Source organism: Panthera uncia, chromosome D1 (genome assembly GCF_023721935.1).
Source record: "Panthera uncia isolate 11264 chromosome D1, Puncia_PCG_1.0, whole genome shotgun sequence".
Classification (NCBI taxonomy): domain Eukaryota; kingdom Metazoa; phylum Chordata; class Mammalia; order Carnivora; family Felidae; genus Panthera; species Panthera uncia.
The window spans coordinates 51,922,625-51,974,921 of record NC_064808.1 but is presented as its reverse complement, the minus strand read 5'-3'; the positions used below and the strand labels follow the sequence as shown (position 1 = coordinate 51,974,921).

Genomic DNA, 52,297 nt, shown 5'->3' with positions numbered 1-52,297 from the left:
AGATATGAAAAACTGTCAAGGGGGAAGACTGAGGAGATCGGTCATGAACAAAGGACAGTGGGACCAAAACCTCAGAGATGTCAATCCCCATAGCTAAGGATTCAATGAACCTAGAACACATGGTCACGCCAGTGCATGGGGATAGTGAAAGCTAAGGTTGAAAATGCGTCTCCTATGCCAGGTTATTATGTTTGAGCTTAGAATATGGATTAAGTACTATTTTATCTAGGAAACAACAATCCATAGAATTAGGCTGCAAAATATTACTTAGAGGGAGATGGAATGTATCTATCTTTATGTCATATATAAATGATAATATTTGTGGGGTTTTGCCCCACATGTGTATTTTCCTTCTATAAATTCCTATCTATGCCATTTTTTTCCCATAGGCTTCTGTTGATCTAAATCATAGTCCAGGAGTTTTGCCAGCAATCTCAGAGGATTCGATCCCTGGGCACAATTTATAGTAGAAAATGGAGTTAACTCATTTTTCTAAAATTAGAAGCAGCTAAAGCCTTAATATACAATGACTCTCCTTGGATGTATTTTTTCAAAAAAGGCAAATAGAGCTGTGCTGCTTGATATTTGCCTTGTATCTCTATTCCTGTGGAGGAATGAAGCATCAAAGATGAGTTTTCTTTTGATTTGGGTATGTACTGCAGTCAAGTGAAAGAGATATGGTCAACTGTGGCTGACAACTGCTGGCCTAATATGATAGGATATGCATCATGTGTTCCAATTTCTGAATCTAATGGAGAAAAATCTTGCACTTTTTTTTTTTTACTGAAAATTTTATTTTTTTCATTGTAGTTTTTTTTGTTTGTTTTGTTTTTGTTTTTGTTTTGTTAATGTTGCCAGTTCAATCTTGCAGCTTTTAAATGGAGAATAGGTTTCCTTACAAATATCTAGGAAGATCCAAGGCTTTTAAAATCCATCTATGAAATGAGCATACAGTTGGTTGATAAAGTATAATTTCTGTTTCTGCCATGGGTTATAGGGAATGAATGAAATAGACTTCTGTAGCACAGCGAATACCTGAGGTGAGCGGTAGCATATTACTGAGAGTCTATTTTCAGAGTTAAACCCAAGGTAGGCATCAGGGTATTAAAAGGCTTGTTCTTGGCCAGCATCCTGCTACTGGATGGTGGCTGTTACCTGGAGTTTCAGTCCTTAAAAAACACAAATAAACACAGAATAAAAAACACAAATTGTGTTAAAAAACACAACTCTTCTCTCCCTCTCTCCTTCCCTCTCTGTTTCTCTCTTTTCTCATGCACACACAGACACACACAGACACACAGACACACACACACACACACACACAACACACACACACCCCTCTAATCCTAGAATGGATATAGCATTTATTTTATTTTTTTACCTGGCTATGTTTCCCCAAGAAATATGGAGCTATATAAAGGATAAAAAAATGGAGTCTATGCTACTTCATCCTGATCTTGAATCACTCTGACTCAAAGTGGAGACCCAGAGAACATTCCTTTATTTCATTATTTGAGCTTATATGTGATTAGGTGCTTCTTCATTGTTTTTAAGGGATTGCAAAAGCACCCTTCCCTGTGTCCTTTACACAATCACAGAAGGCAGTTGCCTCTCCAACCAGACTTTGTTGTTCCAGACAGTTCTGTGCTGCTCAAAAATGCCTTCTTCAGGTGCATGCCACCTGAAGCCTTCCAGGCAGTCTTTTACCCACATCCCCAGTTAGGCAAAAGGAGTGCACTCAGTACACGCTAGTTCCTTAGCAGTGGTGAAATGGGCAGGCTTTCCCAGAGGAACTGGTGCGGTGTGGAGGGTAAATGAAGAAGCTTTCAAATACCACTAGAAACCACCATTCCCTGAACACTCTGAAATGCAGTGGGCAATGAAATGGAATGGTCTTGGGAAAATAAGGACATGAATGAAAATAAACATAAGGTTTATCATTATCATTCTTTCTGGGATGTTTCAAGTGTAGAGGTATATGACCCAGCTGGTATGTGCTCCTGGGAAGGCATCCCAGAGTGTCTGTGCTTTTGATTGTGATAATGTGTACTTCTGATATTGTGTTTCTCTCTTTTCGACAGGATATTTGGCTGGATCTTGGCATTTTCTCTATGTCCAGAAGTGATACATGAATCATTAGATAATTTCTGCACTTCCCAATTACAGAAGTGTCTTGTACATATGTGCCTGCCACTCTACTTTCTAGCTGGCTTATCTCCTTTTGGATTATATCTGCATTTCCATGTGTGCATCCTTGATTTTTCATGTGCCCCTCTTCAGATGAGAGCTTTACAAAAGGTACAGGGCATGCAAAATTATTCCATACTTAATATCAAGTTCTGTGTCTTATAACTTTGCCATAGGCTTGCTGATGAGCCTCATGTGTTAAACAAAAATGAGTAATAAATTCTTTGAGACTGGCCCATTCAAATAAGTATGGCTCAGTTTATAATAAAAGATATATATTAACAAGCCCTTTCAAATAGCAGTCTTTTTCATTTTCATTACATATTGAAACACTAAGCTAATCATTTTCATAACCACATCTTATTCAAGCTTCTTTTTCCCTCCTTCCAGGAATGGCAACTCCTTCTCTGTCACTTGGGAGGATGTTTTATCCCAACAGGAGCATTTTTCACCCAGATACATTCTTCCTCGTTGGAATCCCAGGGCTGGAAGGGGCCCATGCCTGGATCTCCCTGCCTTTCTGCTCTGTTTATCTTGTGGCTTTGCTGGGCAATGCCACCATTTTGCTAGTCATCAAGATGGAACAGACCCTGCGGAGAGAGCCCATGTTCTACTTTCTGGCCCTCCTTTCAACTATCGATTTGGCCCTTTCCACAACCTCTATGCCCCGCATGCTGGGTATCTTCTGGTTTGATGCTCATGAGATTAACTTTGGGGCTTGTGTGGCCCAGATGTTTTTGATCCATGCCTTCACTGGCATGGAGGCCGAGGTCCTGGTAGCCATGGCCTTTGACCGTTATGTGGCGATCTGTGCTCCACTCCACTATAAGACCATCTTGACATCCCGGGTGCTGGTGGGCATCAGCATGTGCATTGTGATTCGTCCTGTTCTGTTTACACTTCCCATGATCTATCTCATCTACCGCCTACCCTTTTGTCAGGCTCGTGTAATAGCTCATTCCTACTGTGAACACATGGGCATTGCAAAACTGTCCTGTGGAAACATCCGTATCAATGCCATCTATGGGCTCTTTGTGGTGTCTCTCTTTCTTCTGAACCTGTTCCTTATTGGCATCTCCTACATTTACATACTCCGAGCTGTCTTCCGCCTCCCATCACAGGATGCTCGGTTAAAAGCCCTAAGCACATGTGGCTCTCACACTGGGGTCATCTGCGTTTTCTATATCCCCTCAGTGTTCTCCTTCCTCACTCACCGATTTGGACACAACATACCACGCTACATTCACATTCTCGTTGCCAACCTCTATTTGGTTATCCCACCTTCGCTCAACCCCATCATTTATGGTGTAAGGACCAAACAGATGCGAGAGCGAGTGCTCCGTGTCTTTGCTAAAAAGTAGATACTCTTGCCTTTGTTTACCAAACATTTTGATCTAGCAAGGAAAATGTGTGTTCTTTCCAGAGATTTTTCTCTGTGTACATTTAGTGCCACAAGATGATATTCCAGGGGTTTTGATCGGGCCTGTTATTGATTCTATGATTTGAATAATCTTCAAAATGTCTCAGGTTCAAGGACTAATTCCTATTGTGGAAGCAAGAACTGTTTTCATTATTTCACTTTGTGTGAGAATGAACAGTCCAAGCAATGACACTTCCCATCATTACATTTGCTAACAGTGCTCTTTTCTCCCCTGTTTTTAAGTTCTTTATTTTTCCCTCAGTTCAACAAAAGTAAGACAAGGAAACATAACTAATACCTTTGTTCCCACAACATGAAATTAAAAACTATTATTACTGAGACTTATTTATCTTTAATTTTATTCTTAATCAAACACATGAGACAGTTAGGTTGCAATGACCTATGACTCGTACCCCAAACCACTTCCCATTTTTTTCTTATCCTCAGAGACAGGAATGACCATCACATGACTTTCTTCTTTCTTGGAGTCTAAATGGATCATTTTAAGTTCAGTTTTCTCTGTGGGGGTTGGGATTATAATTTTTTACTTCATGTAAATGGTAATATACTGTATCATTTCATAGGCAATTTTTTCACTTAATATTAAACTTAGACATCTGTTTGTGTTTATATATATGGGGTACAATATTCCTTTTTAAATATAGTCAAATCTGTAATTTGCATTTTATCTTTTCATAATATGAATGTATGTAATATTTTATTTTTAATTCCAAATCGATGTTGTGACATCTTTATGAATTGTTTTTGTGCATATTTGAAAATTTTCTAGTGGTTCTACACTTACAAGGAGGACTGTCAGATAGTAGGTTACTGATGGAACAGGTCACATTCTTCTTTATTTTTATTGTGGTTATTTACTGTAATTTCTTTGTGCCCTCCCCAAGTTTTCTGCCCAGCTTCTTAAAAATCTCATAGCATGAGTTTTTGATTACACCTGACATATTAACACCTTTCTATAAACCCTTTATAATTAATACCTTATTTTCATATCGCAGATTAAATTTTTAAATGAAATCAGTACTGATAATATTATCTATAACACAGCATTTTATCCCTTTGAAACTTAGGGCTTTTGGACAGCTTTATTATATATGGACATCCCAACATCTATATTGTTACTGGGGTGTGTGTGTTTATTAAGTGTTACTTTTAATTCTAATCTACTTGCAACTTATTTTGATGTAAGGTGTAAGAATATTAAACACCTTTCTGTTTCTATTTCTAATCTGCTTAATAACATAATTGACTTAAGAACTCATCACTTCAGAACTGATTTGCATTTTTTTCTTTCTTCATATTAAATTTCAATTTGTACAAGAGTTTGCTTTTCATTTATATAGTTGGTTTGCTGTTTGTTCTTGAATCAGTGTCAGTCATCACTAGAGAATTACATTTTAATGACTTTTAAAGCTGATTATCCTCCTGTACTTTTCTCACTCTTCATTTGTTCTTTAAGCTAATTTGTAGAACAATAAAATGAAATGCTGTCATTTTGCGCTAGTTAAAAATATCCTGATGGAATTTTGAGTTCACTTATTCCTTGGTTCATTTACTATCAATCAATTAAACAATGTGTTATTAATTCCTTGAAATATTAACTGAGACTTAATTATGCTCCTCATTTGGATAAGCACAGATGATAAAATGTGTATCTGTGACTGTTCTGTGACTACCCTGTTAGCATTCTGTTTCCCAGAATTCTCTTCCCTGTAAGTTTCCAGTTGAGAGTTGGTCACATAAGAAATGCATAAGCCGTGGGATAAAATGTGAAACAGCAGCCATTATTTTCTGTAGCTCAATATTGTTTTCAGGCAGTGATAGAAACACAGCGATACTAGAGGATTCTAATTTCTCCCCGTATCCCTCAGCTTCATGCACAGCTCTCCATGCCTACTGACCTGCTGACCAACAGCCATCACAAATCTACCACCAGGTATTTTACTTGTACACACAGAGGCAGTAGCTAGGAATAACAAACCATCTACCTTAAATTTCGACACTCACTCCTTTATGATTCCATCCCAGAAGCTGAAAGTACCTAGTCTTTTTTTTTTTCATTTTTTTTAACGTTTATTCATTTTTTGATAGACAGAGTGTGAGCAGGGGAGGGGCAGAGAAAGAGGGAGACGCAGAATCTGAAGCAGTCTCCAGCTCTGAGCTGTCAGCACAGAGCCGGACGTGGGGCTCAAACTCACAGACTGCAAGATCATGACCTGAGCCGAAGTCGGACGCTCAACCAACTGAGCCACCTAGGTGCCCATGAAAGTGCCTAGTCTTCTGCAAACATCACCTTATTCATGCAGGCCTAATCTGACTAGAAAATTTGTTTTGGGATCTATTTTTCCCCCTAGCTCCTCCCACAATTGCATCTAACTCCTATATTTATTTTTTTAATTTACATCCAAATTAGCATATAGTGAAACAATGATTTCAGGAGTAGATTCCTTAATGCCCCTTACCCACTTAGCCCATCCCCACCCCACAACCCCTCCAGCAACCCTCAGTTTGTTCTCCATATTTATGAGTCTCTTCTGTTTTGTCCCCCTCCCTGTTTTTATGTTATTTTTGTTTCCCTTCCCTTATGTTCATCTGTTTTGTCTCTTAAAGTCCTCATATGGGTGAAGTCATATGATTTTTGTCTTTCTCTGACTGACTAATTTCACTTAGCATAATACCCTCCAGTTCCATCCACGTAGTTGCAAATGGCATGATTTCACACGTTTGATAGCCGAGAAATACTCCATTGTGTATACACACACACACACACACACACACACACATATATATATGTGTGTGTATATATACACACACATATATATATATGTATATATATACACATATATATGTATATATATACACATATGTATATATATATATATATATATACAGGTGTGATACACCTGTATCCCTTGGATAAATGCCTAGTAGTGCAATTGCTAGGTCGTAGGGTAGTTCTATTTTTAGTTTTTTGAGGAACCTCCATACTGTTTTCCAGAGTGGCTGCACCAGCTTGCATTCCCACCAACAGTGCAAAAGAGATCCTCTTTCTCCGCATCCTCGCCAACATCTGTTGTTGCCTGACTTGTTAATGTTAGCCATTCTGAAAGGTGTAAGGTGGTATCTCATTGTGGTTTTGATTTGTATTTCCTTGATGATGAGTGATGTTGAGCATTTTTTCATGTGTCGGTTGGCCATCTGGATGTCTTCCTTGGAGAAGTGTCTATTCATGTCTTTTGCCCATTTCTTCACTGGATTCTTTGTTTTTTGGGTGTTGAGTTTGATAAGTTCTTTACAGATTTTGGATACTAACATTTTATCTGATATGTCATTTGCAAATATCTTCTCCCATTCTGTTGGTTGCCTTTTAGTTTTGCTGATTTTTTCCTTCACGGTGCAGAAGATTTTATTTTAATGAGGTCCCACTAGTTGATCTTTGCTTTTGTTTCCCTTGCCTCCAGAGATGTGTTGAGTAAGAAGTTGCTGTGGCCAAGATCAAAGAGGTTTTTGCTTGCTTTCTCCTCGAGGATTTTGATGGATTCCTGTCTTACATTTAGGTCTTTCATCCATTTTGAGTTTATATTTGTGTATGGTGTAAGAAATTGGTCCAGGTTCATTTTTCTGCATGTTTCTGTCCAGTTTTCCTAGCACCACTTGCTGAAGACACTGTCTTTATTCCATTGGATATTCTTTCCTGATTTATCAAAGATTAGTTGGCCATATGTTTGTGGGTCCATTTCTGGGTTCTCTATTCCATTCCACTGATCTGAGTGTCTGTTCTTGTGCCAGTACCGTACTCTCTGGATGATTACAGCTTTGTAGTATAGCTTGAAGTCTGGGATTGTGATGCCTCCTGCTTTGGTTTTCTTTTTCAAGATTGTTTTGGCTATTCAGGGTCTTTTCTGTTTCCATACAATTTTAGGATTATTTGTTCTAGCTCTGCGAAGAATGCTCATGTTACTTTGATAGGGATTGTATTGAATATGTAGATTGCTTTGGGTAGTATCGACATTTTAACAATATTTGTTCTTAGTTTCCAGGAGCATGGTATCTTTTTCCATTTCTTTGTGTCTTCTTTAATTTCTTTCATAAGCTTTCTATAGTTTTCAGTGTATAGATTTTTCACCTCTTTGGTTAGATTTATTCCTAGGTATTTTATGTTTTTTTTTTTTTTTGTGCAACTGTAAATGGGATCGATTCCTTGATTTCTCTTTCTGTTGCTTTATTGTTGGTATATAGGAATGCAACCCATTTCTGTGCATTGATTTTATATCCTGAAACTGTGCTGAATTCATGAATCAGTTCTAGCAGTTTTTTGGTGGAAGCTTTTGGGTTTTCCATATAGAGTGTCATGTCATCTGTGAAGAGTGAAAGTTTGACCTCCTCCTGGCCAATTTGGATGCCTTTTATTTCTTTGTGTTGTCTGATTGCAGACGCTAAGACTTCCAATACAATGTTGAATAACAGTGGTGAGAGTGGACATCCCTATCTTGTTCCTGACCTTAGGGGGGAAAGCTCTCAGTTTTTCCCTATTGAGGATGATATTAGCATTGGGTCGTTCATATATGGCTTTTATGATCTCGAAGTATGCTCCTTCTATCCCTACTTTCTTGAGGGTTTTTATGAAGAAAGGATGCTGTATTTTGTCAAATGCTTTCTCTGCATCTATTGAGAGGATCATATGGTTCTTGTCCTTTTATTGATGTGATGAAATCACATTAATTGTTTTGTGGATATTGAACCAGCCCTGCCTCCCAGGTATAAATCCCGCTTGGTTGTGATGAATAATTTTTTTAATGTATTGTTGGATCCGGTTGGCTAATATCTTGCTGAAGGTTTTTGCATCCATGTTCATCAGGAAAATTGGTCTATAGTTCTCCTTTTTAGTGGGGTCTCTCTCTGGTTTTGGAATCAAGGTAATGCTGGCTTCATAGAAAGAGTTTGAAAGTTTTCCTTCCATTTCTATTTTTTGGAACATTTTCAAGAGAATAGGTGTTAACTTTTCCTTAAATGTTTGGTAGAATTCCCCTGGAAAGCCATCTGGCCCTGGACTCTTGTCTTCTGGCAGATTTTTGATTACTAATTTGATTTCCTTACTGGTTATAGGTCTGTTCAAATTTTCTATTTCTTCCTGATTCGGTTTTGGTAGTGTATATGTTTGTCCCAGTATAGGGTCTATTCTGGAGAACATTCCATGTGCACTGGAGAAAAATGGATATTCTGCTGCTTTAGGATGAAATGTTCTGAATATACTTGTTAAGTCCATCTGGTCCAGTGTGTCATTCAAAGCCATTGTTTCCTTATTGATTTTTTGATTAGATGATCTGTCCGTTGCTGTGAGTGGGGTGTTGAAGTCTCCTACTATTATGGTATTATTATCAATGAATTTCTTTATTTTGTGATTAATTGATTTATATATTTGCGTGCTCTCACATTTGGCACATAAATGTTTACAATTGTTAGGTGGATAGACCCCTTGATTATGATATAATGCCCTTTTTCATCTCTTGATACAGTATTAAATTTTAAAACAGATTGTCTGATATAAGTATGGCTACTCCAGCTTTCTTTTGTTGACCATTAGCACGATAGATGGTTCTCCATCCCCTTATTTTCAATCTGAAGGTCTCTTTAGGTCTAAAGTGGGTCTCTTGTAAACAGCATATAGATGGACCTTGTTTTCTTATCCATTCTGTTACCCTTTGTCTTTTGATTGGAGCATGGGGTCCATTGACGTTTAGAGTGAGTACTGAAAAATATGGATTTATTGCCATTATGATGTTTGTAGAGTTGGAGTTTCTGGTGGTGTTCTCTGGTCCTTTCTAATCTTTTGTTGCTTTTGGTATTTATTTATTTTTATATATTTTTTTCATCTTTTCTCCCCTCAGAAAGTCCCCCTTAAAATTTCTTGCAGGGCTAGTATAGTGGTCAGAAACTCCTTTAATTTTTGTTTGTCTGTGAAACTTTTTATCTCTCCTTCTATTTTGAATGACAGTCTTGCTGGATAAAGAATTCTTGGCTGCATATTTTTCTGATTCAGCACACTGAATATGTCCTGCCACTCCCTTCTGGCCTGCCAAGTTTCTGTAGATAGGTCTGCTGCAAACATGATCTTTCTTCCCTTGTAGGTTAGGGACTTTTTTTTCCCTTGCTGCTTTCAGGATTCTCTCCTTGCCTGAGTATTTTGTGAATTTGACTATGATATGCCTTGTTGATGGTCCGTTTTGTTGAATCTAATGGGAGTCCTCTATGCTTCCTGGATTTTGATGTCTGTGTCTTTCCCCAGGTTAGGAAAGTTTTCCACTATGATTTGCTCACATAACCCTTCTACCCCTATTTCTCTCTCTTCCTCTTCTGGGACCCCTATGATTCTATGTTGTTCCATTTGAATGAGTCACTGATTTCTCTAATTCTTAAATTGTGCTCTTTTGCCTTCATCTCCCTCTTTTTTTCTGCTTCGTCATTCTCTATAAGTTTGTCCTCTATATCGCTAATTCTCTGTTCTGCCTCATCCATCCTTGCCGCCGCTGCATCCATCTGTGATTGCAGCTCAGTAATAGCATTTTTAATTTCATTCTGGCTATTTTTTACATCTTTTATCTCTGAAGAAAGGGATTCTAATCTGTTTTCGACTCCAGCTAGTATTCTTATTATCGTGATTCTAAATTCTGGTTCAGACATCTTGCTTGTATCTGTGTTGGTTAAATCCCTGGCTGTCGTTTCTTTACGCTCTTTCTTTTGGGGTGAATTCCTTCATTTTATCATTTTGAAGGGAGAAAAGGAATTAATGAGGTAGAAAAATTGAAATTAAAAAATAAAATTTAAAAAATATTAAAATTAAAAATTAAAGACACACACACACACAATAGATGATGCTAGATCCTAGGTGTGTTTTGGTCTGGGTGTTGAAAGTGTTTTGACACATTAGAGAAAAAAAGGGGGGGAGGAAATCGTTTGAGAATTTGAAAAAATGAATACACTGAAGTAGACTAAAATGAGATGGGATAAAATAGAATTTGAAAAAATATACAGAAAAGTAAAGAATAGAGTATAAAAAATTACAGAAACATATTTTTAATAAAAATTAAAAATAAATGTGATTTTTTAAATTTTCTGTATTTAAGAAAAAAGAAAAGAAACAAAAAAGAAGAAAGAAAAAAGAAATCGTTTGAAAATTTGAAAAAGTGAATACATTGTAGTAGACTAAAATAAAATGATGGAGGTAAAATAGAATTTGAACAAATTTGCATAAAAGCAAAAAATATAGTAATAAAAATTAAAAAATATTTTAATAGAAATTGAAAGTAAAAATGAACTTTTCTCTTTCTGCATTCAAGAAAAAGGAAAGAAACGAAAAAGAGAAAAAAAGGAAAAAGAAAGAAAAAAGGAAAGTGTTTGAAAATTTGAAAGGTGAATATACTGAAGTAGGCTAAAATAAAATGATGGAAGTAAAGTATAATTTGAAAAAAATTTACTCAAAAGTAAAAAATATAGTAATTAAAATTAAAGAAAGATATTTTTAATAAAAATTGAAAATAAAAATGAATTTTTTCTCTTTCTGTATTCAAGAAAAAGAAAAGAATTGTAAAAGAGAAAAAGAAAAAAGAAAAAAGAAAGAAAATTGAATAGATGAACCTGCTAACAGATTGAAGTAGGACTGAAGTTGCTTCGTTTTCCCCTAGAAGTCAGTCTATATAGCTCTTTACAGTCCATAAATTAAGCCAGCGGTGAGTCTTGCATACTTGAAGAGCAAAGATGGCCTAGTTGGGTGGGGCTCAGTGTAACAGCTCCACTCTCCACTAGATGGCGCTGCTAGCCTACTGGGGTGGATTGTTGCAGCGCTCATTGGTGCCTATGCGCATGCACAGGAATGGTGAAAATGGCGCCTCCCAGGTACCCGGTCTGTTCTCCCGGATCAGCAATCGCGCACCTGTCCTCTGTCTTCAACTCTTGTCCACTCCCTGCTTTTTCACTCTCTGTGACCAGGCCCAAGGCAATACCTCTCTCCCAAGTTTTGTCTCAGACGCGGCTGTTTTCCCCGGCCCCTTACTTCTGAAGGACTGCAGCTTTGACCCGTTCTGCCCCTCTGCGGGAGGGTCTCACAGAGCAGTGGCCAAATGAGCAATGGCTGAATATTGAGTGCACCCAGGAATGCCCGCTGGACCCTGTTGTTGCCGGTGCCCTGAGACTGTGGCCAGGTGCCAGCCCACCCCAGAAAAAGTTCACGAGACAGAGTAGCTGCAGCGTTTCAGGGATTATGGAAAATCACAACACACATCTGGCACCAGGCTTCACCCTTAACAACCTTGCCCCAGCACCAGCGAATGCGGCTGCCTTCCAGGGTCTGCTGGCACCAGGTGGTTTCAACAGTCTCAAATGTCCTTCCAGCAGTGAAACCGCTTTTCTTCATGTGGCCCAAGAACCTCCCAGACCCCACTCTGTTCCTGGGGATTTGTCTTTCCCACCAGAGCACCACCAGGTATCGAGCTGCGGAGTTGCAGCCTTTGCGTTCCCCTTGTTTACAGTCTTAATGGAATTTAAACCCTCTCCTTTCTCCCTTTTTAGTTTAGTCCCTGCAGCTGTTTCGAATTTTCCACTTTCTCTCCACCTGCTTTTGGGGAGGGGTGCTTTTCCCATAGTCTCCCTTCCTCCCTAGTCTCTGTCCTCTCTCCGCAGGCAAAAGCAATTCCCTACCTTTCACAGCTTCTCGCTCCCCAAGTTCAGCTCTCTGCGCCGTGTACCTGCTGAATTTTGTGGTTCAGGTTGTGCATATAGTTGTGTTAATCCTCCAATCAGTTTTCTAGGTGTGTCGGATGGTTTAGTGTTGGTCTGGTTGTATTTCATGGACGTGAGACACACAAAAAGCTTCCATGCTGTTCCGTCATTTTGGCTCTTCCCCTCCGCAGCTAACTCCTATAATAAATTCTTTATTCTTCATACTCTTAGTAGTTCTGAACCTTAGTTGACATAAATATAGATACCAAAAGTGGTTCCTGGATAACAAATTCTTAAGGATGGAATTTGGAATTAGTTCCTTATCTAATGAGCCTTAGGGATAGCAAGGCCCCTGCTGCTATTGGCAAAAGAGACATTGGTCATTTGTAGAATGCAGTGACGAAACTGTTATGTATATTATTATTCTCCGTAACCAAGAGCTTAAAGGAGGCAAAGCTTTTTGAGTATCCAAGTATTTCTGCCAAAGATTTTAATAAGAATGAGGACATTAGAGACTTGATTTTTTTGTATGATAAATAAGCCAGAGAAGTTGGATAAAGACAACAATGAACTCAGGGCTTTAATACCCAGCTGGAAGTCCAGGTAAGGAAATAAAGCATTTTTGACTATGCTAAAAAAAAAAAAAAAATCATCTTCTACGAGGTCGTTTATTGGAAAGAAATAGAACTCCAAAAATTGGAATGATGTTATGTGGGTAGACTCCAATGAAGCAAATCCTGAATCCTGCCAACCCCCCTTTTACCGTTAGAAGCAGCTCTTATTCTCTTGTCTCAGTTAGATAGTCTCCCTCTGTCCAAAATAAATGTAATATCCTCCCCTGAGGTAGCTGACTTGAAATGGATTCCTAATCTCAGCCATGAAAAGTTCTCACCACTTCTTACAGTTTCTGAGAATAATGGTGTTTAATAAGAATAAAATGTGGGTCACCTATGTAATTTTTCTATTAACTATGTTATGAAAGCTAAAAAAAAATAAAATTAATTCAATAGAATATGTAATCTAACCTAATATTATTCAAAAATTATTTAAACATAAAATCAATATACCTATCAATTAAATATTTGATATCATTGAAATTATCAAAGTAAGTCTTCTTAATCCAGTATTTAACACTTAAAGCACATCTTTTTTTGTACTAATCTTTTTGTACTATTTTTTGTACTAAATAATCAATGGCTAAAATAATATGCAACATAAGAAATTATGTTGAATTGAAAACTATTTTATATTTATATTAAAGTAAATATTAAAATTCATCCCATCAGTTGAATTTGCCACATGTCCGATGTGCAATAATCATATATGGCTAGTGTCTACTGTGTGGGAAAGTACAATTCTAGGTCTATAACTGGACTCAAATGCCAGCAGGCTCCAGGGGATAAAATATACTAACCAAAAGAATTGCAAGATTTTGCCACTTTATACAGATAGAAGCCTGGGGATCATGTGTGGTACTGAACTCTGAGTACTAGATCTGAGTAGAAGAAATGTGACACAGTATGAGGCTGAATTGTAATATGAGAATATTAAACAGAGATTCTGGATTCAATGTATTTGGGAGTGGTTCCAACAGTTAGAGGATTGACTAAAACCTGTTCTCAAAGATGGTCCTCAGTAAAATGAATGGAAATGCCTGACTTTCTCTGAAAAATACCATAAAAAAAAGTTCCCAAAGACTTCAGGGAACACAGAATGTTAGAGTTTATTTATCATGCATACCTGCACAGTCAGCCCCTAAGTCTATCCTGGAGGGCCTAGAAAACACTCTTCTCATCATGGCTGTGAGAAATATATTCCTGAGGAGAACCTAGGAAACCAGGAAAAGTTCTGCAAGTAGGAATGATGTCAGGAATTTTTTCTGTCAAACTGTTCTTCCTGATTTCAATCTTGAGACAGCTCTGAAGCCTGGAGCCCACTGAAGGGGGCTATCTCCCCTTGAAGAAGGATCCTGCTGAGCAGCTGACTATACACTAGTCTTCCTGAAAGGGACGTGTGATCATTTATTATCAAGACTATGCACTGGGAAGAGAAATAGCGAGAATCTTGGGTGATTATAAGACATGGGTCCTGAACCAACATTAATATCTGGAGAAGCAAAATGTCACTAGTCAGTGTAGGGGTGTATGAAGGTCACTACAAGATCAGTTGCACTGAACAAGCACACACTAGAGAACAAACCCTCAAAGTGACTTTCTTCCTTCCCTTCATCTTTCCCTTGTCTCCCACTCCTCCTTCCTCGGATTTTACTCCATGGAATTTTACTGACTCAAGCTTTGTTCTCTAAAGAACTACCAAGACCATTGGAATCATAGTGACCGTAGTAAGTAAGCACTCAGAACGAGGTTTCACAGAAAAGATCCTATTGCTAATAGTATAGTGATACCATTAGTATACTGCAATATATAGTCTTGTCTGCAGACCATATGTGATGCTATCATTTTTGCTCAGGATTTCATTCTGGCTAATTAAGAGGAGGCACAGGTTAAAAATGAGACTTGATAGTTCTAGGGCTATTTAAATGATCTATTTCATATTAATAAGATGTGGCAATTTGTAGAGTTTGAGGAATCGGTCCATTTGATCTACATGGTCATTTTCGTTTTTATGGAACTGTCAATGTCTGCAGTATCTAGAGTGATACACCCTGCTTCATTCCTGACATTGAGAAACCATCTTCTGTCTTTCTCCCTTTCCCTTTCCTTTTTTTTCCTTTTTCTTAATCAGTCCTGACAGAAGCTTAATTTTTGCTTTAAAAAATATCAGCCCTTGGCTTCATTTATTCTCTGCTTTCTATTCATCTCCATGTTCCCATGTCCTTAGTCTGTTTTTTTCCTCACTCTCCAGGTTTCTTGTCTTTTCTCACTATGTCTGATTTTCTGTTAAAAAACTTTCCTTATCAGAAAATAAGGACAAGGTCTTATGGATAGTGCTTGGGGTAAAGACAAAGAATGTATGACCTCACCCTGACCTGAGAGAGCTATGTCCATGATCAGTACCTCCCTCAAATCTTTCTTTCACCTCCTCTGAGCACTGTCTTTCTTACATATTCTCCTTAGATATAGGAAACATGGAAGAACCTGAAGTCCTCCTTGTTTCCTTATGCTCTTTCATCACCCCAGGAACAAAGGGATGTACATTGCTGTCATAAGAAATATTTTGGCCCTGAGACTGGTTTTTACTAGTTAAACCTTCCTGTATCTATTTCAGTTTAAGATTTGTTTGATGGTGTTTATCTATGAATGTTTGTTGGATAATTTCATGAGGATACCTGTTGATTTTTGAGGTGATTTTTGAATTGGAATTCACATGAACATTAGTATCAAATGCAGCATACTTAAGTTACTTGGCATATGATGTTTCTTTATGTTAGTGTGGCTATGCTTGGGGACCCATATAGGTCTTTTTCTGCCTTAATGATTTGTTGGCTTTGTCCTTAACATGCTCATTTGGGGAAGTCCTTACATTTTATATGAATCCAGATACCAATCTTTGCTCAACAGAAAGTACCAGAATACAGATTATTTTAGTTCAGAACTTCAGAGGATATTTTATCATTTCTTGGCATTGGCTATGCTATTAGTTGTCATAAAACTTTGGTTTCTTAGATTCAAACTGTGTTCAGTGTCAGGAATTTTCCTTTCTTTAATAGACAAAAAACAATATCACTGCCTTCTCTTGCACTCTACTAAAATATGAACTAAGCATTTGAAAACATTATGCTTTTTTTAATTATTTCTAGGAATGAATCATATCTCCTCCTATTTCAGCCAATTCCAGAATGCCCCATAAAAATATAACCATGCTCCATCATCTGCACTTTGTTCTTTTAGGCATCCCAGGGCTTGAGACTGTCCATGCCTAGATTTCCTTTCCCTTCTGTTGCATTTATATTTTGGCTCTTATTTTCAATGTAACATCTCAGATAATGATATGGATAGACAGAATCTTCTTGAATCTTATATTTTTTCTGGCCATGTATCTGGCCCTCTCTACATTCCTGGCTGGGTACATTCTGATTTAATGTTCATGAGATTGGCTTTGGAGCCTGTGTGGGCCAGATGTTTCTCATACACAGGAATGTGTCTGCAGTACTGCTGGCAATGGCCTTTGACCACCATGTGGCCATCTGTGCATCACTGCACTGTACCACCATCCTGACAGTCTGGATGTCAGGAATTAGAATAGGTATTTCACTGAGTGCAGTCATATGCACACTGTCTACCTAATTCACTGTCTGTCTTTTTGTGATGCCCACGTTATTGCTCATAAAACTGTGAGCACATGGGCATGGCCAAGTTGGCTTGTGCCAACACTCATATCAATGCCATCTGTGGTCTTTTAGTTGCTTTCTTCCTTGTCTTCATCCTGGTATGGGTTGGGATCTCTTATGGCTATATCCTCTGCCCTGTATACGTCTCAAGTTACAAAATACCCATCACAAGACACTGAGCACTTGTGACTCCCATGCTGTAGTCGTGTTTGTTTTCTATACACCTGTCACTTCACTTTTAAAAACTGCACTGTACTAATGTACATTGTTAATAACAGGGAAAACAGTGAAGGCTGCTTTCCATTTTTCTGTAGATCTAAAATTTCAAAAAAAAGGTTTATTTTAAAAATAAAAATAAGGGGCACTCAGTGGCTCAGTTGGTTATGCCTCTGACTCTTGGTTTGGCCCAGGTTATGATCTCATTATTCATGAGATCAAGCCCCACATCAGGCTCTGTGCTGACAGCATGGAGCCTGCTTGGGATTCTCTGTCTCCCTCTCTCTCTGCCCCTCCCCAACTTGTGATCTCTCTCTCAAAATAAAAAAATAAATGTTTTATTTTTTTAAGTCTATTTATTTATTTTGAGGGGGGAGGAGCAGAGGGAGGAAGAGAAATTCCAGAGCAGGCTCCACACTGCCAATGCAGAGCCTGATGAAGGGCTTGAACTTGTAAACCATGAGATCATAACTTGAGCCAAAACCAAGAGTCAAATGCTTAACCAACTCAGCCACCCAGGTGCTCCAATAAATACACATTTAGAAAAACATAAAAATATAAAGAAAAACATCACAAGATTTGAAAATTAGTGGTTCTTCTGATGACAAACACATAATTTGGTTAATTAACACTGTTTTGGAATAACTGAAACAACTCTATAATATATTAAATGTTAAAGTTGCATTTGAAAGGATCAGAGAGCTCTCATGGCTGTTAAGAAGCCGCAGGAGCAAATAAAAGAAAAAAAAGAATCTAAAAAGTTTGGCATTTGTGGTCACTTTTTCTTTAAAAATTATGTCTGTCAACGCTCACATAAGATAGTTAAAGAGATAAGTCAGATTTTCTTTAGATTGTTTTGCCAGTTGAACAATATTTTAACAGAATTTGCCATTTAGGGAACATAAACAAGGACTTGGTCAATTCCAACCAGTGGTTCCCACTTGTTTATGAACTTTTTCATGTGTAAGAAAGTGGGGAAAAAAAAAGTTAAATGACAGTAAACACTAAAGTTGGGACAGTAATAGTTACATCTGATGAGGAAATGAGAGAGAGGAGTACATAACATGCCTCCATTCTAATCCATGTCTTATTATTTGCGCTGACCACCTAATGCACAGCGTACTTATATGTCTTCCTGTGTTCAAATATTGTATAATGGGGTGCTTAGGTGGCTCAGTCAGTTAAGCATCCAACTTCGGCTCAGGTCATGATCCCATCTGTGTGCTGACGGCTCAGAGCCTGGAGCCTGTTTCGGATTCTGTGTCTCCCTCTCTCTCTGCCCCACCCCCTCAAAAAAATTTAAAAAATATTGTATACCAAGAATTGTTAAAAGCAGCTTACAGAAGTCTGAAATTATGATACATTTGGGAGATACTGGAGATCAGGAAGACCCTCATGAGAAGTATAAGAAAGCTGCATGCTACATGGAGAAGAGCAGCAGAGAACTACATGCTGGGACCTTAAACTGCATTTGGGAGCTCGAGTTTATTTTGACTTTGTGAAGAATCATGAGGCAATTTGTTTGAAATAAAATGAATAGGCAGCATTCACAAAGTTAGTAGAATTTTCTAGTTGTTATTACATTTATTAAATGCTTATTGTGTAAAAGATATACTATCAGGGACACTGCCTGTTACTTTACATGAAACATATGAAGTAGATACCATTTTATTTCCCCTTATCCATATAAAAAGAGTATTAGGTCTTAATGAGAATAAGTAGCTTGCTCAAATCACACAGTCTGTAAGTGGATGACCTTGCAACTAGAATCCACTCTGCTTGGGCTTGATCAGATTCGAATGCTGGCTTTTAGGGCGCTAAATGTTCTCCTGATGTGTTATGACTTATCTTTCAGGCAAGGAATATAGTTGGTTCACATAGGCTCAGGTGCACATCATTGCACTGATTCTGGGTAGTTGGAATCTTTGTCCCTAGAGAAGAGCAGAAGTTCCTGGTGGATGTTTCTACCCAGTGTAGGACCTGGCTCAAAATAGGGAACTTGGGGCCCTCTTGTCCTTCAGAGATGAGGCCCTGGAGAGTTTCATTTGGAGGCTATCCTTTGGGGAGCATACATGAAGGATAAAAACTCCATTCCCTATTTCAGTACGTATGAAAATAGAAAGATCACGACAGGCTCAGAATCGCTTATGGTGCACACTTTGGTGAGTCTGCTACATACTTCCCCAGCCGATGGGTAAGATGACAGACAGAGGGGAAGAAAGGAGAAAAGATAATGGAATATATATGGAATATACTGCTTAATGAAATAAGTCAGAGAAAGACAAATACCATATGATATCACCCATATGTGGAATTTAAGAGACAAAACAAAGGAACAAACAAAGAAAAGGAGGATAAAACCAAAAGCCTCTTAAATACAGAGAACAGAGTGGTGGCTGCAAAGGGGAGGTGGAGGGGTGAAGGAGATTAAGAGTACACTTAACCGTGATGAGCAATGAGTAATGTATAGAATTTTTGAATCATTATATTGTACATCTTAAACGAATATAACATTGTATGTTTATTATACTTCAGTTTAACAAAATCCCTTAATGAGATGCCTGGGTGGCTCAGTTGGTTAAGTGTCCGACTTTTGGTTTTGGCTCATGTCATGATCTTGTGGTCTGTGCTGATGGTGCACAGCCTGCTTGGGAGTCTCTCTATTCTCCCTCTCTCTCTGCTCCTCCCCTGCTCATGCTGTCTCTGCATCTTTCTAAATTAAAAAAACAAAACACCAAAAGCCAAACAAATAATAAAATCTCTTAAAATATGTGTTAAAAATTCTCTTACCCAATATGCTCAGCTCCGTACTACATTTTGAGTATACAGATATAAGTAAGTGAAAGTTTCTTTAACATTAAAGGGCTGTCTATAAATTAGACGAAAACAACAGGTAAATACAATTTCATATAATTTTTTTAAATGATCACTCCAAATAAAACTGGTATATAAAGGAGAGTATCCTGTCACGATTTCCTCCTCTCTCTCTGAATCTTCAAGAAATTTTACTTTCTTTCTTTTTTTACCTACTTAAATCTACATCTGAGTCTCTTTGTATTCCTTTTCTCCTAGTTTTTTTTTTACTATTGTCTGCTACTCTAGAATATATCTGTGAGAAATGGAAGATCCATTTTAACAAAGATATTTATTATTCCCCAGGTCTTGGAATAACTTAGGTTCTCCTTAACAGCCAAGGAGGAAAAATCCCTTAACAGTCATTTGTGTAACTACTACTTGTATTGACTTTATCATTTGCAGAAGGTAAACAGATTATGACCACAACGTTTATGTATGTATAGAGAAACATAGAAATCGCTCAATTTTCACAACATCTTATAACTTTGTATAAACATTTTTTAAGTTAAATAAAGAAGATTTTTTAGATTAAACCAAAGACTTATTTGATGAAAACCTTTCGTTGCCATGTCTGTAACTTTTTGTTGCCCAACAGTGATTAACTCCTAGTTTTTTAGCCTCCTATCTTTTTTTTATGGAATACATTTGATATATAGCATTGTGTAAATTTAAGGTGTACAACTTGTTACTTTGAAGCATTTATGTATTGTAACATGATTGCTATTGTAATGAAGCTTATCTATCCCAGCCTCCTGTCTTAACACTCCATGTTCTTGACAGGAAGCACACATTTTGAACCATGGGACATACTCAAAAATGTCTTAAAATGAAGAGAGGCTCAACTGAAATCAGTGCTATCATTATATAATATACTAATTTCTAGTATATCCCTCCCTTCCCCCCATATCATTGTATTTCTGGATTAAAACATTTTCCAGAACACCCAAAGCTTTTGCACTTAAGCATTTAAACAACAGGTTCTAGGTGGCTCAGTCAGTTGAGTGTCTGACTCTGGATTTTGGCTTATGATCTCATGGTTGTGGCTTTGAGCCCTGTGCCAGGCTTGGGCTGACAGTATGTAGCCTGCTTGGGCTTCTCTCTCTCCCTCTATCTCTGCCCTCACCCTTTCTCTTTCAGAATAAACCTTTAAAATAAAATAAATAATGCCAACATTACCTTGAATCCAAAACCAAAGACCCCACTAAAAAGGAGAACTAAGACCCAATTTCCCTGATGAACATGGATGCAAAAATTCTCAACAAGATACTAGCAAACAAGATCCAATAATACATTAAAGAATTATTCGCCATGATCAATGGGATTTATTCCTGGGATGCAGGGCTCGTTCAATATCTGCCAATCAGTGTGATACATCACATTAATAAAAGAAAGGATAAGAACCACATGATCCTCTCAATAGATGAACAAGCATTTGACAAAATACAGCATCCTTTCCTCATAAAAACCCTCAAGAAAGTAGGGATAGAAGCATTATACCTCAAGATCATAAAAGCCATATATGAAAAAGACCCACCAGTAATATCATTTTCAATGGTAAGAAACCGAGAACTTTCCGCCTAGGGTTGGGAAAATGGCAGGGATGTCCACTCTCACCATTGTTATTCAACATAGTGTTGGGAATCCTTGCCTCAGCAATCAGACAACAAAAAGAAATAAAAGGCATCCAAATTGGCAAGGAGGAAGTCAAACTTTAACTCTTTGCAGATGACATGATACTAGATGTGGAAAACCCAAAAAACTCCACCAAAAAACTGCTAGAACTGATCCATGAATTCAGCAAAGTCACAGATATAAAATCAATGTAGATAAATCAGTTGCATTTCTATACACCAATTATGAAGCAACAGAAAGAGAAATCAAGGAATCGATCCCATTTACAATGGCACCAAAACTCATAAAATACGTAGGAATAAACCTAACCAAAGAGGTGAAGAATCTATACACTGAAAACTATAGAAACTTTAGGAAAGAAATTTAGGAAAGAAAGACACATACAAAAAAAAGGAAAAACATTCCATGCTCATGCATTGGAAGAAAAAATATTGTTAAAATGTCAATACTACCTAAAGCGATCTACATATTCAATGCAATCCCTATGAAAGTAACACCAGCATTTTTCACAGAGCTAGAAAAAACAATCCTAAAATTTGTATGGAACCAGGAAAGACTCTGAATAGCCAATCCTTAAAAAGAAAACCAAAGCTGGAGGCATCACAGTTTTGGACTTCAAACTGTATTACAAAGCTGTAATCATCAAGACAGTATGGTACTGGCACAAGAACAGACACATAGATCAATGGAACAGAATAGAGAACCCAGAAATGGACCCATAAATGTATTGCTAACTAATCTTTGACAAAGCAGGAAAGAATATCCAGTGGAAAAAAGACAGTCTCTTCAGCAAATGGTGTTGAGAAAACAGGACAGCGACATGCAGAATGAACCTGGACCACGTTCTTATACCATACACAAAAATAAACTCAAAATGATTGAAAGACCTAAATGTAAGGCAGGAAGCCATCAAAATCCTAAAGGAGAAAACAGGCAACAACCTCTTTGACCTGACCTGCAGCAACTCCTTTTTTTTTTTACATTTGAAATATACTTTATTGTGCTAGCTAATTAAAAACATCTCTTTCCTATTGATTCTTTTTTTTTTAACATGAAATTTATTGTCAAATTGGTTTCCATACAACACCCAGTGCTCATCCCAACAGGTGCCCTCCTCAATGCCCATCACCCACTTTCCCCTCCCTCCCCCCCATCAACTCTCAGTTTATTCTGTTTTTAAGAGTCTCTTATGGTTTGCCTCCCTCCCTCTCTAACTTTTTTTTTCCCTTTCCCCTCCCCATGGTCTTCTGTTAAGTTTCTCAGGATCTACATGAGTGAAAACATATGGTATCTGTCTTTCTCTGTATGACTTATTTCATTTAGCATCACACTCTCCAGTTCCATCCACGTTGCTACAAAAGGCCAAATTTCATTCTTTCTTATTGCCATTGTGTATATAAACCACAATTTCTTTATCGATTCATCAGTTGATGGACATTTAGGCTCTTTCCATAATTTGGCTATTGTTGAAAGTGCTGCTATAAACATTGAGGTACAAGTGCCCCTATGCCTCAGCACTCCTGTATCCCTTGGGTAAATTCCTAGCAGTGCTATTGCTGGGTCATAGGGTAGATCTATTTTTGATTTTTTGAGGAACCTCCACACTGTTTTCCAGAGTGGCTACACCAGTTTGCATTCCCACCAACAGTGCAAGAGGGTTCCCATTTCTCCACATCCTCTCCCGCATCTGTAGTCTCCTGATTTGTTCATTGTAGCCACTCTGACTGGCATGAGGTGATATCTGAGTGTGGTTTTGATTTGCATTTCCCTGATGAGGAGTGACGTTGAGCATCTTTTTGTGTGCCTGTTGGCCATCTGGATGTCTTCTTTAGAGAAGTGTCTATTCATGTCTTCTGCCCATTTCTTCACTGGATTATTTGTTTTTCAGGTGTGGAGTTTGGTGAGTTCTTTATAGATTTTGGATACTAGCCCTTTGTCCGGTATGTCATTTGCAAGTATCTTTTCCCATTCTGTCGGTTGCCTTTTAGTTTTGTTGATTGTTTCCTTTGCAGTGCAGAAGCTTTTTATCTTGATGAGGTCCCAATAGTTCATTTTTGCTTTTAATTCCCTTGCCTTTGGAGAAGTGTAAGTAAAGGCAGAAGGCTGGGGAACTAAGCAGAAGTAAAATGCATTCTTACACATACTAGAAATTCATTATGTTTAAAAATAAATACATAGCCACCTCACTAACAGTATTCCTTAGATCATTTGTAGAAACACTATTCATTCAGAAGCCAATGACGAACACACATTGGCTCTATCAAATGTCTCTCCTCCCTTTAAGAACAATGTCCTGTTTCCTGATACCACTTGTATACTTTGGCTGTAAAAGTAATTTGCCTTACAAAAATTGGTTGTGTGTTTGCTAAGAAAACACAGGATCTCTGCAATGAAATATGTTGGAAGTGAAACATATAGAGCTACAAAATGATACTGAGTCTCCATGGTTTGCAAACATAATTCATTCCAGAAACATGCTTGTAATCCAAAGCACTTGTATATCAAAGAGAATTTCAAGAATCATTGGCTCAGTTGTGATCATGTGACATTTAGCATCATGTACTACTACTTGTATTGCAAGACATCGCTCGTTTATCAAGTTAAAAATTTTTTTAGAAATATTTGCTCATTTAGTGGAACACTTGCAGAACAAGTTACTTGGAATGCAAGATTTTACTGTATGTCTAATCAGGAAGCGAATACATGCTCAGATACAAGCTAATGATTGGTATTTGCTCCCAAGGACTACTTTCTTAGTAGGTATATGAAAGTATTTCAAGAAGAGAACACATGAGGAGGATCATAGAGATTTGCTAAATCTCTGATTTAGGTTTACAGATTCATATGTAAGGTAGAACAGTGTGGTCAATACAGAGATTGAAGTGGGGGCCAAAGCTGGTTTACATCAGATCATGCACTATTTATTTTCTATGTTAAATAATTTGATATTTAATTATAATAACTAGTTCTGCAACACTAGAACTCTGCTTTCTCATGTGTAAGATGGAGGTAGATTATATTTATTAGGAGGAAAAGAGATAATATGAACAAAAGGTTAATACTACACCTGATACGTAGCATGGACTTAAAATATTGTAAGAGATTATTATTATTTCATTGTCTGGAAGCTTTGATTTTTTTGCACCTGACAGAACATTATTGCTTTCACATTATCCCCAAATTTAATTGGAAAAATTTTCCTGCTGTATTTTTTAATAGATACTCTAATATCCTTAACGTATAATGATGCATTTTGAAGTCAAGAGTAAGAGAGAGGTGCCCACAAACTTAGGAATGGGTATCAAAACTGTATTTGAAATCAATATGATCTTAAATGTTGAATTAATAATAAAGAAATACATTATTCAAAACTGTATAATAGCTAGTGCTTCTGAAGCTCTCACTGTGTATCAGACACAGTTCAAATACTTACATATATTATTTGATTTCATTATTATAGCAATCCTATGGTTCAGGTGCTATTTTTATCTTCTAAGAGTTAAGGAAAATGAGACATGCAGACATGACGCACTTTGCCCAAGGTCACACAGTTAGTAAGACATAGAGCCTGTATCCCAAGCCAGCCAATGTGATTCCATAGTTTAATTTTTACAGCTATGCTAAAATGGAATAAGATGTATAACATTTAAAGATTTACTTTAATATATCTTACTTGCATTGGACTCTCTTCATGATTCAGTGTTAAGTGGAAAAAAATGAAAATTATAAAATTATGTGCAACATGCAAAACATCAAGAAACTATAATTTTCACAAATATACCAGATTTTAAATTATTTATCTCTAGACAGTGAGTTTATTTTTCTGGAAATTTTCTTAATTTTATAAAATGTTTAATGTTGAGCATATATAATTTTTGTTTTCATAAAATATCATTTAGCCATAAAAATTAAAAAGATTAAAACAAAGTAAAATTGAATATGTACTGTTTAATCATTTCTTATACTTGACATTTTTCTGGTCACTTTTTAACTTAATTCATAAATAAAAGCTAAGGGACGCCTGGGTGGCTCAGTAGGTTAAGCATCTGACTTTGGCCCAGGTCATGATCTTACAGTTCTGAATCCCGCATTGGGTGATCTCAAGCCCCGCTTTGGGTGAGCCCTGCTTTTCTCTTTCTTTGTCTCTGGGGATAATTTTTTCTGCCCCTGATGGACTCTGTCTCTCTTTCCTTCCCAACCTCTCTGTCTCTGCCTCTCACTCACTAGCACTCTTTCTCTCTCTCTCAAAAATATAAATGAATGAATGACAAGGTTCCTAATTGTACATAACACTCCTGTACACATACACATAACACATCTTCATTATTGATCATTACTATCCTATTTCTAATATCCTAAGAAAAATAAAACATGAATTCATCCTTGATCCCTCTCTTTCTCTTACCATCTACATCAAACATATCAGGATACTGTATGTACTGTGCCTTCAAATTAAATGCAGAATCTGAGCATTTCTTGAGATAAATCCAAGCTCTTAATCCAATTGAAATTCAAATTATAAGGTCCCTAGAAGACAGAATAAGATAATGTATTTGAGACCTTGAGGAAGGAAAAGATTTCTTATTTTATTCTGTAAAAAAAAACTATCCAAAAATTAACGGGCAAATCACAGACAGAAAAAACATATTAACAATAAATAGTTCTGACAAAGGTAATGTAACTTCACTATATAAAGATCTTCTATGATTTACTTATTAAGAAATGAAAAAAGCAATATAAAAGGTAAGGAAAAATTTGCATATGTACTCATAAAGATATGTAAGATTCAACAAATATAATAAAACCTGCCTAGAAACTTTAATTGTAAGGCAAATACATATTAACTCCTTAATGAAATGCCTGTTCATGCCATACAAGATTGGTACAATTAAAAAAAATAAAATATTGACAATATGAAGTGGTGACAATATAAATAGGGAGCAACTGAAAACCTCTTAAGCTGATGGTGGGGGTGAAAAGTATTCTAATGTTAAGTATACATTTGGTTACACTTATCCTGTACCCAAAAATTCCACTGTTGGTCATTTCACCAAGAGAAATGGAAACATTTACCCACAAAAAAGCCAATATTTAAATGTTCATGGCAACTTTATTCACAATACTACTGCCAAAGGGGAAACAATTCAAATAAACTTTCACTGAACAACAGATAAACACATCAGGGTATATTCATCCAATGAAATATTACTCAGCAATAAAAAAGAGAAGAATTACTGTACATACTACAACATAATAAATATTAAAAATGAACACTTTTATGAGTGAAATAAGCTAAAAGGAAAAATCTATATACAGTTTGCTTCGATATATTTAAAGTTCAGGAACAGGTGACACAACCCTACTGTGATAGAAATCAGAATCATGTTTGTCTATCTTGGGAGACAAGACAAGAGAACTTCCTGGAGAAATAAAGACATGCATAATTAGATTTACATTTGCTACATAAGTACCTTCACTTGCCAAAATCCATGGAACTGTACACGAAAGATCTATACATGTTACTATATGTAAGTTACTCCTCAAAAAGTAAAAACAAAACAAAACAAAAAACAACGAAAAAAAAAAATACAAAATACTTCAGAATAAAAAAGGTACTGAATAAGATGAAATATCTACTCCTTTGAGCTCATAAAGGCAAAAACATTCCACCAGAGTTAGAACAGACCCTGCTATTGGAAGTCAAGTCTGGGATGTGATTTACTACATCAGACTGAAAACTGAAAAAAACTATTAGGGATAATTTTTGGGGGCTCATACTTCCATGAAGGTGTATGGGCATAGTTTGCAAATCACACTGTCAACCTCTGAACTCAAATGATCCAAGCACCTTTTGGTCACTGCCTCTCAGATATCCTGAAGGTCCAATGAGAAGACAAATTTTTGCCTTGAAGCTCTCTTGGTAGAGACCATCACAAAATTTCTGGACAGGAGTTGATTTGTAGGTACAATGACGGTAAAATTTATAGGAGAGAGGATAAAGTGAGCAAGTGAGACAGGAAGTAGGAAAACAAGAGATTTTAGAAAGAGAGTAAAAGGAAATAGGGAAATATCCCACTTAAGAGGGATCTTCAAACCTATAAAATGCAACACATAAAGTCAACTAAAACATTCACAGTAAGAAAAAAAATCAGTCCAGAAAAAATAGAAATAACCAAACAAAATGAGAAACAATTCAAATATTTATATCTCTCAACTTCAAAAACAAAAGATTAAAATTTTTAAATATATATTATAATAACTGAGTAAAAGGAAACAACCAACTAAAAAATGGAGAATCATGTAAATTATTATAGTCATGTGATTATTATAGTCGAACTTTATAATTGCTGAATACAAATCAAATAAAAAAGTGAGAATCCTAAGAAATAACTACAGAAAATTTCCAAACAATACTGAATAATTCACTAAAGATATAGCATAAAAGAGCAAAACAATGAGAGGTTGTTGAATAATATTTACATAATTGGAGCATAAATTAAGAATAAATAGTATTTATAGAATTTTTTAAAAAAGAAACTGGAAAATAGGATGAAGGAGCTATATTAAAAATATTATGGATGAGAACTTTCTAATTACAAAAATAATTATAAGTATTTACATCAATAGTTTATTTGATGTATAGTAATAGTATAATAGTATAATAGTAATAGTATGTAATAGTTACCAGCCTATTATATATAATATAATATGTAATTACAACGTATAATATAAAATTATATCACACAAATAAATTAAAGTTTCAATTGATCAAAGATAAAGAGAAAATAAAAGGACATATAAACAAGAAAATTCAGACACCAAAAAAGGAAAGACAACCTGACTGGATATAAAGTTCTTAAAGACAACAAAAATAGCAGTTAGGAATTAAATACTGTTTTTACTATTCTGGAGAAAAATAATTGCCAATTTCAAAACTGATTCTCGGCTAAATTATCACTTATGAAAGAGAAGAGAATACATAGTCAGAAATAAAAATAAGAAGAAAAATTTTACCTCCCACATATTGAGACTGAAGGGATTCACTTAATTTTAACCATTTACTTCATATAAAATACAGTATACATACATAGCACTTCTATGTTGTCTGTCAGTGGGGAAAACGATGGACTAATAATTAAATGATTGTAGAACAATTAGCTTCTCATTTAGAGAGAGAGATACACATACACATACACATACTCACACAGATACACACAGACACAAACCTGAGAGAGAATTAGATCCATATTTCATTGAACAATTCTGCTTTATTAATAAATTAATGTCATGTGTTAATACCCATATCTTACCTTGGGCTCCTTTGTCTTGGACAAGGGTTTAGGAGCCTTTAGTTCATCTGGACGTTGATCCCAGGAAGCACAGTAATGAAGTGGAATACTACTATAGGAAAGACAAAAACTCCTATAAAATTGCTGTGCTGGTTACCATTGTGGGCAACAATATATTGTAGTAGAGTCTCTGAAGGACACCTTAGAATTGTCCCCTAAAGGATGAGAAACTTACATTGCTTAAAAAATTGAAAATAGCCTAGAAATGAAATATGAGGATAATGGTAAATAAACTCGCTGTATATATATGATGCAGTGATAAACACCAGGAAAATACAAATATGAATATATCTCAAACCAAAAATATTGTGTGGAAAATGATGCTTCAGAAATGTACATTCATTATGATTTCCTTTATACAAATTTCTCAAAAAGAAAAAAAAAAACCCACCAAGCTATATGTTTGTGAATGCATCTCTCACTTTTTCAAAAAAATGAAGGCTGCATGTCAATCACTTACATCAAGTTTAGGATAGTGGTTACACCTAGAAAAGAAGAGAGGGTGATGGGTATAGAAATGATCTTAGTTTGCATGTAATTTTTAAGTTTTATGTTGGCTGGAAGATGTACAAGTTTTTATATATTATTCTATGTTTTCTCTGATTTTAAAATATTTGGCAGTGATATAATAAAATATCAATGATATCAGAAGGTTGTATATGATTAAATGTAGTATAAAAGTAAAACGTACTGACTGTTCTGATTATATTAAATGAGTAAAACATCATACGTGTAACATAGAGGTAAAGCAAATAATTATTGGGTGAATCTCTGAAACACCATTTTAGATATCAATACATTTGTCTATGTGAGAAGGGTAAAAGATGGTGCATTCATGATATTCTGAATATGAAGCAGAGATAAAACCACACTGGTGTGATTTTAAAATTATAATGATACCAACTTCTGTTTAGTGACTTTTTATTGTATTTATGCATGTTTTTACATGCATTTGTTACATGGAGGTGTAATACCCATAGTAACTGTAAGAGGTAGAAAGTAGTAAAATTCCCTTTACTGAATTGCTTAGGTAGGTTAAGCACACTTAGATCAGTTAAGTAGTCTCCCCAAGACATAGAGTGAGGAATTGGTAGAGTTGGTATGGAATACAAACATTCTGACTCCACTATACTTAAATTTAACCACTTTACTGTAATATCTTTGATACAGGCATTCCAGAAAAAAGTATGAAGTTTCTTCAAAAAAATATGGGGCACATGGGTAACTCAGATGGTTGAGCTTCCAACTCCAACTCAAGTCATGATCTCACAGCTCATGAGTTCAAACCCTGCGTAGGGCTCTGTGCTGACAGCTGAGAGCCTGAAGCCTGCTTCAGATTCTGTGTCTCCCTCTCTCTCTACCCCTCCCCAACTCGGGCTCTGTCCCACTGTCTCTCAAAAATAAATAAACATGAAAAAAATTAAAAATAAATAAAAATATAGAACTACTCTGATCCTGCAACTCCACTTCTTGGTAAATATCTGAAGGAAATGAAATTAGTAACTTGAAGAAATAAGTACACCCCTGTGTTCACTGGGTCACTAGTCATGGTAGCCCAGATAAGGAAACAACCTAAATATATGTTGACAAATGAGTGGATAAAGAAAATGTGGTATATATAAACAATGGAATATTATTTAGTCTTGAAAAGAAGGAAATCTTTTCTAGAGGACATTACGCTAAGTGAAATAAGTCAGACACAGAAAAGACAAATACTATAAGATCTCATTTCTATATGGAATCTAAAAAAAGTCAAACTCATAGAACCAGAGAGTAGCAGTGGCTAGGGAGTGGGGGGAAGAGGGAGATAATGATAAAGGGTAAAATCTTTCAATTAGAAGATGACTAGGCGGTGGGATCTAATGTACAGCATGATGATTACAGTTAATAACATGGTATTGTATTCTTAAAATGTGTTAGAGTAAATATTAAGTATTCTCACCACAAAAAAAGGTTAGTATGTGAGGTGATGGATGTATGAATTAACTTGATTGTGTAATCATTTCATAACAAGTATATATTTATATATTAAATCATAACGTGTACACCTTAAAAATCACATTATGCAAGCTAAATATAGACAGTTTTGGTCAAATTTCCATAAGACTGGGGAGATTCCTAGTTAACTTATAATCCTATATGCTCTAAACAACCTTAAAATGAAATGAGACAAAGTTATTTTAGGCAAAGAAAAGAAAACTCCTCACCAGAAAAATTGTATCAAGGAAATATTTAAGTTTATTCTTCAGACATGAGTAAAATCATTACAGATGAAATTCAAAGAAGCAAGAAGGAATGACTAACAATAGAAGTGGTAAATATTTGGAAATATTTACATGAATATTGACTTTCCAAAACAATAACCCTATGTTTGTAAATTTCAAAATGTATAAGAAGTAAGTTAAACCAGCAATAATATATAACTCAGAAAGTAGAAAAAGAGACTAATTTTTATTAAGACCCTTTATGAACAGAAAGCAGTAAGACTGCTGGTTTAGATTAAAATTTGATAAGTTGCATGGGCATGTGTAGGACAATGGCAAAAATAACTATGAAATTATGTATAAAATCAAAGCAAAGCAAATGAGACTTATGGTAATGATTAAAAAATTCTAAGGAAGAAAATCTTTGTTGTGAAATATTTGTATCTCAGGTTGAGGTAAAGAGAATAAGTAAATCTGAGATTTAATTACTAGAAAAATAATAATTATGTTAAATGTGCATGAAATTAGTAGTGTATTTGAAATATGAAAGATGTCAGACTTAGTTAAATATAAATACTTTGATATTTCTAAGTGGAGACAACATTAAATATCAAGATCTTAAAAGGCTGAAAGAAAAAGGAAGGACGTTTGTAAGTTGAGTTTGCTTATAAGTTTAAACTCTGTAAATTTCATAAAGTCAGGTAAAGTGGAATAGTTACCATTATATCCCCAGCATCCTGCACTTATGAAAATATACACTCAGAAAACCATTATATTTGGAGAAGAACGAAGCTCCATGAAACATCAACTAATCTAGTGGCAATGGATGCATTCAAAACTTGTGATATATGAATATCAATCAGATATTGAAATGAATAGAGAAAATGACATGACCTGCTAAATGAAATTTTAAGGGAGGAAGAGTTTGCAGCAATGGATATTGAGAAGTGGTCTGAAAAGCAGGTGGAAATGAAATGCATTTAAATACTTACTGAACAGAGCCAATATAGATATATATTTTAACATAATTTTTGTGAGAAGGAATTTCTCTAATTCAAGTTTCATGAAATTTCATATTGAACCACACATGCATTAAGTGTCATTCTTTTTCCTTTCCTTGTTTCTTTAATATTATTTTCTTCACACGGTCATAAATCTGTTTGGTTCTGACTCCATATATGACAGGGTTGAGCATTGGTGGCACTATGACATAAAGATTGGCCAGGAGTATGTGGATATAGCGGGGGACGTTATGGCCAAAGCGATGTGTCATAAAGGAAAAGAGGGCTGGTGTATAGAAGGCAAGAATTACACAAACATGAGAACCACATGTGCTGAGGGACTTGAGTCGGGCTTCGTGGGAAGGAAGACGGAAAACGGCACGGAGTATCTGAACATAAGAAAGGGCAATGGCTATGATGTCAAATACTAGATTACAAATTGCACATAAGCCATAGATAATATTGATCTTGATGCTGGCACAAGACAGGCGAGCCAGACCCATGTGTTCACAGTAGGTATGGGGAATGACATGATTCCCACAGAAGGGCAGTCGCAAAATAAGAAACACAAATGGAATCACAAAAATAAATGCCCTCACTAACACACCAACACCAATCACAGAGACAATCTTGTTGGTGAGGACGGTGCTGTATCGAAGCGAATCACAGATGGCCACATAGCGATCATAAGCCATCGCCAACAAGACTGCTGACTCCATAAGTGTGAAGCTGTGAATGAAAAACATCTGCATGAGGCAGGCTTCAAAGATGATCTCTCTGAGGTTGAACCAGAAGATCCCGAGCATCTTGGGGATGGTAGCTGTGGACAGACCCAAATCAATAGCAGCCAACATGGCCAGGAAGTAAAACATAGGCTGGTGTAGGCTGTTCTCAACCCAGATCACAAACAGGATAGCGAAGTTCCCCATGAGGGCAATCATGTACACAGCACAAAAAGGAAAGCCAATCCAGACATGCAATGTTTCCATCCCTGGAATCCCCAGCAACAAGAAGGAGACGAGGTGGAATTGGGTGTCATTGAGAAGGAACATTCTTTTTGGTAATGCATAAGCCTTCAGAAATGTATGCTGACCCAGATAGTTCTCTGTATCACTAGAGACCTAAAGATAATGTAAGAACACTTAATTAGCTACTTTTTCTCATTATCATATCACTGCCAACAGAATCCCCCTTCAATTTTGACCAATTTAGGATTTTGCTAGCTTCTAAATATAGTGACGGAAATTAATTCCAGTTGATTGACAACACTCCGGGATTAACACACAGGATAAACAATAACTACACACACAAAAAAAACCACACAGGTGCATCGATTTTATGCCAAAATATTAAAAATTACCTCAAATGGTTAAATTGGTTCATCTGTTAGTATTTAGTAATAATTTTTACAAAATATGATTGGGAATAATAGTGAAAACAGTAATATCAGATACTAATTAGTGAGGTGCTGTCCATTATTTACAAGGCTTTATGTCAGAATCTGTGCAAAAATCATCTCCAATATTTAAATAAAAATGCCTTTCAAGAAGAACATTAATTTTACTTATTTTACATAAAACTTATCTAATGATCAAAGAGTTTAAGTGGCTTGCCGGAAATTTAAAATGTTTTCAGTGGAAGGTCTGGAAAATTAAGTTAGGGAGGAAAATAGCAAATGGAAATAAAGGAAAAGATGTGCTTCACCTATTTTTATATACACTACAACCACACATGTGCACACAATACTCCACACACATACAAATACATACAAATTATAAATCTTTTTTAAAACTCACAACATCTGTCTGTATAAAATTTGTTATTTTTTGTTTTTAGCTAAGGCAATTGTGACTTTAGGAGTCGAAGACACATGTCAAAATGTCAATAAGAAAACTAGTGAGAGGGGAAAAAAATAGGAATATTGGATAATTAGGTGCTTGATAATTCAATCATTTTTTAAGTTCCCTAAATGTATTACACATCTTCATGTAGCTTGTTTATAGCGTTTGACAGGGGAGTATTTCCAAAATATTTATTCATTCATATGGGTAATTATTTTATAATAAAAAGTCTCTTTTCTGATTATTTGAAGATTCCATGGCAGCAATACTAATTGTGGCCTCATCCTCAGCAAGAAAGCAGGACATGATGAAAACTCTGACATAAGGAGGAGGAAAAAAACAGAAAAAGTGTGATAAAGTATGGGATGAGCAGTTGAATATGGATGGTAAATGTGAAGAGCAAAGCCAGGAAACTGGCAGTTTCAACAGGAATAGAGGCTATTTCTGTAAAGTTACATCATAACAGTGAAATTGTGAATACTTTTAAAAGGTATGACAATGGACAAAAGGAGTAAAAGTAGAATTCAGTCAGAGGCAAGTGTTTCTGTGAAGCCCAAGGGTGGAAATTAGCAAAAAAAAAAAAAAAAAAAAAAAAAAAAAAGCAGTTTTTCTTTTTTCCAGTATACACATATAGAACAGTTTCTCAGTTAATGGGGAATTTACTCGGGGCATTAGTTGTAGATATGATTGCGAAGGGTAAAAATAAGCTACCTCTGGTTTTTCTAAGAGAATAGTACTATATTTTGTGATTGCAAATAAGATAAGGGAATTATGTCTCCCTGGTCATACAATTATATTCTACAATGATGCAGTATGAGATAATATGAGATAAGACATTAGAAAATGGTGTGAATAAACCAACTAGAAGACAAATATAGACAAAGAACACAAAAACCTAGAGTGGAAATAAGGAATACGGAGACAGGAATAAGATCTGATTTCTCACAATTGAATCTTTATGCTTCTGTGGACATTAAATAGTTTTTCTTAGGTGACTATTAAAGAAAAAATTTTGGAAAACCCCAAGGGCAACGTGAATATATAAACATGGGAAAGAATAGCAAAGATAGTCTTATACTTGTTGACGAGCTCTTTAGTATTTACAAAAGTTTAAGTGGGGCAAAGTTACAGTGAGATGGATGTGTTAAAGGAAGGGTTACTAGTAACTTTGATTCTTATCTTCCAAGCCAAGAATACCTACAATCATGTGCTTAAGCCATCTTGAATTTTTACTCCTTCCCGGAGATATGTTATGCATCTGATGTTACCATAGGAATACCCTGATATCTTCTTGACTCCCTTGTGTTTGAATTGATAAAAACATCAGTGTTATACCTAAGCCTCTCATGGACAAAAGTGCATTAACAATAATGGAAAGTTCCATCAAAAATTTTTGAAAAGCATCCTTCAAGACATATTTAAGGTCCATATACAAGGTGCTGATGAATTACTTGATCCTTTCTGGGCTCCTATAGGATCTAATACAGGTTTGTATTACAGCATTATTACAAGTGTCACTCATGCTTACATCTCTGTATCTAATTTAAAATGTAAACTACTTACCAAACGTGCAGAATCTACTGTATCAAGGAAGTTAATATTTAAGTGATTAATAATTAATAAATTATTAATGGTAATAAATATTAGGGGTTAATAATAAATAATTCCTGGGTCAGACTAATTTGCTCTCTAATCTTCTTGTTAATAGTTTTATATTAATGTATGCATTACTCATTTGTTAAATAAATACTACAGAATGTGTTTTATGTGTCAGAAACTGTTCTGAGACATTTTAAAATTGAGATCTGTGCAATCATGCATAATAAAAAATGTTATATATAATCTGATGCAATGTTTATAAACAAAGATATGCAAGAAAAACAAATTTCTATAAATAAATGCATGGAACTATCCTATCAATAGTGAAAGAAACTCTACACCAACATTTTGATCTAATCATACAATCTATTCTTAAAGTTAATACAGAGTAGAATTTCTCAAAATTATTATTCTGATTCATATGTACATACCACTTCTCAGTATCAAGGTCAAATGCTTCCCTATAAATGCCAACACTGCCTCACATCCTGACATCTGTAACTAAAATATAAAACATTGTAACTGCATTATTGTAATCTGCAGAAAGATAAATGCTATAATACTAAACATTTCTGATGTTTTTCCATCTCTCTGGGTTGCATCTTCTCATTTTCCTTTAAAGACATTTTTCTGACCATTCATTAACTCTTGGTGATCCTTAACCATCAGCTGTAGTTACTGCTCTTTCTCATCCACTTTAATCTGTACAAACAATCCCATTCACATCCATTGCTTTGATAGCTATCTTTACAATGAAAAATCCTAAGTAAAAGTTGCTAACCCTCAGGATTTATCAAATTCAGGTTCTCAAAACCAAATTCTTCTTGGCAATTACTTTTGCTCTTCTTTTGCCAAAATATTACAAATAAAATATTCCTAAAATTGAATCCCCAAACCTGTCTCTACCAGACTCCCAGTTTAACTCAATCTTACTTTCACTCTTGTCTAATATCAGTAAATGTCATTACCATTTAACTATTTGACCAATTTAGAAATATGAGCATCATCCTCTTCCCTTCTCCACCTCTTTAAAAAAAAACTCTATTGATTCTATTTCTAAAAATATCCTGAAAATCAGTACAGTTGTCATCATCCTCACTGGAACAGTTCCAGCCATCATTTCTTGGGTTGATTATGGCACAGTGCTTTCTAGTGCTGAAAAGCATGAGCTCTGTAGCGAGACTAATTGTGTTGAAACCAGCTTCATGACTTATTCACTCTAGAGTTGAAGGAAAGTAAGTAAAGTATTACTTATTAGCTGTGTGAGCCTTGCACAAGAGCTATAACATTGCTATACCTATGTTTCTTCATCTAGGAAATAGAAATAAGTGTAAATAAACCTTTCAAAAATTAAACCCTTAATTTTAGAATAGATTATTATTTTAAAACACTCCGAACCATGTTCCAAAGATACTAGTTATCTATTATTTCATGGATATCAGGCAGAGTGATTTTTTCTAAAATGCACATTGAGTGTATTCAGGCTGAAATCCAAATGCTTTTACTAAAATTATATGGCCCTTTCTGACCATGATCCTACTCATTCTCTAAGCTTCAAGCCTTATTCTTCTTTGAAACTTACCTCCTGTCTCTTCTTTTCCTATCCCTCTCTTTCCCTTCAGCCATCACTGTGACATAAGGAGGCTCTGTGAGCTGGGAGATGGGGAAGACTCACCAGAATGAGCACCAGGATAGAATCCTGTCTCTGTTTTATCTCAGCCTGCTCAGTCTTTATGAGGGTGCTACTCTTTGCCTGTGAGGAGCCTTCAATAGAAAATCCCCAGGGTATCTGGGTGGCTCAGACAGTTAAGCGTCTGACTTCGGCTCAGGTCATGATCTCATGGTTTGTGGGTTCAAGCCCAGCGTCCGACCCTGTGCTGTCAGCTTGGAGCCTGGAGTCTGCTTCAGATTCTGTGTGTATCTCTCTCTCTGCTCCTCCTCCACTCATGCTCTGTCTCTCTCTCTCCAAAATAAATAAACATTAAAAAAAAAAAAAAGAAAATCCCCTGGTACCAGTTTTATAAAAAACACAAAGTCTCTGAGGAGTCTATTTTCTAATCTAGTCCTGAGTCATGAATGGAAAGACATGACTTCTAAGGAAATGAAGGCAGGAAAAACTAAGGTTTCTTGGTTGCTTTGTGAGTCTCCATTAACCTTTTGGTAACTTGCTCTGTGTTAAGGCACACGATGTTTGATACAGATCATTCTCTCACCATCCCAGATCATCACTATGGGGGACAGTATAATTTTGTGTTCAAGAACAGGGCTCTCAAGTCAGAACACTGCTGTTCTACTGGTAGCTCTTTACACTTCAAAATTTTGTTTTCCATTTATTTAACCTTATAATTTTGTTTTCCATTTATTTTTCAGTTGTTCCCTCTGTTTTACTGCACCAACCTATTTCTCAGTTCATAAGTGTAATCAGTTACTCTTTCAATTCTTTTTATTGACATTCACCATTGTGATTAAATTTTGAGTTACACACAAAAGGCAAAATTAACATAAAATTTTGTAATGAAATTCTGTAAACACTGTAAATCAATAATTCAAATTTTTTGAAACATTTATTCATTTTTGAGAGACAGAGTGCAAGCAGGGGAGGGGCAGAGAGAGAGGGAGCCACAGAATCGGAAGCAGGCACCAGGCTCTGAGCTGTCAGCACAGAGCCTGATGCGGGGCTCGAACTCAAGCTGCAGTCGGATGCTTAAGTGACTGAGCCACCCAGGCACCCCTGTAAATCAATGACTTTAAGCAGATGCTAGTACTGTGTTTTGAATGTTTCAAGTCGATCTACTTATTCTATGAAAAATAAAAACTTTATCGGTGCAGGTATGGTCCCACACAGTCCTTTTGCTTTGTTTCTTCCTTAGTAACTAACCAATAATATCACAAAAGTTAGACCTGTTGTGGCTTAGTTAATGCTTTTAGGGTCTTCATGGGTATGTAACCACTGCAGTACTCAGGACTCTGCCTTCAAAAAGGGGCCCTTCACTTGGGGTTTAATCTCTGTGGTATTTGGGATGTTACCCTGTATCAAATTTTTAAATAATTTTATCTTTGCATTTATTTTCTGTAATGGAAATCTGATATGAAAATGGGGCAGGTGCTGGGGCTGGGGAATGTAAGAGTCAGGAAGCCTGTATGAGTCAGGCTGACTCATACATTCTCATGGGCTATACCACCCCCCCCCCACCCCACATATTCCCAGGATATTCCCTGCTTAGAGACTGAGGCTGCCTTTGGCATGCTCCTGACCTCAATTCCTATCCACACCTGTACCAGTGCTCCATTCACAGGACAGCGACCCTGTGCTCCTATGCATGTTTGCACTTACCCCATACGTTTTTCCTATACCCCAAAGAAAGCAAGGTAAAAGAGAACATGGAAAACACCATGACTGTTTAAAAGACAGACCATGGTGGGGGGCGGGGGGGAGCTCTTTTTCTCCCTGCATATTGAATAAATGGCCAACCAACTTCACTTTGCACCGGGCTTCTCAGGTCATGAAACCTGCCCTGGTTAAGACATTGGCTCAGACACAACACCTGAAAATTCAGGGCAATATTATGGACTGAATGTTTGTGCCCTCCTCCTCCACTCACCAAATTCATAAATGAAATTCCAACCCCCAATGTCATAGTATTTGAAGATGGGTCTTTGGAGGTAATTAGCGTTAGATTAGGTCCTGAGGGTGGGGCCCTTAGGATGGGATTAATGGCTTTATACAAAGAAAGAAAGGCCATGTGAGGAAATAGCAAGAAGGCAGCCATCTACAAGCCACGAAGGGAGCTCTCACCAGGAACAAAGTCAGCTGGCATTTTGATCTTGCACTTCCCAGGTTTTGAAATGTCACTGAGGAAACTAAAGAGATGTATGATCAGAATCTAACCCCTTCCTTCTGAAACTTCTACCATTTCCACTGGAACATTTTAGCTCTGTGTTCAGAAACCTGTCTTACCTCTGCACCATGAGGACCTCCATCACACACTGGGAATTAGAGTGGTGAATGCACTTCATCAATTCCTCCAAGTTTTACGGAACAGGTGTTACCTTTTCACTCTTCATTTGCATTCCCCTAAAAAGATAGGCCTAGAAGAAAACTGAGGGGGGGCAGCTCTCTAAAGGAAAAGCTTTTATGGGCACAAAAGGAAGGGAATGGGGAGAGTTGTGAGAATTTCTGAGGCCAGAGTGCTACCTTAGGCAGTTGTTAGAACCCAGTAATTGGAGAGGAGAAGGAAGATAATCAGCTGTATTTTGGTACTTTGACACAGAGGGACAGTACTCTCACTTCATGGCAGCTCTCCAATTGCATTGGCAGATTGAATCATTCCTGCCAAGGGAACCTGAGCACCAAAGTGTTAGGTGAAGAGCAGAAAACGTCCATATCACTCAGCCCAGGACCCTACAACAAAGTGGAACAGAGGTGGAAATTCCTATGGGGAGAGTTGAAATCCTAGAACTTGCATCTAGGACTGTGTACATGTTTCTGGTGATAACACTTGAAAACAAGTGAGTGACAATATCATCCCTCAAGGATTATGGATCCACTGGAATTCTCTAACAATATGTGAAAACAGACCATGAAAAAACAATCAGGTGTATAATCTGTCTTTCCTCACCTCACCTCATCTCTCTAGTCTGGCATCCTCCCCAACACCTCTCTGGTCAAGTACATGATCTCTGGTCACCAAACCCAGACAAACCCTGCCCTCATAACACAACTTTCAGCAGTGTGTGAAATTGACCATTCGCTCATTTGAAAATGCTTGTCTTCATATACATTTTTTTAAAAACTACCCTTACACGCTTTGTCTCCTCCCACCTCACTACATGATCTCATTTCTTAATATTGGTTGGGTCCTTCTCTACTGCCTGATTTCTAAATGTTGTCATGAGTACCCTAGGTCTTACTTCTGCTTTTATTTCTCTTATATACTATACTCTTTTTAAAGATATTTTATTCAGTAATTGGCTTTAAAAACTGTATGAACACTAGAAACTCTACTGTACCTCTCCATCCCTTATCTCTCTACTGATATCCACAGTGATATGTGAAACAGTGTACTAAATATTTCTGCCTATATGTCTAAAAGGTGCAGCAAATATCACATGGTCAAGGAAGGATTCTCCATAGCTGCCTTAATATTTCCATCTTGGAAAATGTAACGCTTGCTGTACAGTTGGTAAAATGTTAAAACTAAGCATTTTCCTCAATTATTCAAACCTTCCTACCCCATCCAATTCATCAACATGCCCTTTTGTTACAAAAGTTGTCAAAAGACATGTCCTTTTTGTCCAAAGTATTTTAATTTATTCACTTCATCACTGTCATGATCTCTCTTCCACATTATTTTTCTTAGCCTTTTGACTTGAGACTTTTAGTGTCCATTGTCACCTGCTAAAAAATGGGAATCTTCTAGACTGACCTAGCATTATATAGCACTATCCTAGACTTCAAATTATTGATACTTTATTTTTACACAATATATCTGGCATTAGAATAACAAAGCACAGAAAAAACATAAAATAAAAACATCTAATAATAAAAAAAAAAACAAGAAACATAGGAGACTCAATAATACAGTTTTCAGTCAGGTTTTATAATAAGTATGGTTAAATATACTTGAGAAAATGAAAGACAAGATTGAAACACTCAGAAAGAAACTGGAGTATTTTTAAAGATTCAAACGGATATTCTATGACTAAAAGTAATACTAAGACCCAAATTAAGAAATTAAGAGTCTTTACTTCAACACTGTTAGGATGCTTGTATAATGGAGAGGTTGAGTAAATGTCCAAAGTTGTGGTGTTTTTAAGTAGTAACACCAAGATTTCAATATGTAATTAAGATACACACACACCACAACAAGAAAATAAAACACTATATAGGAAGTATAACATAAACAAATATTTCTTAAATTTCAAAAATTTCTTAATGTTATTAAGAAATAAAAAGAACCTCTGTGGTAGGCATAAAATGGCCCCCCAAAGATATTCATATCCTAGTCCCCCAAAACTGTGGGTAGTTTACCTTACAAAATAAAGATGAATTTAGACTGAAGATGGACTTAAAGCTAATGATCAGACCTTAAATCAGAAACATTATTCTAGATTATCTAGAGGGGTTCAAGGTAATCACAATGGTCCTTAAAAGTGGAAGTGAAAAGGCAGCAGAAGAGTTAGTGTCTAAGGATATGATGTGAGAAACACTTGACTATCTGCTGTAAGCAATGTTTGTGCCTCCCTCCAAATTCAGATGTTGAAATCTAATCCCCAATGTGATGGTATTTGAAGTCAAGAATTTTGAGAAGTTATTAGATCATGAAGATGAAGCCTAATTATAGAATGGAATGGAATGGAATGGAATGGAACCAATGTCTTTTGAAAAGAGACCCCAAACGTGAGGACACAACAAGAAGACAGCCATCTGTGAACCAGGAAACTTCTCACCACAGACTGAATCTTCCTGCACCTTGATCTTGGACTTCGGAGATTTATCTCCAAAATGGTAAATCCAGCCAATCTATGGTATTCTGTTATAGCAACCTGAATGGACTGACACCATCCATTGCCAGCCTTGAACACCGAAGAAGACAATCAAGGAATGTGGGAAGCTTCTAGAAGCTAGAAAAGTGAAGAAAAAGGTTTCACCTCTAAAGCTTCCAGAAAAGAATGCTACCCTGCTGACATCTTTTTTTTCTTTTTATTTAAGTTTATTTATTTATTTTGGAAGAGACAGAAAGAGACAGAGTACAAGTGGCGGAGGAGCAGAGAGAGAGGGGCACAGAGGATCTGAAGCAAGCTTTGTGCTGAGAGTAGACAGCCTGATGTGGGGCTCAAACTCACAATCTGTGAGATCTTGACTTAAGCCTTAGGCAGATGCTTAGCCGACTGAGCCACCCTGGCGCCCCTCCTGACATCTTGATTTTAGTCCAGTGACATATGTTTTGAATTTCTAACTTATAAAATTGTATGCTAATAAATTTGTGTTGTTTTAAGCAAATAAATTTGTGATAATTTATTATAGGAGCAGTAGGAAACAAATACAAGTTTCATAGAATTAATTCCTATATAGAATATTTGGGAGAAAAAGACACTTCAGTAGAGTTGATCTAATCAATATGGGTAAAACTCTGCACATAAGATTACTGAATATCATTTATGGCACATGCACACACAAAAACTGTTACATAAGGGCACCTGGGTGGCTCAGTTGGTTGAGTGACTGACTCTTGGTTTTGACTCAGGTCATCGCCTTGCAGTTTGTGGATTTGAGTCCTGTGTAGGGCTCCGTGCTGGTGGCATGGAGTCTGCTTGGGATTCTCTCTCTCTCTCTCTCTCTCTCTCTGCCCCTCCCCTGCTCATGCACACTACTCTCTCTCTTTCTTTCAAAATAAATGAATAAACTTAAAAAAAACCTGTTACATAATAGATCATAAAGCAATTATTAAATTATCACTAATGAACAGATGTAAGAAAATGCAAAAAATTGGATATATTGGAAGATTAATGTAGAATTGCCAAAGACATAGATGATGAATTTTAGAAGGAGGGAAATAATAAATGAAGAGGTAAAATATTTGAAAAAATGACTAATAATTTCAAAAATTAAAGAAACATAAAACATAAAACTTTATGGGTCATATGGTATGTTGAACAGATTTTTTAAAAACTGCAATATTACGAATGAGAAGGCATAGACATACATTTTTGTATCAGCAAATTAAAAAAAAAGTTAACTATTGATTGAGCTGTTTTTTTTTTCTATTTCCATGTTTTTCTATATAAAACAAAACAAAGAGCAAGGAATTGAGTTGATTTAAACATGGCTCCTTAATTGTAATAGTAACCACGAGATCTCCTAACTGCTAGGCACTGTATGTGGATCTCCTTTGGTGTTTATCCTAATGGATCATGGCCCTCTGAAACTTAAGTGTGTGGAGGTCTGAGGGTTCTCAGTGTTGCCCACATCTTCGAGACCTGGATTCTGTGAAACTTGCATTTTTCTTGATGACACTGAACATGCTTCAGCTTCGGTGTCTTTGCATCTGCTGTCCCCTCAGCCGGCAATGCTTCACCCCAGACATCGCCCCACTTCCAATCCCACGTGGCTGGCTCCCTCATCCCCTAACCCTTACAAAAACATCACGTTCTTGACAATGTTACTTAGAATGACTAAGTCTGACCATCAGCATCTCCCCCACTTCCCAGCTTTATGTTTCAACACAGCTCATATTGTCATCTATGTAATTATTCTGTTTCTTATCTTCCTGTTACTAGAGAAGAAGGTATTCTGTCTGTCCTGTTTACTGTATGGATAGTGCCTGAAATGGCACCTGACACATAGAAGATGATCAGTGCATAGTTGTTGAATTCATCAGTGAATGAACCTTGAAATGGTGTATCCACCTGAATGTCCAAGATCAGTCCCCATTACTCACGGAAAAGCCTTCTAGATGGAAGCTTGAACACTCAACTCTACCTCCCCTTCCCTTCTCTATTTCTGTCTCCTCATCAGTAAAATGGGGTGATAACTTCATATGATGTTAGGACTATAGGACACTAAAACTTGCTTGACAAATGTCCTCATTTTACAGGTTTCAAAATCAAGATTGAGAGAATAAGCCAACTTGTACAGGTTTTAAATAAGTAGTCAGTGGGGACTGATAAAATGACTAGCTTCTGCCCTCCAGATTTTCATATCTACTTTTCCTTACTGGCAGGGAACGTCCACTGGAATGACATGATAGATTTCAGTTGTGATGCAAAACTGTATGCATTACTTCACTTCAGGGTCGTGAAATTATGCTAAATGTTGAACCATTATGATTCAATTTTAGTGCACTTCTTTACTTTTTAGCACTTCAGTTGTGATAAATACTGAGTCAATATGACAATTGCACAATAGTAAGAAGATATACCCAGATTTAATACAATCATTAGCTTATGTATATTTGGGGCCTGTATGAGCCATCTAAACCCCCTTTGAGGAATTCAGAATTAATATCCTAAGACCAGTTCCAGGAACCCTGCTGGAAAAAATGTTTACAGAGCTTACAAGGCCAAGATAATAACAATTATTGCCCTGGAAATATGCTAACCCTAAATTTGAGAGTCTGGGTCCAGAATCGGGACATGGGTCTATTGATGTCTGGTATATTCCACTAGGAAAGGAGTCAATACAGATCTCAGAGCTTTGTAGCCCACACTATCCCCAAGGAGTTCCAAGACATGCTAAGTTCTCACTCTAGAGGCTGTGGCAACCATATAAAAAATCCTCCCACCAAAGCAAATGGAGCTCAGAAGTATGCGAGGGGAGATTTGCTAACTTCTCCAGGAGTCCTTGCTGGTAAGCAATGATTTAGAAGCATGGGTCCTTATCTGTGGCCAGCTGAGCACAAGGGAAAGAGGGATAGCTGATAGGATGGGGGAACAGGAAAACCTCCTGACTGAAGGGAGGGGATAAGGGAACTGTCTGTAAGAATGTGCTGGCGTAATCTCTTATATGCATGTGAGCAACCTCTGCTTTCATTTCTAATACCTCCTACACCATCTCTGTGTGCAGCTTCTTTATCTCTTGACACCTCTGCCATTCTTTCTGTGCATAGAGCTCTTCACTGACCTGCAGCCTAATGATTCACTAATGTACCAAGTTCTTTCTGTTCAAATTTTCTGTCTCATTCTCACTGTTATCGCTCCCTCAATCCTTTCTAGTCTAATTTAAAGGTTGGATAAATATCCCCATCCTGAGTCCATTTTTGACCCAGAGGGAGAACAATAATTGAATTTACCTTCGGCTATTCAGAAATTATCTCTCACAACTTACAACCTAGTAAAACACACCAAACCACTTGTTACTTTCTTCTAACTAAAGGCAGTACTGATCATTTTGGAATGGTTTGGCCTCCAAGTGTGTAATGCTAATGTCTGGGAAAATGTCTACGGATATGGTAATCAGATATACTCTATTATAAAGGCTGGAAACCCTACCAAAATATTTATAGGTGGATAAAGTGAAGATCAGGATTTAGTCTGCTGACTCCTGATGTATGGATTACCTGAAGGCCTGAGATATGTCAGAACCACTCCCACAAAAACTCTCTACTTTATCATGTTCTTATCAACAGGTTAACCAGTAACTGTAACTACACTTTCTTGATGACCCATCTTGAGTCATGCAAACTTGGCAAGAATCCTGCTATGTAGGCCTTTCAGCCTCATTTTAAGGGTGAAGAATCATGGACACAATGAAGATAAGTAATTTTGCCAAATTCACATGGCATGCAGACCCTGGCTTCAGTTCCTAGTGTCCGATTCTAAACAGTATACCATTTCTCGTACACTAAACTCTAAATTAGCTGAACCACAATCACAGAAGAGAGATCTGATTATAGGACTCAACTTCATCCTCTTCCCGAATCCCCTGGATTTTAATGCCATTCCTTGCCTATAGTCATCCCTGTTCAAATTAGGGATCGTTTTCTATATAGTTCTTCTCTCTTTCTTGAAATCCCTCTTCTATTTTCTCAATCTAGTAATTTGCTTGCCTTTGACTAATTAACTGTCTCGTTCCTGTACCTGTGAGCAAACCGTTTCTAGGATTTCTTAAGCAATTTGTCCAAGACCCAAGCTGCAATGCACCCTTGCAACACACACACACACACACACACACTTCCATCCCCATAAGTATTGTTCTAATACAGTCAATCTGGCTAATGTCGCCTGTTCCTGCTTGGCACAGTACTTAGGAGTCTCACAGAACACTGAGCAGAGGAACAATGGAAAGGTCCAATTCTATCTATAAGGGAGTGGAGTACATCAAAGGTGATCTATAACAATAATACATTTTACCTTAGACCTCTGAGTTCTTCCAAACTTCTCATGTTAATAACAAGATAGCCTCCTGGTGGTATGGATTAGATCTACTTTCCTGATGGTGGTAATTTCCTTAAATTAATAATTTTTATTTCTACTGAGCACTTCTAAGTTCAGACCTTCTCTGTGTGTGTGTAGATCGATCGATGTATCATCTATCTGTCTATCTATCTATCATCTATCATCTATCTATAGAAGAGCAAGCAAGAGCTCCTAATCACAATGTACTTAAAATTATTAAGGTGTATATATTGTGACAACTTATATAGTAAGAGAAATGATGAATTTAGCTTCGAAGAGTGGTTTATATAAATTAACTCACTTTACCTGATGATTATGGATATTTTATAAACCTGAACATAAATGTTTATGTTTCCATGTATAAATCTGCATTTCTTTCTGAACAGGCATCAGCAGGAGGGCACTTAAAGGGCAAGGGTTTGCCTATCATCAGGACAGAAACGAAGAAGAATATGTATGTTCCATTCTCAGCAGACCCACCCAGATTAAGAGGTTTATCCTAAAATGAAGTTCTGTGTGGCTTCATTTTGAAACCTCAAGGCACCTGATACTGCACCAGCAAGAAAGGAGAGATCAGAAGATGACTATGGCATGAAAAATGTTTGGGATACTTAGTGAGAAGCCTACATAGATCCAAATTTGTCTTACAAAGTTCTGGTTTGCTACATTTACAGTTCCTTTGAAGAGTGCATTATATAAGTTCAGCTCAGAAATGTTGTACATGTGGAATCATAATGGCTGTCATTATGTTTATGTTATGTCCCTACCTTGTACATAACATATGTAGTCATAAATCAAATAATTTTTCTATAAAGTAATGATAAATAAATTTAAGAAAAATGTTTTGTGCACCTAAGTATCAGGGGAACACCTTTATCTTAATAATTATTTTATTAATTTAAATGGTTGATTTGTATAACTGTTTCAACCACTAAAACTTTAACTTTCATTAAAAAAGGAACCTTCTTTAATTCATTTTTTTTCTAGTTCATCTTTTGTAATCAGTCTTAGCACAGAGCTTGACACATATATACTAGATACTCAGTCAATTTTGGTTGAGTAAAAATATTTAATTCAATTGAATGGATATGATGAAGTACACTGAAATCAAGTGCCTTCATTTTACCATTCAATTTTGTATGCTTTTGAGTATATGATGCAGTGATATGGGTAGATACAATAAATGTTTCACTGGTTTCCCCACTTTCTCTGTGCACTAAGCAAGGATGAGACCTACTCAGTGAATGAGAGGTACTTGATTTATAATATATTTCACTATAAATTTATCCCAGAAAGATGGCCTCACTTAATAACACCCTATTTCATCCATATTCTTTCTTCCTTCTGGGGATCCCTGGGCTGGAACACATGCATATCTGGATGGGTCTCCCTTTCTTTGCTGTGTACCTGATAGCTGTTCTTGGGAATATCAGCATCCTTTCTGTGATTGAGACTGAGAGCACCCTCCACCAGCCCATGTTCTACTTCCTGGCCATTCTGTCATCTATCGACCTGGGCCTGTCCACATCCACGATCCCCAAGATGCTTGGAATCTTCTGGTTCAGCCTGAGAGAAATCTCCTTTGAGGGATGTCTCATCCAGATGCTCTTCATCCATCTATTCACTGGCATGGAGTCGGCTGTGCTCGTGGCCATGGCCTATGATCGCTATGTGGCCATCTATAACCCTCTTCGGTACACACTGGTGCTGACAAACAAGGTGGTATTCATCATTGCATTGATAATTCTACTGAGGCCTTTGTCTTTTGCCATACCCTTTGTTCCACTCATCCTACGGTTACCATTTTGTGGGCACCAACTTATCCCTCACACTTATTGTGAGCACATGGGCATTGCCCGCCTGTCCTGTGCCAGCATCAGGATCAACACCATCTATGGCTTATATGCCATCTCTAACCTGGTGTTTGACATCATAGCCATTGTCATTTCTTATGCCCAGATCCTTCATGCTGTCTTTCGACTGCCTTCCCATGATGCTCGGCTCAAAGCGCTCAGCACCTGTGGCTCTCACGTGTGTGTCATGTTGGCTTTCTACACCCCTGCGTTTTTTTCATTTATGACCCACAGGTTTGGCCGGAATATACCACGTTATGTTCACATCCTTCTGGCTAATTTCTATGTAGTCATTCCACCGGCTCTCAACCCTGTAATCTATGGTGTCAGAACTAAACAGATTAGAGAACAGATGCTGAAGGTATTTTCCAAGAAAAAACCATAATTCTTGTAAATAATCTATTTAAGAAGGGAGCAGCACTAATTCTCTATGTTCAGAACATAAAGAGAACATTTGAAAGTTACACTGGCCTATCTTAGGGGAGTCCTGCCACCCTCCTTCTCAAACCCAGAAATGGAAAGTTAGGCCCATGTCTAACACATGAGTAAAAGTGTTTTATCATTTTCCATTGTTTGGAAATCATTCAGATTCCTCATGTGGAAGAAAACGAACTCTTTGTTCTGTTTCCATTATGATCGAACATATTGCATTCCACACTTGGCATCATTTTAAAGCAAAACCAACCCTCCAAAAAGGAAATACCACACAAATAATAAAAACACCCATAAATTCCTTCATATCCTAATTTAAACAAAAATAGTTCATCACCCTTACTAGTGCTGGTCCCCAAAATAATAGATGCTCAAACACTTCCCATATGGCTGGACTCCCTATCAAAAAGCATGGGTTACTCTTGCCTCTACCATGTTAATGTCAGAAGATGTGAAATTGATCCTGTGAATACCATAATCATGTAAGAAAACTGGCTATTTTCTACCAGGAATAGAATTGCAAAGAGTTGGTAGTCTTTTGGTTTTAAATTGTACCGTTTACTTGATGGATGAATACTTATAAAATCTGGCTTATTGATACTTCTTTTCAAACAACTCTTTTTCAAAAAGTACTGTCTCTGTGTCTTTTGCCACTTCATGGAGGAGTTTCCCTCTTAAGGAAAGCAGGAGGTTTTAGTGATGTTCCAAGTCCAGTATTAGCCAAGTGAGTACGTGTGTGTGTGTGTGTGTGTGTGTTTTAAACATGGGAATTCTTGTTCCATATGCTACCTCTCAGTGTTCTCTAGTTCTAGGTGATATTATTGGCATTATTTGTGTGAAGGATTCAGAGAAATTATGTTTGCAAATCCTGGCCAATAAAACTAAATTTTTACCTATATTTTTATTGTGGGATTTCTCAACATTTTTAATTTGAAATTTGAATTTTGAAAATTCATTTTCAAATTCATTCATTTGAAATTTTAGGGTGATATTGGCTTCAGAATGTTCCTTTGACAAACCTATGACGCTAATATTCTGTAGCACGCACTTTAGAAAAAAAAATCCTACTTATTTTTATTATAATATAAAAAATGACATCATAAACTCTTAGTGGGAATTTATATTAATTAGCATCACATCCTTGGGATCCCACCCAACTTGGGATTCTTTGAAACAATCAGTTATGCTGTAAAATTATAGGCACAAGCAGCTTTTCCTGCAATCCTGTTGTGACACTGAGCTCATCCCCTATCTATTTATTCTGCTTATGAAATGGATTTTAATGATATGGCCTCAATTATACCTTGAGTGATTTGGTCAGCACTCATTCCATTTAGATGTTTTGGCTAATTTGTGGAGAATTGTATTTAACCTTTCAATGACTAAATTCACCAATGTAGTCACCTGGCCCTGGAGTTTTCTGTGTTAGAAGGTTGCTAACTCCGGATTCAACTTACTTGATAGGTAAACAACTATTCAAGTAATTCATTTCTTCATGTCTTTGCTTTGAATGTCCTCAGTAAACGTATCACATTCCTCTAACTTTACCCTTGTTCAGGGTGTGGGCTGATGAATTGGGTTTGCCTGATGTCCAACCCACTATCAGTATTAGATCTTCCCTTTGTTGCTGTGCTACAAATCACGCCATTCTTCATGTCCTCTACATTCCCTCAGGAGCAGAGCACTGTTACTTATTACTCGAACCCTGCTAGCCTACTAGTGAGAGCCGGAAGATACAGCATGACCAACTGGGCTGCTATGTCCCTGGGTCTTGAAAGTAAAGCCTCTCAGTCATCCTTCCCCTTCCCTAGAAGTGTCCTACAGTTTCTGGGGAACAGGCCTCACCCTGGGCTACAAAGTTCGTTTCTGCTTTTTTGTCTCAGCAGCAATGGGTCTCTGCTGTCCTCTTCCTCCAGGGTAAATGCTTTTGCTCCTTAGGGGAGAGAAACTGGATGAGGGGTCATTCTTACGTTCAGGTGGCTGCTATTTGCCTTTTGCCTCCATTGGGTCTGTTCTATGATGAAGGCCTTCTCTGGTCTCTAGTCCTGCACTCAGGCTTTCTAATGAGTACCTGGTCTAAGTCTAGGGAGAAAAAAAACCGAAAAGGGTGTGAAGTCCCTTTTGTGTCATATACACAAGACTCCCAGACACTTTGTATTCTCACACAGGTTCATATTCAGCTGTGAATAATTTGGTTTAAAATTTTAACAGATTTTTTGTAGAATGGCTTATATAGTATCTAGCACCTGGTGAGCACAGAATCATGTTCCATCTCTCTTGGAGTTGCCAACCTTTCCTTATATTTTGGGTTAGTTAGTTGCTCTATGATTTCAACTTTCTGACAGGTCCAAGAAAATTATGAGTTTTTTAAATTATTTTTTTAACGCTTATTTAATTTTGAGAAAGAGAGATAGAGGGCAAGCAGGGGAGGGACAGAGAAAGAGGGAGACACAGAATCTGAAGCAGGGTCCAGGCTCAGAACTGTCAGCACAGAGCCGGATGCGGGGCTTGAACTCACAAACCATGAGATCATGACCTGAACCAGAGTTGGACACTTAACCAACTGAGCTACCTACCCAGGCACCCCGAAAATTGTGAGTTTTTTGATTATCCAGTAATATTTTTCTTTGTCAAAAGGTTTTGAATAACATTCTGTCCAAGTTTTTATATTCTAGGTAAAGAGTATAAATCTGGGTAGGAATTTTAAATCATGTTGTATCCTCTGAGTAGAACAGCTATGTGTTGATTCTCTGCTTCCTACAACTGTGACATGGACTGTGGATCACTGAATTATAAATATACAGAATGACTGAGGAAAATTAAATGGGATTTTACTTATGGGATACACCATAGACATTTTGAATCTAGTAATTTTAGAGTGGGCCTAAGCAATATGTATTTTTAAGAGTCTTCAAGCCTAAATTTTGAAAACTATCATTCTAGAAACTTGAAACTTGGTTAATAAACAAATTGGTTGATTGTTAGATGAAGAACATGGGATAAACTCTAGGAAGTGAAATGACTGAAAGAATTGGCTTTCAAAACTCAAAACTGGATACCACTCTTAACACTCCCTCCCCTCACTCCCCACACCACACTCTACCTACCTGACTTGACCTAATCCACAGGGAACTTAGTTTAGTTGCCTATCTGATGTTCCTGATGTCTTTATCTTCTGGAACTGTTTTTGACTTTCTAAACTCCATGGCCTTGGATGACTACTTATCTGTCTTCTACATCTATCATCGCACTTGTCACATTGCTATATCAGAGTGTAATGTGACTAAATGCAGTGTAGTGGCTGAGAATGTAAACTTGGTGTCAGACTTCCTAGGTTCAAATCCTGTCTCCCTTTTTAACCATCTGTAACTATGAGAAAGCCAAATATTTCTCCATTTCTCCATTTTCTTATATTGTGAAGTGAGGATATTAAGGCTACAAATCTTTTTTAGTTTGCACAAGAATTTAATGGATTAATATATGTAAAGAATTCAGGAGTGGTTATGAGAATGTACACACTATATAAGTGTTACATGTTATTATACTAAAAGTAAGTGTTTGCATGTCTGAATCAACTTTATCAGACTGCTGGAACAAAATGTTTCTAGCCTACTCTGGATGTTAATGTATCGTAAAGTCCATCTTTTTTTATTTTATATATACCCTTATTCACTATGTGCTAGGCAGAAGCTGTAGACTTGAAAATTTGGTGGGAGTAAACTCAATAAGTTTTATTAAGACCTCTCTCTCCATGCCCTCCTACCTCCCAACACACACACTTCCTGGT

The 52,297-nt window shown here is 36.7% G+C and overlaps 3 protein-coding genes and 1 pseudogene across 3 annotated transcripts; 3 read left to right on the top strand and 1 right to left on the bottom strand.

Annotated features, from left to right (window-relative positions):
* The first annotated feature begins 2,566 nt into the window (after positions 1-2,566).
* Positions 2,567-3,548, top strand: LOC125916872 (olfactory receptor 52J3-like). The gene has a single exon (XM_049623137.1). The coding sequence runs from the start codon at positions 2,580-2,582 to the stop codon at positions 3,546-3,548; it is 969 nt and encodes a 322-aa protein (XP_049479094.1). The 5' UTR covers positions 2,567-2,579.
* Positions 3,549-16,160: 12,612 nt separating this feature from the next.
* Positions 16,161-16,810, top strand: LOC125929306 (olfactory receptor 52J3-like; annotated as a pseudogene).
* Positions 16,811-22,721: 5,911 nt separating this feature from the next.
* Positions 22,722-32,941, bottom strand: LOC125936923 (olfactory receptor 52E2-like). The gene is made up of 3 exons (XM_049651364.1): positions 32,033-32,941; positions 29,361-29,374; positions 22,722-23,171 (listed from the first exon to the last, which is right to left on the bottom strand). Exons 1-3 carry the CDS (start codon positions 32,939-32,941, stop codon positions 23,042-23,044), a joined length of 1,053 nt encoding a protein of 350 aa, XP_049507321.1. The 3' UTR covers positions 22,722-23,041.
* Positions 32,942-47,521: 14,580 nt separating this feature from the next.
* On the top strand, positions 47,522-48,463 carry LOC125929302 (olfactory receptor 52E1-like). Its single transcript, XM_049640348.1, has one exon. It carries the CDS (start codon positions 47,522-47,524, stop codon positions 48,461-48,463), a length of 942 nt encoding a protein of 313 aa, XP_049496305.1.
* The last annotated feature ends 3,834 nt before the right edge of the window (positions 48,464-52,297 follow it).

Bases quoted from the DNA above. Each gene is read 5' to 3' on its own strand.
- LOC125936923 (XM_049651364.1), bottom strand. From the start codon at position 32,941: ATGTTCCTTCTCAATGACACCCAATTCCACCTCGTCTCCTTCTTGTTG.
- LOC125929302 (XM_049640348.1), top strand. From the start codon at position 47,522: ATGGCCTCACTTAATAACACCCTATTTCATCCATATTCTTTCTTCCTT.
- LOC125916872 (XM_049623137.1), top strand. From the start codon at position 2,580: ATGGCAACTCCTTCTCTGTCACTTGGGAGGATGTTTTATCCCAACAGG.